Genomic DNA, 68,750 nt, shown 5'->3' with positions numbered 1-68,750 from the left:
ACGCAGGGCTTGAACTCACGAACTGTGAGATCATGACCTGAGCTGAAGTCGGACGCTTCACTCACCGAACCACCCAGGCACCCAGCAACTATCACTTTTTGATGGTATACTTTCAGTGAAATTAATAAGTGACTACTGCAGTTTTAAAAATTGTACTTCCTAGGAGCTCCTGGGTGGCTCAGTCGGTTGAGCGTTCGACTCTCGGTTCCAGCTCAGGTCATGATCCCAGGGTCACGGGATCAAGTGTCGTGTTGGACTTCACACTGGGTGAGGGTTGAGATTGTCTCTCCCTCTTTCCCTGCTTGTGCACGAGTGCGTGCACACACACACACACACTCACTCACTCTCTCAAAATAAAATAAAATAAAATAAAATAAAATAAAATTGTATTTCCAAAATACAGACATAACTCCTGATTTCTTGGGAATACTATCACATAAAGGACTGGCTCATAAAATTCCAACTTTAAAACAAACACAGGTTTCCCACAAATTCTACTTTAGAAAACTGTTGGAAGAAACGTGGATGAAGGAAGAAGGAGGACACACGGGGAAAAATAAGAAACAAAGAAACATCACAGCGTTCCAATTAAAATTAAAGATGTCTGGGGGCGTCTGGGTGGCTCAGTCGGTTAAGCGGCCGACTTCGGCTCAGGTCATGATCTCACGGTCCGTGAGTTCGAGCCCCGCGTCGGGCTCTGTGCTGACAGCTCAGAGCCTGGAGCCTGTTTCAGATTCTGTGTCTCCCTCTCTCTCTGACCCTCCCCCGTTCATGCTCTGTCTCTCTCTGTCTCAAAAATAAATAAACGTTAAAAAAAAAAATTAAAGATGTCTTTTCTTCCTCCCAAAAGACCTTGGTATGTGATGTGATGGGAGTTTACTAAATTTATTGTGGTGATCATTTCAGTATACGCATACCATATTATCCTGTCAGACACTGAAAACGAATACAATGTCAATTATATCTCTAGAAACTGGAAAAACAAAAAAAATGTAAAATAACTTTAAAAATAAAGATTTCAGGAGGGGGCACCTGGGTGGCTCAGTTGGTTAAGGGTCCGAGTTCAGCTCAGGTCATGATCTCACGGTTCGTGGGTTCGAGCCCCGAGTCAGACTCTGTGCTGACAGCTCAGAGCCTGGAGCCTGCTTCGGATTCTGTGTCTCCCTCTCTCTCTGCCCCTTCCTCGCTTGCACTCTGCCCTTCTCTCTGTCTCAAAAATAAATAAATATTTTTTAAAAAAAAATTTTAAATAAAGATTTCAGGAGCACACACACCCCTGTAGGATCGACATTCACTTTCCCGCTGGCTCACACCTTTTTGCTAAGAGATTTAGGGCTTCAGATGTAGTCAACAAATACCACAGGCACCTAATATATTTCCTTGTCATCGACTTAATTCAGTAAACCCAATAAAAGTTAGCTGCTTGATGTATCTAACCCTATAGGGTGGTTCCCTGACCTATTGCCAACAAAACAATTTCTGTAAGTTTTCTTTTTTAATGTTTATTTTTGAGAGAGAGACAGAGCGTGAGCAGGGGAGGGGCAGAGAGGGGGAGACACAGAATCCAAAGGAGGTCCCAAGCTCCAAGCTGTCAGCACAGAGCCCAACGCGGGGCTTGAACCCTCGAACCGTGAGATCGTGACCTGAGCCGAAGTCGGATGCTTAACCGACTGAGCCACCCAGGCACCCCTCTGCTGAGTTTTAATATCAGAAAAGATGTAAGCTTTTGGCTATGATTATATTATAAACTCTTCGTTTTCCAAAACCACAAAATAATCTTCTTTATTATCTTTAACTTGTTTTCTTGTAAATAAGATTGTCTCAGCTGAGGGGCCCCTGGCTGGCTGGCTCGGTCTGAAGAGCATGTGACTCTTGATCTCAGGGTCATGAGTTCGAGCCCCAAGTTGGGTGTAGAGATTACTTAAATGAATTTTAATAGATGTTTTTAATGTTTATTTATTTTGAGAAAGAGAGAGAGAGCACAAGCAGGGAAGGTGCAGAGAGAGAAGGAGAGAGACAATCTCAAGCAGCCTCCCCGCTGTCAGCACAGAGCCCAATGTGGGGTTCAAACTCACAGACCGCAAGATCATGACCTGAGCTGATATCAAGAGTCGGACACTCAACCGACTGAGCCACCCAGGTGCCCCTTTTATATGTATATATATTTTTTAATGCTTAATAATTTTTTTTAAAAAAGATTTTTAAAATTCAACTGAATACAAGGGCACCACCTGAAGCTTCTGGTATTTCTGTGTCTTGCAAAGATAGAGAAGGAACTCTGTGCTCTTCCATTATGGGAGTTCTGAGAACATGGTGGAGATAGGCATGGAACCATGGAGGAATTTCACGGTAGCAGTCAAAGCAGGTGATGTTCTCTCTGGTTGGAAAATAACCACCTCCGCTTTTTTGACCCTGGGGTAAAACAAAGAGCTACACGAATTGCTGAAATTTGGGCGGGGGTGGGGGGGGAGGGCGGGCAAATTCTTAGAGAAGGCCAGCTTTGTTAAACTGCTTTTTTTTTTTAATTTTTTTTAACGTTTATTCATTTTTAAGGGGCAGAGACAGAATGCAAGTGGGGGAGGGGCAGAGAGAGAGGGAGACACAGGGTCCGAAGCAGGCTCCAGGCTCTGAGCTGTCAGCACAGAGCCCGACACGGGGCTCGAACGCACAAGCCGTGAGATCATGATCTGAGCCGAAGTCGGACGCTTAACCGACTGAGCCACACAGGCACCCCTAAGCTGCTTGTTTTCAAACCTCATGCCAGAACCGCTGAGCGCATAGCCATCCCAGAGACATCCCTCCCTCAACCATCCTGTGATGAAGAGCCTGTCACAGACTAAAATGGCATTAATCCCACCATGGCAGGGTGCAAAGAGAGAAAGCTAGGAAATGAGATGATCTAACATAATGAACTAGGGGCGCCTGGGTGGCTCAGTCGGTTAAGTGTCCGACTTCAGTTCAGGTCATGATCTCACAGTTCGTGAGTTCAAGCCCTGCGTCGGGCTCTGTGCTGACAGCTCGGAGCCTGGGGCCTGCTTTGGATTCTGTGTCTCCCTCCCTTTCTGCGCCTCCTCTGCTTGTGCTCTCTCTCAAAAATACATAAATAAACACTAAAAAAATGTTATAGGACTACATTTCCCTGTTTTTTGAGCTTACGCACGAACAAAATCAGTAGGAGGACTGAAAATGCTTTCTTTCTCTTTAAACAAATAAAATTGCGTTTTAGCACGTTAGAAGGAATAGAGTAGTAGAAAGAGTTGGGGCTTCAAAGAGAAGACCTGGCTAAAAGATACTGCTTATTTGTTACATGACCTTGGGCAAGGGCATCTGTTCATATGGCAACAATAACACCACATTCCATCGCGTTACCACGACGGCAAGTGAGAATGTATTTGGAATTTCTGAATTCCCATCTACGTTATTGTTTTCATGACAGAACAGTACAGTTTTTAATAATTATTAAAGGGTTTTTTTTGTTTCCAGGATAGATCCAAAAGCATATTTTATTTTGAAACACATGCTAACTTCACTGAAACTCACAGCCCTATTCATACGTTGCGAAAAGAAAGGGTTGACTGAAAGCCAAGGGCAGGAGCTTGGGAAAAGGCAGCAGTGTTTCCAAATGGATCTAAAACCTGCTGCTTGCAGCATGGTCTCCTTTTGGAAGGCGGATAGATCCTCTCTACCCCTGCCCCACTTCCAACCGGGCACAGAAAAGCCTACTGGCTGAGGGAGGGAGGGAGGGAAGGAGAGAAGTCCCTTAGTGAGTATATGCTAGAGCAAACCCAAACCAAACTTTTGTTAGCATCTAGAATGGAAGGAATCAGGATTCTAGAGCTGCTCAGAGATTAGGACGTGGATCTTCTATGGGGGAGAGGGGGGAGGATGGTCCCTTAAAACCCTGGTTTCCGGGGCACCTGGGTGGCTCAGTCGATCAAGCACCTGACTCTTGGTTTCAGCTCAGGTCATGATCTCATGGTTTGTGAGATCGAGCCCCGAATCGGGCTCTGCACGGACAGCAGGGAGTCTGCTTGGAATTCTCACTCTCCCTGTCTCTCTCTGCCCCTCTCTCGCTCACGCTCTTTCTCTCTCTCTCAAAATAAATAAACATAGATAGATAGATGATAGATAGATAGATACTCATGTTTATATCCATTTTTGTCCAGTTGTTAAAGAAACTTTTTTTTCTTTATGTTTATTTATTTGTTTTGAGAGAAAGAGGGAGTGTACCAGTGAGGAAGGGGCAGAGAGAGGGAGACAGAATTCCAAGCAGGCTCCACAATGTCAGTGCAAAGCCCAACACAGGGCTCGAACTCATGACCGTGAGATCATGACCTGAGCTGAAATCAAGAGTTGGACCCTTAACCAACTGAGCCACCCAAGCGCCCCAAGGAAACTTTTTTCAATACAAAGACTACGATGTATTATAATCACACAATTATATATATATATACACACACACACACACACACACATATATGTGTGTATATATATGTATATATAAATATATATAATAAATATATATAATATATATAAAATATATATAATATATATATATAAGCATTTCATGAATGTATCACTTTTTCTTTCGGATTTAAAGAATTTGAAGAATCCAACAGTGTTAAAAATAATAATTCAGTGTATATGAGGTTTTTACAATCCGTGTTTCCACATCTTTTAGTACCTAAGATTACAAATATATCAAGACACAAAGTTGGAATAATTAATGGGCTAAACCTCATCTCAAGAAGTGAGAAAAAAAAAAAGAGCTAAGTCGATTTAACAAAGTTGAGGAAAAGTACTTCTGCTTCCAGCCATGATGGAGCCACAGGGACAAGACTTACTTTCCTGTCCCAAACGACAATAGAATCAGAAATAGTTTTCAAAATACTGGACCTCAGGAAATGAAGGACAGTGATCCCTAAGAAGCAGGAAACGAATGAGCTGTGCCCTACGAATTTCTCAGCTTACTGCCTGGAGGGATTGTCCTCAGCTTAGGGAGGGGAACCCAGACAGAGCCCAGCAGACCCCTCGACTTGAGGAGCCAGAGCACAGAGTCCGTGGAGACCAGGATGGCTAGAGTCCATAGGCCAGAGTAGCAGAGAGGAGGGTTCTCTTCGAACAGTCAGCGAAGTATCAGTCAGAGCACGTGTGTGTGTGGAAACTGCCCGAGATGGGGGAAGGGGCCATCCAAAAGGGTTATTAGAGGGAACAGTGCCTGGCATTCACCCAGGGTGGGGAACAGTGGCTAATCCAACCAGCAAGGCTGGAAACACTCATAACGCACAGGTCATGGGCTAGAGGACTCAGTGGCGGGGAATGGAACAAACACGTCTAGAACAAACACGTCTTTGGAACTGCATAAGAGGCCATAAAAGCAAGACGTGAGACTAAGAAAATCAGATGCATTCCAGAACAAAGCTGCAGGATATTTAAAGGAAGATGAAAATATCCAGCAACTAGTGAGATAAAATTCACAATGCCTACGATCCAACCAAAGATTACCAGAAATGTCTTTGCAGGGAAAGACCCATTATAAGGACAATCCTCAACTAATCAAAACCGACTTAGAACTGGCCCTGATAAATCAGCAGAGAAAGTCATTAATGGTTATTAGTATGACTGTAGTCATATGTTCAAAAAGTTAAACAGATACACTGAGGATATAAAAGAGACCCAAACTGAGCAGGTACAATGCCCTGGTGGAAAAATCGGGGCGCCTGGGTGGCTCAGTCGGTTAAGCGTCCGACTTTGGCTCAGGTCATGAGCTCACCGGTTGTGAGTTCGAGCCCCGCATCGGGCTCTGTGCTGACAGCTCAGAGCCTGGAGCCTGTTTCAGATTCTGTGTCTCCCTCTCTCTCTGCCCCTTCCCTGCTCGTGTTCTCTCTCTCTCTCTCTCTCTCTCTCTCTCAAAAATAAAATAAACGTTAACAATTAAAAAAAGAGAAAAATACACTAAGATGGGATTAACAGCACATTAGGCATTGCAGAAGAAAATATTAATCACCTCGAAGGCACAGCAATAGAAACCACTGAAAATGAGACACATGGGTGTGCCTGGCTGGCTCAGTGGGTAGAGCACGCAACTCTTGATCTTAGGGTCATGAGTTCAAGCCCCACATCAGGCAGAGAGGTTACATACATACATACATACATAAGATTTTCTATATGAAAAAGGGAAAGAAAAAAGCATCCAACTTCGGCTCAGGTCATGATCTCAGGGTTCATGAGTTCGAGCCCCGTGTCGGGCTCAGTGCTGACACCTCAGAGCCTGGAGCCTGCTTCAGCTTCTGTGTCTCCCTCCCTCTCTGCCCTTCCCCCACTTATGCTCTGTCTCTCTCTCAAAAATAAACAAACATTAAAAAATTTTTTTAATGAAAATTGCATCAGTGAAGGAGAAGAGAGAGGGGAACTTCAGAAAAAAACATTTGAAGAAATACTGGCCAAAATGTTTCCAGATTTGACAGGCACTAGAAATCCAGAGATCCAAGGATCTCAAAGAAACCCAAACACAAGAAACGTGAAGAAACTACGCCAAGGCCCATCATAATCAAACTGCTCCAAACCAGGGCTAAAGAGAAAATCTTCAAAGCAGCCAGGGAAAAAAAGGACATGCTAGGTACACAGGCACAAGGAAAAGGACGGCAGCAGCCGAGTAACGGCAGACAGCGGAGTAAGGTCTTTAAAGTACTGAAAGAACTAGAAACTGTACCTAGAATTCTATACCCATGAAAACCTGTTTCAAAAAATAAGGTGAGGGGCGCCTGGGTGGCTCAGTCGGTTAGGTGAGCGTCTCACTCTTGATTTCGGCTCAGGTCATGATGTCACGGTTTGTGACATCAAGCCCTGCATCAGGCTCTGCGCTGACAGTGTGGAACCTGCTTGGGATTCTCTCTCTCTCCCTGTCTCTTTCTGCTCCTCCCCTGCTCTCTCTCTCTCTCTCTCTTAAAATAAACGAATAAGCATTAAAAACCAAAAAGAAAATTTAAAGGATGTCCTTCGGGCAGAAGGCAAGTAAGTGACAAGTGACAAGTGACACCAGATGGAAATCAGGACCGTCAGAAAGGAATGAAAAGCACTGGAAATGGTAACTACGGTAAGTATGGCATGGCAAATATATTCAACTCCTTTTCTTACTATTTAAATCTCTTTTTTGTTTTCAATTTTAAGTAGGCTCCATGCCCAACGTGGGACTTGAACTCACAACCCTGAGATTAAGAGTCGCATGCTCTACCGGCTGAGCCAGCCAGGCACCCCTATTTAAATCTCTTGAAGGCAACCGACTGCTTAAAGGAAAAAAAACAAGGCATCTTGGGGTGTATAACATATGCAAAAGTAAAATGCGTGGTAACAACATAAAGGCTGAGCAGGGAGAAATGGACACACTATGGAAAAGTTCTTATATTAAATGCGAAGTGGGATCCATCACTTGAGGGTAGACTTTGCTATGTTAAACATGTATACTATAAACCATATACATCAACACACACACACACACACACACACACACACACATACCCCAAGCAGGATTGACAGAACAAACCATGTCAGAGCTCTGGAAAACAGAGGATTCCAGGGACACTTTAACTTCTATCCGTTATATGTTCTATTTATTTAAGCTCTATGCCCATCGTGGGGCTTGAACCCACAACCCCAGCATCAAGAGTCACATGCTCTACCAACTGAGCCAGCCAGGAGCCCCTGTTTTAAACTCTATCCAATTCACCAATTCCCTCCTCGGCTACATGTAATGTGTTGTTCAACTCATCCACTCGTTTCTTAAATTTAGTTATTATCTATTTCAGGCCTATCACTTCTACCTGGTTCTTTTTCAACTCGTTTTCATTTTTAAAATGTTCACATTTCTTGTTCACTTGTAATCATCTTTATTTCCATGACCAGAGTATGCACAACAGTTTTACATTGACCCCTGAGAATTCTTTTTTTTTATCAAAAAAAAATTTTTTTAATGTTTATTTTTGAGACAGAGAGAGACAGAGCATGATCAGGGGAGGGGCAGAGAAAGTGGGAGACATAGAATCGGAAGCAGGCTCCAGGCTCCGAGCTGTTAGCACAGAGCCCGACTCGGGGCTTGAACTCACAGACCATGAGATCATGACCTGAGCTGAAGTCGGACGCTCAACCGACTGAGCCACCCAGGCGCCCCTGACCCCTGAGAATTCTTGATGCGAGGCATCTCTGTGAAACTGTCTGTTGTCTCTCACTTCTCCTGATTCCTTTTCTTTAAAATAATTTTTTAAATTTTACTTATTTTGAGAGAGAGAGAGAGAGAGCATAAGCAGGGGTGGGGCAGACAGAGAGAGACAGAGAATCCCAAGCAGACTCTGCAGGGTCAGCGCAGAGCCCAACATGGGGCTCGAACCCACAAAACCATGAGATAAGAACCGGAGCCAGAATCGACTGTTGGATGCCCAACCGCCTGAGCCACCCAGGCGCCCCTCACTTCTTCCTGATTCTTATGCATGGTGTCATTTCAAGACATTTTTGGTTAAATCTGGGAAATTATTTGAAACGGATTCACTTTAGGACGGCTTTGTCCGGGACTGATTATGCATAGGTAAGGACGTCTTCCGGTACGGAAAGCCCATTCTGAGCTAGGTCTTTATGCCTGCTTCCTCATCTGCAAAACGGGGTCATAGTGTTCAAATCACATGGTGTCCGTGAGGATTAAATGACAACATTTTTGAGTTCCCGGATCCGGTCGTACCCAGAACTAGTTGTTTTTGCCTAAGTCAGGTCGAGTCCGGTTTCTCACAGCGACTACCTTGATTCTCACCGGTGTCGACAGCGCAACTGGGAGGTCTGCGGGTGGTAATGCCGAGCGACCCTTGCCAGGGCGGGTGTTGAGGCGGTTACTGTGGGAATGGTCCATTGAGCGCCACCGTGCAGGTCCCTCCCTTGGTGTGAAGGGCTTGGGGCTTTTGTTTAAGTCCACATACCACACATCCGTCCACACCGCCCCACCCCACAGCCCAGTCCACAGCTGCTCCTTAGAGGAGCCAGTTCTTAGAGGAGATGGCGGGCGCCTGAGTGGGGGGGTCAGGTGGGGGGCATCCCGTGTTTAAGTGGTGTCTGTCCCCCAGACACGCCATGCTGCTCCCATTCTGGGGCACGGTGTTCCACTTCCCTCTTTGGGTGCAGCCGGAGGGCCCCTGCCTGGTGGGGGAGCTGCGGTCATGGTGGGGTGCAGGGAGCGGGGAGGCTGAGTGGAGGGACAACAGAGACAAGGCACGGTTGTCCTGCTGGGTTAGCTGATCTGGGTCAAGTGTGCCACCTCTGTGGTTCTCGGAAGACACTGCTGGGGGGGGGGGGGTCTGTGGTCTGGTCAGTATCTTTGTGTCCAGAAAGCACACACTGGCCCACACGGATGCCCGTGTGTTCTAGGCGCGCCTTTCCCACATCGGCCGTGGGGCGGGCTGCGTCCAGAGATGTCGGTCTCGCGTCCAGAGAGGTCAAACGCCCCCCTCCAGGGACCAACACCAGCGTGACTAACCACGCGTGCCAATTCCTGACAGCCTGAACGATGACTCAAGCTGTGCCTCAGTTTCCCCATCTGAAACCGGAGACGACAAGCCCCGCCCACCCCGAGACCGGCGTGAGGACTGCGAGTCAGTGTGTGAAACGCCCTGGGAAACACTGGGCGTGCGGCTGGTGCTGGGAATCGTGCGTGGCGTCCAGATGGTGCCGGAAACTCCCCCAAAGTCGTTGCGCGACACGCAGTCAGAGCATCACTCGTCACACCCCCCGCACCCAGCGAGCACGCGTCAGCACACAGACACCCGGCTGGCACTTGGTACGCAGCAAAAAAAGCACATTGTCACGGAACACACTGGCACTTTATATATACACAGCGGAAGGTACAGGGTCTCGATAAGAAAATACACTCTGTGTTCAGGTGCACCCCACCACCACCCCCTCGAAACACCCCAGGTGGAGGACGGAGGAAAGGGGACAACCATAAATAGAGAATAGAAGGGAAGGTTACTGCTCTAAGGGGCAAACACAGGCGGGGGACACACGGCCGGGGCGAGACACCACCTCTTCTTCCCCGGGAGAGAGCAATATAGCGGCACAGGAGAACAGCAGCCACGACTAAAGCCTGCGACACCTGGCACGGGGCACCTAACACGGGGCTGGGGGGCGGGGGCGGGAAGGAAGAGAGCAGAGATGGCTTCCTTCCCTGTGGCGGGGCCGGGGGCCCCTCAGTTTACATCCATGAACTCAGAGTTGGGTGGGGAACCGCAGGCAGGGGACGCTGGGGAGTCACGTAAGCCGGGCTGGGGCTGCTGGCGACGTGCCACATCCTGGCGTTGGTAGAAGAGGACATAGGCTGCCTTGGACTGCGGGGAGAGGACAGGCGTCGGCACGGACCTGGGGCGCGGTGGGGGGGGGGGAGGGAGGAGCGAGGAGGGAGGGAGGGCACACCTCGATCTGATTCTCGGTTACGGGCGACACGCTGTTGTCGTCGAAGTAGTGCCACTGGCCGCTGTCCTTGTTGCAGGCAAACGTCGTGTCTGTAAGAGAGGGGCGCCGTCCGCACCTGCCCTGCCTCCCCGAAGAGCTTCCCGGGTCCACCGCCCACCCCTGCTCACTTATCTTAGTCGCACGCTGAGGACATCCTGCCCCCCGACCCCGGGCAAGCCCTGCCACAGCCCCGCACATACAGTGTCCGTCACGCAGGCCCCCGTAATGGTTGGAAACCGCGATGAGATCGTATTTGTACAGCTCCGGAGCCGACTCGTTCTGTGGCTTGATGACAAACTCGGAGAAGTCCAGGTCCCTGTGGGGGAGGACAAGGTCACTCCCAGAACGCCTCTTCCCCTCTCCCTGTGCCTCCCCCCTAAGCCTTCCTGCCCAGGCCAAGGCCCCAGCCCAGACCGGATGGGAAACTCCACAAGGGTATCCAGCTTCTCGCGGGAGAACTTGGTGTAAGAGAAACGCTTCAGGTGGATAATGAGAGTCTCAGGCAGCATCCACAGGTCCAGCTTCTTGGTGGCCAGCTGGTGCTGCTTGCAGGTGGGACAGTACCTACAAACACAAGAGCACGAGTAGGCACATGCGTGCGCACACACACACATGCTTAATGAGCACCTACTGCATACTCTTTTTGCACCGCGTGGCCCCCACGGGCCACGTCTGGTCCACAGAGATGTTGCCCAGCCCTTCCTTCCCGCCCGCCCGTCACTCTAGCGTGCCCTCTTCACATCTTACAATCCTGTCATTCGTCAAGTACTGTCGGGCTCTTACGCTACTGTGCGCTTTTGTTTGGTTTCTGGTCCGTGGGACGTTCGTCTCATTCTAGAGCCTGTGTCCCTCTAACTTCTCCGAGTCACCCATTCGCTCACTCGCCAGGTGTCTGCTGACAGCCTGCTGCTGAGTCCTTTGGCCGCTACTTTGTATTTCTGTTCCCTTCCTGCTCCACGGAGATGCCGCTCTAATGTTTGAGACTGGCTTCATCTTTTTGGTTGTCCCTTTATGTTTTGTTTGCTTATTCTCTAAGGATCTACTGAGTGCCTCCTGCACCCCCCACACCATTATGATCGTGAGAACAGACACACAGCACAAACTTAAGATCAGAAGTCTTCATTCTCGAGGGTCTACTCCAACGGAGAAGACAAATCATGACACAAAAGGGGATCTAGGATATGACGTCAGGTGGTGTTATGGAACCGCAAAGAAAGTGATGCTGGCCTAGGCAGAAACAGAGTGGGGAGGGAGCGGGGTGGGGGGCGGAGGCACGGGCTGGGGGGCCTGGCTCCTAACAGGGTAGTAAGAGATCTCTGATGAACTGACATTTGGTCAGAGACCTGAGCAAAGTGAAGGGGTCAGGTCCCGCAGCTATAACTGGGGGGGAGAGCATTCCCTCCCGGGAGAAGGAACAGCCAGGCAAAGGCTCTGACGTGCGACTAAGCCTGGGTATTGGGGGTCAGAGTGGCAGGAGGGCCTGAGTGAGGGGCGAAGGATGAACATTTACAGGTAGGAGGCATCTGGGCAGGTCACACCCCCCCACTACGTCCCCAGAGGCCCCGTTCTGGCCGCTCACCAGGGGTTTTCCTTCTCCAGAGTCTCCACGGTGGTGAACAGCTCAATGCACTCCTGCAGCCGCACCGGCGCCTTCTTCAGCACGTACCCCACGCAGTCGTGCTTCACGTAGCCCTGGGCCAGGGGAGCGGGTGACAGGTGAAGGGGACGGGAGGTGGAAGACACGTGCCCGTGGCTAAGGGCATGGACTCTGAGGCCCTGGGAGCTCTGTGGTCACGACTTGGAGGAATTTGGGGGGGGGGAGGCGTGGGTGTGAAGGGCTGCGGGGGCACAAGCGGAAAGTGGCCCCTCCCACCCCCGGGATCTCGTTTACCTCAGCCTCCACCTCGTCATAGTAACGCTTCTTCATCTCTGGCTCCCAGTCGATGGCGATGTACGGCTGGGCTGGGGGCGAGGGGAGGTGGTCATGGGCCCTGCTGCCAAGGAAACCCCCTCCCGCATCCCCCACCCTGGCTCACAGCTGAAGGAGACACCATGGGTATCCTCGTTGAAGGTTGAGCGGTCGCTGGTCCCGTTGGAGTTCACCGTCTGCAGGGTGAACAGGTGCTTGCGCCGTGCCCTCTGGGGCCAGTGAGATGGTCCAGGGGAGTTGTCCACAGGGGCGCGGCTCCCGCCTGCCACTCCAGAGCTAGGCCCTGCCTGCTCCGGCCCGGAATCCTGGGAGCTGCCCCCAGCCACACGTCCGGGCTTGGGGATGCTGTCCTTGTCCTCCATATCTGCCAGGACGGGGTAGGGCAGCAGACGGGTCCGTGTGAGCCGGGGTGCCGGAGCAGTAAGGCGCATCCAGACGGAAATACCCCAGACCCCCCAGCCGCTGACCCTCCCTCGTGCCCGGCTTGTACAGACCCTCATCCTTGTCGATGCTCTCTCCTGCCTCTTCCTCACCTTTCTCGTCCCCGTCGTCTTCGTCATCCGAGCTGGGTCTGGTCACGTAGCGCCTGCCAAGAGAGCAGAGGAGACTCTGGAGGAAGGGCACGAAGGCAGGCCAGCCAGGGCCCAGGATTCCACTTCGCTTATGATGGGAAACCACCGGCAGGCCCACACACAAGCAGTTGTTCGTGGTGAGCCCAGATGGGCTCAGGAGAGGATACAGAAACGCCCGAAGAGGCGGCTCGACAAGGTGGTTGCCTGCCTAAGGACTCTAGATTTTAGGCACAATGGCAATCCACCAGTGAGGACACAAATCACCACGCCTCTCCAAGGAGAGAGTAATGAAGTACCAAAATTGTGTGTATTTTGTCCATTTTGTTGACCCCCGTTATCTCCAACACCCAGGAAAGACTGTGGCAGAGCCAGAAGTTTAGACGAAGAGGAAAAGAAAAAAAACCTAAGAGTTGCTCTCTGGCCATGTTAAACTTAGCTGTCTCCTGCAAGTGGCAAGGGGTGGCAACTCTGAACAGCTCGACACCCGGTTCTGAGTTCAGACCCACCTTCCCCCTGCCCCCCAAAAGGCAGACTCACGAGAGGCGGTACAGCAGGATGTGATACAGGGCGTCCCAAGAGAGCCGGTCACGGGGCACCGACACCAGGAGCGGGTGCCCGAAGAGCATCAGGCCGTAGTAGGAGTTGTTGTAATCCCGGGCTGGCGTGCGCTCCCGCAGGTAGATGGGGAGCACCACGTCCTCTCTCGAGTTGTCACCAATAGCAGACCTGCCCGACACCTCGTATCTGTGGGGGGGGTGAACATGAGGCCACACCTGATCAGGACACTCAAGAGGGGCCCGTGGGGGTGCCTGGGTGGCTCAGGTGGTTGAGCGTCTGACTTCAGCCCAGGTCATGACCTCACGGTTCATGGGTTCGAGCCCTGCGGTGGGCTCTGGGCTGACAGCTTGGAGCCTGGAGCCTGTTTCAGCTTCTGTGTCTCCCTCGCTCTCTGCCCCTCCTCTGCATTCATGTGTGCTCGCTCTCTCTCAAAAATAAACATTAAAAAAAAAAAAAGAGGGGCCTGGGGACTCTGCCCCACGTGCTCCCACCACTCACCCCTAATAGCCTGAAAATATTTCTTTTAAAGAGCCACCCAGTGTTTTGTGCTTTACAAACTGTTAGATGACACAGCACTTTGTTGGTGAGACGGTTCATAAAGCACTCTGGCGTTATGAAAGTGCTGAGGAGACTAACAAAATTTTAGCAACAAAGGGATCTAAAATCGTTTTCTTTTGTTGGCAAACACTCTTTGGTTAAAAAACACCTTTTCTACTCATGACCCCCTTTCTCTTTCAGTGACCCAGAGATTTCAGATTTGTTCTGAGTGCTCTTATGCTCAGAAAGTGTCTTAGGTGCTCCCTGTTTCAAGCATCGCTTGTGGCTTCCGAGGACCGCAATGTGACTGCAGTGTAAGAAACGCAGACCAAGCGTGAGGTACTACTCAGTGACTGCTGAACAGAACACAGAATAAAGAAGAAACAGGAACCTCCATCACATCACAAGGAAGAAAATACCCAAGAACAACCCGGATAAGGACCTGTCGTTCACCCTGCTGACGGCCCAAGCCTCCCGGCCTGCTAAGGCACGTGGCCAAAGCCCTGCACAAGGCAGGTGCCCTGCAAGTCAGGCCAATGGGGGACAGGGAAGTTGGTTAAAGAGGAGATTCCTGGGGAACCCCTAGCTCCCCTGGTGCCCTCACTCACATGAAAATATCATCTCGGTCCAAGATGCTGCTCAGAGACTCCTCCAGCTGGTAGATCTTATAGAAACGGTGACTGAAGACATCGGCCACCATCATCTGGGAATGGAAATGCAGACAGGAGGCCGGGCAGCCGACAAGGTCATCCCAGGCCCTCACCTCCCTGCCCCTAAATCCCACCCTCCCTGCGCCTGCAGAGCCTCACCCTTTCTGGCGACACGCCGGTGTGTTTGGCCAGAGCCACACACAGATCCGAGATCTTGCCTTTCTTGGGGACCACGAGCCGATGCTGAGGGAGAAACGGTACCGAGAAACGGTACCCACAAAAGAGCAGAAAGGCGTGTGGGGAGTTAGTGAGGGCAGCGTCAAGGTGTGGCGGGGTCATCAAACAAACTGGCTACTCGGCCCGTTATGTCCCCGCATCACCATTACCCCGTACCTGCTCTGGCTTGCGGCGAGGGTCCATGGAGACAAAGAAGACCTCCATGACCCTCTTGTGGCTGACAGGCAGAGGGACACTGAGGTAGCAGAAGGGGTCGAAGGTCACAGACACATTGCCACAATCGGGGCACACCAGCGTGGACTTGAAGAGACCGTGGAAGGTGTCCACAATCACAGAATCGTTCCGCCGTTTGTGGTTCTGCCAGGCCTCCTGAGCCACCTCCTGTTGACAGTGTCATGGAGGGTGGCAAGGTTTGCCCGGGGCAGGGGAAACCATAGTTTGGGGTGGATGTGCATGTGGGTGAGGTCAAGGTTAGCGCCATGGCGAAGTCCAGAGACAGAGTTACAGCTAGAGCTATCTGGAGGCTGTGCCCAGTCAGGCTGCGGCTTATATAGGCTTATTTAACTCTGGGCTGGAGCCAAGGCTGGGAATGGGCTTGGAGAGGAGGTCGGGGGGGGGGGGTGGGATACCCCAGGGAGGCCAGAGAATCCCTGAAGCAGAGGCCCTGGAGGTTTTAACGGGGCTCTCAGGATGGGGGTCTCTGACGACTGCCTACCTGATCTGGCCGGCCAGCCGCGTCGCACAGCTCCACATATTCCTTCTTCTTGACACGATTGAGGTCCTCATGCAGCCCATCCAGGAGGAATGACAGCAGCTCCTGTGAGTCATGCTGCTGGTAGCCCAGAAACTGGGACGCGAAGTGGCCGACCTTGGTCTGAGAAGATGGGGCAGGGCCGTCAGAGCGAGAGGGAGTCAGGAGCGGGGGTTGGGGGGGCGGGCAGGGGCAGCCTGGGGCCGAGTCATACCTTGAACACATGGGGCACGATGGACCGGTGGTGGCCGGACCAGGCCTGCTTCACCAGGTCTGCGTAGGCCTCTGCGATCTCCCCCTTCATGCCCAGTGGGTTGCAGAAGTTGAGTTCCTCCAGGTAGCGGTTTTTGAGGAAGTAGTCGGTGAGCTGCGGCACGTTGCTGAGGCACTGTAGGACACAGGGCCCGGGAGAAAGAGGCAGAGAAAAGGAGGGAGGAGTGACCACGGTGGAGACAGAGAGAAGGAAGAGAGGAGGAAGGAGAGAGAAGGGCCAGGGAGGTGGGGAAGAGAAGGTAGCAGCATTTCAAAAGGGAAGAATATGGCGACAAAGGAGGGAAGATCCAGCAAAGTAGGGGCCAGCGGAGGGAAAGGGTACTAATGCTTGGGGGAGGGCTGTGGGCACGTCAAGTCAGACTTGTGGGGCCCCAGCTTGCAACCTGACCCATTGCCCTGCAGCCTCCCCCCCCCCCCCCCCCCCGCCAAATCCTGGTCACTTGCAGCCCACCCCTGTGGCTCTGCCAGACACAGGCCTAATCGCCCAACCTGCAGGGCCGAGTTCATGAAGCACGTGTTGCCCAGGTTGGTGAGACCACAGATGCCTGGCTGGCCCTGGAATTCTTCATCCTCCTCCGATGCAGTGCTCCTGGGGTGGGTGAGAATCTCTTATCAGCCAAGGGCCAATGACGTGCAGGTGAAATGGGCTCATGAGCTCAGCCATTCTACCTGCCGTGGGACCCCACCCCGGGCCAGACCCCCCGCTGGGCTTACACAGCCTGTTGCTGGGCACTGGGCCAAGTGCCGTCCTTGTTTCGGGTCTCCATGATGATCAACTGGGTTGAGAAAGAGAAAGAAAAGCAGGACAGGCCTTCACGGAGGGCCTGCGGGCACCGAGCCCTCACTTGCCCCAACCCGAGCACTGCCGGTGAGCAGAAAGGCCCTCCCCACCCTTACCTGCCCAGTCTGAAGGGCAGCCTCGAGCAGTGTGACGCGGGTGTTGCACAACCTCTCAAAAGAGCCCTCCGCGTTCTTGATCCACAGCCTTGTCTCTTCCTGGGGATTCACCAGAAATTGCTCTCGGGCGGTGCGCAAAACTAGGTCTGTGGAGGGTAATGGAGCACGTTCGAGGTCTTCCTGGAACCCCGAATGACCCATCTCAGCATCACACCCTGACTCCTCCTCACAGACCCTGCACACTCGGTCAATACCTTGTGTCCTCGAGGGGTCTCCAAATGACTGATCCACACTCAGGACTTGAGACCCCCAGCCAGTATCATCTGGCGTACCATCTAAGTCACTGGGACGCGGCTCGCATACCCTGAGGACTCCAGGGCACTCGCTCAGGGCCTCTGCCCAACTTGACGGATACCTTCTTGGTCCTCCGAAGTCTGACCAATGCCTTCTCAGTCTGTCACAGCCAAACCCCACACATTCTTAGATCCCTGACCTGTGGGCACGCCCACTCACGCCGCAGCCCTCAGACTCACCAACGGAATCTGTATGGCTGAATTGAGCCGTGTAAGGTGTGTCCATATCACTGTGCCGGACAAGCAGCAGTTCTACTGGATACACCTCGATCTTCTGGACGCCGAGCAGCTCCACGACCTGGAAGGTGGAAAGGTGCAGACACAGGTGTCCCCACACAGCACACACACACAGACACAGGCACGGTGACCTCAGAGATGGGAGGAGCGCGCCCAACAGACGAGTGCACGCTTGGGACACACTGAGATACCTGAGGGCAGAGGAGTGCAGACAAAGTGTGTCCACACAGTGCGTGCGCGCGCACACGCGCAGACACGCACACACACACACACACACACACACACACACACACACACACACACGGGTCTAGACCCCTCTTGGGTCTACAAGGACTTTCTCCTACCCTGACCCCCAAGAATCTCCCCTGAGCACCTCCCCATCCGCCGTACCTTGCGTTCAATGGGGGGCTGGCCATGCTCTAGACCATACCAGTTGACCAGGCAATGCCAAGCAGCCGCTGGGAGCAGCACATAGTCCTCACTTTCCACTAGTCCCCTCTTGAGGCGCCAGTTTACCTGGTCTGCAGGGGGCGGGGTGTCAGGGGGAGGCGGCAAAGGAAGAATCAGGGAAGGAAAGTGGTAAGTCACTCTGGCCATCTCACCAGTGACGTCCCTCGGACGGAGAGTTTTCTGATTATTGGCAGGGACAGAGGGGACAAGAAACTTGTTTCCCAGCCCAGGGCTGGGCTGCAGGGGGGAGGGGGGAGGGAGGAGGGAGGGGCCTGGTACCTTCAAAGAGGTCAGCATTATTGATGCAGCCAGGGAAGGCGGTGGAGTCCTTGTCTCCTCCCTGCACATACACTTCCCACTGCTTGTACCAGTGCTGCTCCACGAGGAACCTGCACAAGACATGGAACACGAGTGATGCACGTTTACCCGGGCTTAGCGGTACCAGGTCCCATGGATATTAGACCAGAAAGATCAACACATCGGAAGTCAAGATGCCAAGTTTCACGTACACCTACAACTGATACGTCATGTGTTGATTCTATCTCAACAGAAAAAGGAAATTCCTCCCAGAATTCAACATGAAAGATCAAAGTTTCACCATCATATAAAAATAATTAGAAGCAAAATTTATTCAGTGAAACCCAGATTTGGACAGATTACCTACCTGCTTAGGATACTAAAAGATTCCATTAAAAACAGAAAAGGGCAAAAATAAATAAATAAATTAATTAATTAATTAAAAAAAAAACAGAAAAGGGCAAAACCCAAAACAAACCACAAATCCATACTCAGTGCCAGGAAATATGAGGTTTTATTATAGAATAATTAGGCTGAATATTATGTTATTTACAGCTAATTTTATAAGGCTTTAGCCATTCATTAAGTGTGGAGTGTTTGTAAAGGACAGATAAATAGAGGATAAGAAATAATCACTAAATTCTGGAAACCTGCTCAGAAATTAAGAAGAATCTAAAATGCTAAAAGAATCAGGTTTTCCTTCAAAAACTACATATCACCATTTTTCATCATTTTTGTGTTTAGGATTTATTTTGGCTTTATAATAGATTTCTTTGTTTTAACGTTTATTTATTTTTGAGAGAGAGAGCGAGAGCGAGTGCACGAGCAGGGGAGGGGCAGAGGGGGGGGGAAGAGAGGATCCAAAGTGGGCGCAGCACTGACAGTAGAGTCCGAAGTGGGGCTTGAACTCACAAACTGCAAGATCATGACCTGAGCCAAAGTCAGGTACTTAACTGACCGAGCCACCCAGGCACCCCTGTAATAGATTTCTAAGCTTACAGTGACTAGCTTGTCCTTTTTTAAAAATTGTGGCAAGTGTACAGCTGGGCCAGCTCTCTTTTTAAAAGAGAAACTGTTATATCACTACACCTATGATAAACATTTAGGACTGCTGAAGCCTGCCTGTGTAAAATGTCATGAGCGATTCTCAAGTCTGGAAAAGACAACCTAGAGTAAATGCTAACTGAATGTTTAGCAGTTAACTGTTCCGACCCCAGGGCTTGGACCTCAAAGCTTACATACACTGACACACAACCCTGGTCCCACGCTCACCCACAAACCCACGCTGCTATGGGATTTTTGACACATTAAAAAGGCTGTCTCAAATAGGTACTTTTTAAAATATTACAAAATTGATGAAAAACATCTAACACTGTATTGATTCGTTTTCCAGCAATTTAACCCTATACACGGGATTCTTTAAAATGGCAACTTTCCTGCGCTTATGAAAGGATGAGGGAGGTGGGAAAATGGAGGGCTACCAAAACCTTGCAATGGTCACAAGTCACCCGAATAGGCACACATTTCTGTGCGATTTCACTGTTTTTGCTACACCGACCCCCACAGACCTGCACATCTCACTCATGCCAGGAACGTGCACCCCCCACCCCCGCCCCAGTGGCTCATGCCACAAACCTCCCACTGCTATTCTGGAATACCCCATCACTGGCCCTACCCCTCCACCACTCATACCTGTAAACCCGCCGCCCCCCAACCCCCGTGGCTTTCACTGCCTCCACAGACGGTCTATGAGGTTAATTTCTTTGGAAAAGATCCATGCAAAGGGAGGCACCCCTTGACTGTTCTTTAAGAGCTCTTTAAGGAGAATTAACATTAAAATCGCTCTGTGCATACACCTGAAACTAACATAACACTGTGTACCAACTGTACTTCTATTAAAAAAAATCACTCTGCAGTGGTAAGCAAAACCCCCATACCTGACAACATCCTTGATTTCTAAAGGTTTCACAGAAGACCGAAGCTTTATGCCAATTTTAACAAAATAAGACTATCTCGCTTCTTCAATTCAAGGACACTTTACAAATGTTTAACATCTCTGAAACTGGGATGCCTCATAATCTGTCAGCCCAGATGGCAGTCATGACAGAGTTGCCACTGTCTGATGGGAAGGCACCCACAATGTTATATTCACCCCTAGGTAGTGGATTCAGGAGGATGCTATACGTGTTGGAAATTTCAATTCTCTAATTTCTTGTTGCTAGTATCTAGAAATACAACCCATCTTGCTAAAGTCACATGTATTTGTGTTTCCTCACATTTTTTGAAGTGATTATGAAATAGATGCTTATGGGAAAAAATTTAGTTACGAAACAGTATTTTCTGTCCTCTGGTTTTCTCGCGTCTGGAGAAAAGGAAATTAGTCATTTTGGTTAAGATAGCAATTTACCTAACAGGTTAATTACACTAGATACAATAATTACACAGAGAGGGACGCCTGGGTGGCTCCGTCGGTTAAGCGTCAGACTCTTGATTTCGGCTCAGGTGGCAATCTCTGGGTTGTGAGATGGAACCCAAAGTCGGGCTTTGCCCTGAGCATGGAGCCTGCTTAAGATTCTCTCTCTCCCCCTCCCTCTCCCCTGCTTGTGCTCGCTCTCAAAAAAATATGGATATAAATTAAGAGAGGATATCCTACCTGTTTATTAAAAGCTTTCTTATGCAGATGGAAAATGTAATACTACGTTGTTCTAAGTTTATTATTTATGTGTCTGTGCAAGCCTAAATAGATGTATATAAAGGCATATAAATTAATCCTTTAACCACACGCTGTTACATGAATGACATACCAAAGGAGAAAAATTAGAATTTGGGCCTTTTCTGTAAAATGACATTTTTTTAAATTAAAACTTTTATTTTATCTATCCTGGGGGGGAGGGGCAGAGACTCCCACGCAGGCTCTGCAATGGCAACGCAGAGTCCGATGCGGGGCTCAAACTCATGAACCGTGAGATCATGACCTGAGCCGAAACCAAGAGTCAGGTGCTTAACTGACTGAGCCACTCAGGCGCCCCTGTAAAATGACATTATTTTATGCCCAGATTAGAAGTTCCTTTTGTATCACCAAATTATTAGCTCTTGGTGTATTCTGACATTCTCTTAACTCATTTAAAAAATACTTTAGCTCATTTTTAGAAGAGATCCCTTACTTAAAAAAACGTTAAGCTTCTAATAATCTTTGTTACTTATCACTGCAGTTTTTACAAAGTTGACTCTAAGTATTTTTTTTGTCCTTACTTCAATTTATATCTTTTCTTTTCTAACAACTATTCTTGATTTGTCTTTGCCAAATTCAGAATAATAATGTTAAAATGTTCTTTTATGGCTAAACTGTCTCTGGGACACAACACAAAGATTTGCTCCTTTGCCCTATGAAAGGAATGACAACAGGTATAATTAGGTTTAATTAAAATTCTCCAAGTTTCAATGACCCTAACATTTTCATAAAAGTTCTTTCATTTTCCAAACTTAGTATTTTTTAAATTTTATTAAGTTTGTTATTTTAATTCTAGTATAGTTAACATACAGCATTATATAAGTTTCAGGTGTACAATACGGTGATTCAACAATTCTATACGACTCAGTGCTCATGATGATAAGTGTACTCTTCAGCAAAGAGTATTTTTAAAAACGACAAATCGAAAAATATATCTTCCTAGCTTATAATTATGTTAATTATAGTTAGGCCCGCTAATATACATATCTTTTGATAACTGCATACTTTTCAAGCTAAAAAGCATCCTCCTGTTCAAGCAACAAAGACTGGTACAGTAACTGTCTACCAAAAGATTCGCTACTCCAGGATTGTAAATGCACAAACCCTTTCCCCCTGGTTCATGAAAAGTCTGAACAAGTACTAGAGGCACGGACTCAATGAAAAGGGAATTACCAGAGGCCTATTGTTTATTTCAGTCTTTCATTAGCTCCAGAAGTCAAGGCACAGCCACATTGTTTAAGAGCTATAGCAGCAATCACCAACCAAACGTGTGAAGAAGCACTGATCTAGTTCGAGGGTCTTCATTAAACTTAATGGCCCCTTGGGCGGTGCAGACTTGTCCATTGACAGAAAACCCTCGACATTTCTAGGCTAAGTCCTTAACCTCTAACAGAACACTATTACTTGCCCTCCACACATCACTATCCATTCCGCAACACTCAACCCAGCCACACTCCTTCCTTTACCTGAACAAAGAGCCCATTCCTTGCCTGCTTAACTGTTAGACTACCCACACCCTGCACAGACCTTCTAGAGACTCTCTCAGCTCTCCCTGATTTAATTATGTTTGCAGATGGTTCGTCCTCAAAAAGAAAGGTTGGAATTTGCCAAGGAAGCTATACTATCATAAATTTGAATTTACTCTTAGAATATAAGTTTCTATGGAGAAATCAAATCGGTTCAGATAGCCAAATTAATTAATTGCCCTTGCCCAGATCTGCCAGCTGACAAAAAGGCACAAAATATTAATAATGGTATTAGATATAGGATTTGGGGATTAGTCCATGACTTTGAAATGCTTTACACATAAATTTCCTGACCACTACAGCAAATCTCTGTAAAATGAACGGCACATTAAAGAACTTTGAGATGCTTTGCTCTTACCTAAGTAGATAAACATTTAAAAAATGGAGTTAAGGAAAAATGCTTCATGATATCAGCCACAATAGCAGAGATAAACTGGCTTCAATACTGAACCACCATTTGGTGGGGGGTAATTTTTTTTTATGGACAGGATGTAATTTTTAAAATCCACATAAAATTAACCATTTTCAAGTGATCAGTTCAGTGGCATTTAGTACATACACACTATTGTCCAGCCACACCTCTACCTAGTTCCAAAACATTTTCAACACCCCAAAAGGAAACCCACACATGGGGGGGGGGGTGGAATTTAAAGGGTACTGTCAGAAGGAGGCTGTAAAGGCAGGATGCAGCAGGAACCAAAGTCCCCACGCCTTTCTGAACACATCCAAATGAACTATAAAAAACATTCCAGTTATTGTTTATTCTCAGGATGAAATGAGGCTTTTCCTTGCTGGAGAGCTATAGCGTAAGGGTTAAGAAAAAAAAAGATTTCGTCTTCTCTATTTGGGGAATCTCAACTTGTCTCTGTACTCTCCAGCAACAGGGATATACATTCACTAGCACTGTGATTAAAGAACTCTGCAAAATGAGCAAACCTCACTTAGAAAAACCCTCAGGTGTGACCATGCTTGCGATGTTTGAGGAATATCCAATATGGCCGGATGGAGAGAGTGAGGGGGTGGGGGGGGGCAGGAATCAGAAGCGAAATCAGAAAAGCAATCAGAGCTGGGGACCAGCCTCACTGCAAGTCACTGTAAGAATTTCTGCATTTACACTGCAGGAGAGGGGAAGCTACTGAAACGTTTTTGAGGAATAGATGGGCATAAATAGGTTTTTAAAAGAATTACTGTGTACGGAAAGAGAAAAATAGTTCCTTCACAGCGAACAAACAAGGCAGATACCACCTTCACCGAATGATCAAGGCTAACGTCACCAATGACGTCATGTGGATACCATATACCACCTGATATGATGCGAAGGGCACAAGGTACGCATCCAGTACGATTTCATATATATCCTCCTAAAATAAAAGCTTAGACCACAAATGCGATTTAGGAATGCATACAGAAGTGGAAAACGTTGACAAATTTAAAAATTCACGATAACAGTTTCCCGTGGCACAGGAAGGGGGATTTTCATCTGGGAAGGGCACAGGATTTCTTAAGGTAACGGTCTGAATCTTAATCTGAATAGTGAATTCACAAATTTTTGTTTTATTATTCTCTATTTTTTTTTTACTTTGAAACAGACTTGAGAAAAAAAATGCAAAAACAGTTTTTATAGAGAATTCCCATATGTCCTTCATCCAGATTCCCCAAATGTAACATTTTCACCATTTGCCCGATCATTGTTTCTTTAAATACATCTTTACATACACTAGTTTTTTCCCAGCCTTTGCGAGTAAACGGCTTACACGATGGTTCATTATCCGTAAATATTTCGATACGTATGCCCTTAAAAAAAAAAAAAAAAGATACTCCCTTTCATAACCACAATACAATCATCCAAAGCAAGAAATGATCAGTACTAATAGCTAATCTGCAAACCTCAGTCAAATTTCACCAATTTTCCCATTAACATCTTTTACAGTAAAAAAGAGAAAATTAATTTTATGGGGAAAAAATCCCCTGATTTCTGAGTAATTTATTTTTTCTGCTCCGGGATCCAATCCAGGATCACACGTTGCATTTAGTTATCATGACTCTTTAAATCCCATTAATTCCTTCAATCTGGAACAGTTCTTCATCCTTTGTCTTTCACGACCTTGAAATTTTTTAGGACCACAGGCCGTTTACTTTTACAGAATGTCCATCAATCTGGGCTACGTAAACGCTTTCTGCAACCGTTTTAGGTCTTACGTATTTCACAATTTAACAAATGAGATGCAACTCGGCGAGCAAGAAATTAAACCCAGAAACAGTACATTACATGCACTGGTTAGCCAAGAAATCAGTAAAACAAACCGATTTATCAAGATACGCATAGACATTTTTCTAAATAGCTATTTCTCCGGATTACAAAAACAAGACAGTACTAAGACAGAAAACAAATGTAACATCGAAGGCCCCTCCCGTGCCAATCACCTGCACTTTCTCCCGTCCTGGGAAGAGGGCCTCGGCCAGAGGCAAAAACCTCGCCGCGTCACAAACTTTGCTCATTCGCAGGCGCCATTTTCTGCTTCACAGGCACCACCTCCCCTCTGCAGTCTTCCCTCGGCCTCAGGACACGCCCCTCGGCCCACGTCACAAGCCTCGTTCCCAGGCGCCAGCTCCCTCACCGCGCAGGCTCCGACTTTCTTCCCCCCGCCCACAGCCCTAAGGTTTGGATTCCGCTCTCCTGCCTGACGTCACCCGCTCTGCCTAGCTCTCAGACGCCGCCAAAAAACCGCAGGCCGCCCCAGCCGCCAGAAGCTACTTTAAGCCACGGAGACCACACACCCCCCCCAGGCCCCCGCCGCCAACACCGCCCCCTTCCCAGGTTCCGAGTTCCACCTCGCAGGCCCGGCTCCACCCCCATGGCCGTTTCCTCTCAGGCCCCTCCCCTGCCTCCCCACAACAAACCCTCTCCTGTTCTCAGGCCTCAGGCGCCACCGTGCAGGCCCCGCCTCTTTCCCAGACAAGGCGATCCACTCTCAGGCACTTCCCCGCCCCCATGGCAATTATTCGCCACGTCCCCCACCGCCGCCAACGCCCCCCACCGTCCCTTCTGCGGAGGCTCCGCTTGCAGCCCTGCCTCACCAGCTTTCCCCGGCCCGCAGTGGACGATCTCGCCCACTCTCCTTATTCTCGATCTGGAGCCACTGGCTCTCCAGGCCCGGCACTGCTTCGTGTTGTGGCTCTTGGTCCTCGGCCGCAGCCGCTACATTCGCTGCGACCGCCGCCATCACCGTTCGCCCTCCTCTCCCAACCACCGCAGCTGGAGATAGGAAGAGGCCCCTCAACTGCCACTTCCGGATTCTGGTCCCGGAAACGGAAACAGAGCCCCCCAAATAGCCGGGGGTCTACTGCCATCTTGGAAAGGGACCCCGCGCTCGGACGCGTGGAGTGGCTAGGCGGGTATCGGGACTGAGTGGGCGGTGACCTCTGCGGCCAATAGGCGGGGTAAAACCTCCAGTTGGGAACTAATAAAGACAAAGGTGTCTTGTAGGATTCTAACGCCATGTTGAGTCGGGGCAAAAGGTTGTGTGGAAAGGTGGAGGCAGTGGTCCCCGATATGAACGAGGACATTTTGGGGAGTACTTAGGGGCGCAAAGGTTCCAGGCTTTCTCGGTCCCGTGCTCTGCTGGGGACCGCGGCCCCTACCCTGAGAGTTTTTTTTTTATCCTGACCAGAATGCCCTTCTTTCATTGCACTACTCTTCCCATCAAAACCTAATGCAAGAAAGGTCACCACCCAGGCCTGCGGGCCACCTAATGCAAAAAAAAAAAAAAAAGGTCACCACCCAGGCCTGAGGGCCGCTTCCCTGCCTGAACTAGATTTATTCTCTAGACAAACGTGTTGAAGGCAAGTCAGCCTCAGGCTCAGTGTATTTGTTGGCATTATGGCAATGATAACTAATGATAGTTGGCCCTGTTTAAGTGCTTTATTGCACGGTAAATAGTAGCGTTAGGCAACAGATAAATATCACTGTCCCCTATGGGCATCAATGGGTCAAGCTGAGGACTGGAAACGTTAATTCATTTTGCCCCAGGTAGTAAACTGCTGAGCTGTAGTTCAAACTCAGCTATGCTCTTAAGCACCAGGCCAGAGATTCTCAACCTGTGGTTCTAGGATTCCTGCTGGTTCAGGAGACCTTCTCAGGGGGTTCACAAAGTCAAAACTATTTTCACAGTACTTCATTGTTGTTCTCTCTTGCGTGTGCGGTGGAATATCCTGAGAGGCTACATAAGCAAAAGCTCTTTAGAGGTCTTCAGTTTTTAAGGCTATAAAGGAATCGTGACCGCAAAGTTTAGAACCTTTGCACCAGGCCAGGGACTTCTCGATCTAGGCACTATTGACATTTCTCTGTTGTAGGAAGCATTGTACAAGGAAGCATTAGTTGCATCCTTGCCCTCTACCCACTGGATAGCAGTATCATCCCCTAATTTGTCTCATCCCCAAAAGTGTCTCCAGAGATTGCCAGTGTTCCCTGGGGGGTGGAGATGATCTCTGGTTGAGAACCACTGCACTAGGCTCTGGCATCTGCTAGGGCTCCCAGCCCTACCTCTAGATAACTTTAATATTTCACTCTCTGGCTCCCTGCATCTGCCTGCCTATTGGCTGTCTCCACCTGGCCATCCCACAAACTCCCCAAGACAGGCTCATGATTCTGGCTCTGGTTCAGCGACTTCCTTATTATCATTCATTCCCACAACCAAGACCACAGCTCGCCTCCCCCCACCTCTAGCTTGCTGCACATAGCTCACTGACTGGGTCTGGCATGTCCAGAACACCCTTCTCCTGCACAATTGCAACCCCCACCCACCCATACACATCACAATTCACCTCTATTGTCGGTTAACCTCTACAGGGCAGGGATTGTGTCTTTATTACTGTGATTCCAGCCCCTAGCCCAGACCTGGCACAGATGAGGGTTTGCAACTCAGTTGTGCAAACTGAGGGAGAAAAGGGAGCAACCCTTTCACCTGGGGGGTGGGGGGTGTCTCTAAAATGGCATGGAGTTGGGTCCGGCACTTGGCAAGTAGCTGCTCTTCAAGCCTAGCTGAATCTTGTCAGATTCTCTGAACTGCCTCTCCTCTCCTCTTTGCCCCTCTACAGACCACCCCACCCCACCGCATTTACCAGGTAGCCTGCCCTTCCTACAATCCGACAAGAGGCCTCCCTCCCCAGGCCTAGACCGTTTGGTTTCCAAAGGCCAACCACCTCTGCACACACCAGTGACCCCACCACTTCCCAGAGCAGTTGGGTGAATTCTAGTCCTTCTAAGTTTGGCCTGGCAATCCTGTCTCCTTTTGCAAGGCCCTCATCTTCCCAGCCTCCCTTGTTGCCAGAGGTGACCATATCATCTTATTCTAGCCACAAAATGGCACAGGAAGCCTGCTGAGGGGCTTGTGGAAGGTTCAGCTCTGTTACAAGGAAACAGGGAGGGTGTCCTGTTTTCCTTGCTTGCTTCCCCATCTCTGGGAACATGGAGAACCCTTACAGTTGTAAGGCTGCAAGCGGAGAGCTCACCAAAGTGCTTACAGGGACACAGTGGAATGATCCTTGGGCCACCACTGCTGAACTTCAGTAACCAGCCTCAGTTAGGCTTATTCTCTGCAGTATTTGCCTGGCCCTGCCCATGCTCCTCTCTTCTGCTTGCAGTCTATCCTTGGCTGTGCCCAGAGGTTGGGACAGAGGCTGGAGCTCCAAGGATGGAGAAAATCAAAGCCGCAACTATCCTCACACTTGAGGCCAAGTCCCACGGTGCCATTTGACCTCTGGTCTCTCACAAGCCATTGCATCCTTCTCGGGTTCTCTCACCCATGCCCATGGTTTGTTACTTCCTGGACACCAACAATCCAAACTTCCAGCTCCATCCATCCACCGATGGCCCCAATCCTGACTTTGACCCATGTATGAAGATCCCCCTACCTACTCAGCAATCCAAAATCTACCCTCCTCTCATATTCCCTCTCCAACTGGCCTGCCTCATGGTGTCCAGGTCTGACGCATGGTGGTCATACTGGGCCTGCCTCACCTCCCCACCTCCTGGTTATATGGGGCCTTGCAAGTCTTTCAAACAAACAGCCTCTCTACATACACCTGTCTCCCATCTATCTGGCTTCCTCATATTCTTGGGTACATCTCACTCTTCCCTCTGCTTCTTAGTTCATCCTCTATTCAGCCTGCCCTGTTTCAACTTGACGTTCTACTATTGCATGTGCAGCCCCTCCAATGCCTTCCATAGTCGTGACATGTCCCTGGCGAGGTATGAATTCTCCAAAGTCCCAGGACTCACCTTGGACTGAGCCCACCCCCACCCTTGCAGGGACTTGCAATCAGGTTTTTCACTTTAGACTTTTTAATATTTCATACAGCGATTATGGTGCATTCAGGAACCCAACCCTCCAAACCCCACTAGGAGGGCCCCCACCCCAGCCCTCCCACCCCATTTGAGGGCCCCAGGGTTTAGAGTGGAGGACGGGGAGGTAACCACCCATCTGAGACTGACCCCAGAGACTGCCCCTGCCCTGCCTCACCCTCCCCAGGGGTTAGGGGCTAACACTTGGGCACAGACCCCCATGCGCCCCTCTGCCCCTGCTTGTGCACATATATACACTATGGCTCCTTGAAGAGTTGGTCAGTTCCTGGCAGGGCCCCTACTCAACAGCACCGAGTGGGATGGGGGCAGGAGGGTTGGGCTAGGGAGACCCTGAGAAGGAAGGAGGCCCCAGCTATGGGACTGTAGGAGGAAAGAGTGGGGGCCCCCCCACCTCGTCCACCTCCCAGAGAGTCTCCAGTAGTCCCCAGGTCCCCCTGCAGCTGAGGATGGCAGGCGGGGGGTAGGAAGGCGAATGGTCGAGGCATGCTTTCCCTTAGCCGACCCCAGGGTCTGGTGATGGTCAGGGTTCCAAATAGGGGCTGTGTCCCTGCCTTGGAAAGGCTGGGAGTGGGGCTTCATTGCACAAAATACTGTGGGAGGGCCACACGCAGGGGGTGGGGCCCAGCCATTCTGTATACAGAGATATTGCATTTAAAAAATGAAAACCTCATTTAAAATAATTAAAAAACAACAATGAATGAAACAAACAAAAAAAGGCCCACACAACATGAGGCAGGTGGGGCAGGCAGGAAAGCAGGCAGGGGAAGCCTCAGACCCAAGGCATTGTCACGTCTTGTCTGAGTCGAGATCCCCAGCCTGGGCTAGCTCCGGACCCCTGGCTGGCCATGGGGTAGTGGTCCTGGGGGAGGGGATGATGGGAAGGGGGATAGGCCTGGCCTCAGTGTGGGAGGCTGACACGGCCATGCTGTCCGCCGGCAACTACCAAGACAGAGAGAGACAGACATACAGACAGACAGACAAACCAGGCGAAGGAGCGATGAGAGCTTTGTTAGCACCCAGCAGACAGGCCAATGGGTGGGTTGACAGGCCAATGGTCGGGTGTTTGGACAGGCAGCAGGGGACATGTGGGCAGGCGAGCATGAGTCAGGCAGGTAGGCAGGCAGCAAGCAAGGAGGATACAGTTGGGGGCTGCCCTGTGAGGGGGAGTGGCATCCCTCCAGCTGCTGCCTGCTGGGGCCTCGGTCTCTGGCTTAGAACTCGGTGTCCACCACGCGGAAAGCTGGCCTGCCTGCAGGGGAAAGCAGAGCGGATGGCTGTTGGTGGGTAAGCAGGTAGGTGGCCAGGGTGGGGAAGAGGGCAAGGGCCACACCTACCTGAGTCAGGCATTGACGAAGACCGAAGGCCGGCCTCCTTTTGTAGCTGGATCTCCTTTAGTGCAAATATGGAAGTAGCTGTGGGTGGAGGACAGACAGTGGGAAATGACCCATGGGGCCAGCCAAGGACCACCTCCCACATGGCCCCATTGGGGGAATTACAAAAAGCTGTCTTGTCTTTGAGAAGTTTGACTTTCTCATCTGTCATATAATCCTTATACACAAACCAGCTACAACTAGAGAAAATGGAATATGGGCTATTACACGAAGAAGTCAGTAATTCTGTCAAGTGTGATAATGGTATTGCAATTACCATCTGTTGAGTCTAGGTGATGGATGGTGTTTGGGATTTGATTTAGATTAATCCAGTGGGGAGATTCAGGCAGTGGGCCAACATTTTGAAGGTAGGATAATGATAGTTATTAAAAAACCTCTTAAAGATACATGCTGAAATTTATAGGTAAATGATATATCCAGGATTTGATTCAAAATAATCAGAGGGAATACAGATAAAACCAGATTGGCCCAGGTGACTCAGTCGAGCGTCCGACTTTGGTTCAGGTCATGATTGCACGGTTCGTGAGTTCGAGCCCCCCATCAGGCTCGCTGCTGTCAGCACAGAGCCCACTTTGGATCCTCTGTCCCCCTCTCTGTGCCCCTGCCCTGCTTGCACGCTCTCTCTCAAAAATAAAGAAGCATTAAAAAACAAAACAAAACCAGATTGGCCACGAGTTGATGACCTGCTAGAGTGCTTAGGGACTTGTTATTGGATCTAATTTTATTTATTTAATAATTACTCATTATTGACAGCGCGCACGACCAAGTGGAGGAAGGGGCAGAGAGAGGAGGGAGACAATCCCTGGGCCACTGAGGTGCCCCTATGTATTTATTTTTTAAAGTAACCTCTACACCCAATGTGGGACTCAAACTCACAACGCCAAGATCAAGAGTCCCATACTCCACCGACTGAGCCAGCCAGGCACCCCTAAACATATATAATTTTAAAGTGTCCATATGAAAAAGTTTTTTAATCAGGTATAAAAGGAGAACACCACGTGTGATTCTGTTTCTGTACAGTACAAGGATGGGGAAGACTTACCTATGCTGTGAGAAGTCAAACTAGTAGTAACCCTTGGCAAGGGGCTGGGAATAACTAAAGGAAATAAGAGGGCACTTCAGGGGAGCTTCTCTCATCCTATTTCTTGACCTGTATGCCAGTTACATGGGTGTGGTTAGTTTCTAAAAATTCACTATGCCGTACACTCATGACCTGTGCATTTCTCGGTATATATTTTACAAGGAAACGTTTGCTTTAAAAAAAAAAAAAAAAAAAGAGGAAAATGATGTTATGTCTATTTTCATGTATGTTAGAAAATTCCCGTGAAAGGTAAAAAGGAACTGAAAACTAAATAACTTGTGATACACAGAACACGTCATATGTGTGAACAAGGGTGTGCCCCGCACAGCCCACCCAGCATCCTGTTCCCCACAGGTCCCGCCAGCTGCACTCACTGTCAGGAAGTTTGTGGATCCGCTCCCCCAGACTGAGGAAGAATGGATGTTTCATGGCATCCTCTGCGGAGATCCGATTGCGACCTTCAAACTGAGTGGGAGGACAGGCAGGGGTCGGGGGTGGGGGGTGGGGGGGTGTATTGACCCCTTCAACAAGTAGACCTCTCTTTTGCCCCATCCCAGACCGTACCCCGGGAGCTCCCTGTCCCCCTATACCTAGAATCCCCTAGCCCCCAAGGCTGGTCCGGGAGGGTGGTCTCACCTGCAGCAGCTTAGTGAGGAGGTCAGCCCCGTCGCTGTCAAGTCTACCGCAAGGACAAGAGGATCTGCTTTAAGTTGAGTTTGGGCACTCCGGCCCCTAACACCCACCTACCCTCCCACCCACCAGCCTCACCGGGGTGCATGGCTCAAAAGGGCCTCGGCTCGATACTTGGGGTAGTTGTATGTCTTAAATTCTTCGTTGGACAGAATGCCTGGCCACGTCTCCTCAGTTGGGGTTCCTGGCAGGGAAGGAGAATTACCCTAAGCATCCACAGGGCATCCCTAAATGTCCCCACAGTTCCTAGGGCTCGTTCCTCCTCACCTAAGATACGGAAGATGAAATGCAGCTGTTCCTCCACCGTGGAGCCTGGGAAGAGGGGCCGGCCTGTGGCCATCTCATAGAAGATGCAGCCCACACCCCTAGGCAGGGAGGGCACAGTGAATAGAGAGGCAGTTGGCTGGTTGGCCATTGTGACCAAGCCACCCGCTTCACCACATGGCTCCTGCCACACTTCCACCTGTCCTCACCACATGTCAATCTGGGTAGAGTAGTCCGTGGACCCAAGCAGGATGTCGGGGGGCCGGTACCACAGTGTCACCACCTCATTGGAGTAGGTCTTCGTTGGAATTGACTTGGCCCGGGCCAGGCCTGGTAGGTTGAGAGAAGGGGCAGCTGGAATTGAGGAGGTCCCGGGCAGCCTCGGGGAGAGCACAGCTGGGACTGAGGGTGTCCTAAGCAAAGCCTGTAGAAGCTGAAGGGGACTGAGATAAGGCGGTCATGAGGAAGGGGGAGTCTGAGAGGGTAAGGCGGGGCGATCACTGGGAAGAAGGGGGAGGCCAGGGTACCAAAGTCGGCCAGCTTGAGCTCTCCTCTCTCGTTGATGAGCAGGTTTTGGGGCTTGAGGTCTCGGTGTAGCACCTTCTGCCGGTGGCAGTAGGCCAGGCCACGAAGCAGCTGGAACAGGAACAGCTGGGGACCCAGGAAGGGCAGGCAGAGGTCAGAGAGCATCCAGCAGCCTGACCCCCAGCAGACACTGTTGCCCCTCCCAAACACAGACACTGAGCCCAGAGCTTTATCTCACAAAAGAGAACAAGGTCCCAATGCCCTCCAAGGGCTCCCAGCAAAAAAGCCAAACGGGAAAAGTCTGTTTCAGGGAGATTTGTGGGGTGGAGTGGGTGAGTGGGGGCCCCCTTGTGCCCCTGCTTCCTGCCCCACACCCACTTTCACGTTGTGCATGTTGATGACGTTCCCACAGTCATCCAGGTACTGCTTCAGGTCCTTGTCCTGAGGACAGAAGAGGAGATGGGAGGAAAGAGGGCCACATCCCGTGGCTCCTGGCCCTCTCCCCACTCCCCACCCCCACTGCCCCCCAACCTTACCAGGTACTCAAAGACAAGGGTGAGGGACTTCTCCGTGTGGATAATGTCATGTAGCGTGACGATGTTGGCATGTTTGAGGTCCTTGAGCAGGGACACTGCAGGGAGCATGGGGAGGAGGGGATGGGGGAAGAGTCAGGGCCCCACCCACCCTCAGGGTAGAGGCGAGGAGGACCAGACAGGTACAAGCCCAGGATTTCCTTCTTTCCCTGTGCAGCCTGAGGTGGTGGCTCATAGCCACTGGCTCTATCCCACCCAATGCCAGGAAGGGGTGGCTCCATGTTCCGGATGTGGACACTAAGGCTCAGAGAAGAGTATGGAGCAAGGACCTGGGATTGCCACCCCAGGCTTACAGGACACTAGATCTTCACAACCTGTTTTTGCTTTCCGGAAAGGGGTTTTGCGTCAACCCTCAGTACAGAGGCCTGCAACTTGGTGCGAAATTCACTTTGCACACATAACTTCTACACAATTCACATTCATCCCGCGTGATATTCTGACTAGAAATTGTTGTCAAGTAAACCGGTGAGCACTTTCTCGGGTGCTCTCAGACCCAAAGCGAACACCCTGCTGTCTAATTCTTGGTCTTTTCTCCAAACGGGAACAGATTCCTGGTTACCTTGATTATCATCTAGATATGTGCATGATGGGCACTTTCGCGTGAAGCCCAGAGTGTCAGGAGGGAATGCCCCAACCCCCAGTCCCTGTTCCTACTACAGAGCGTGTGTGTATGTGTCAAGAGGTGAGCCTGGGACAGCCTTCCTGTGTGTCTGTACCTTCCCGGATGGCGGTGCAGGGTGCCCCTTCTTCGTGTTCCAGTCTGATCTCCTTGAGTGCCACAAGGTTGTCCGTGAGCTTGCTTTTGCCTTTGTAGACGGTGGCATAGGTACCCTGGTGTGTGAGGACGAGTGACAGGAGAGGAAGCTGCAGGAAGTTCTCACTGACCCCCATCCCCACCATGTGCCTGACGATGGTCTCTCACCTCTCCCAGCTTGTCTAGCTTGATGTAGGTCTCCAGTTTCCCAAAGCCAATCTCAGACTGTGGGGTAAAGGGGCAGGTTGAAGAAGGCTCATAGGAGGGGACAGAGGCGGGTGGGCAGTGAAAGGAGGAGAGGACAGGCACAGAAGACACTCACCAGGCTGACACGGCGGAGGCGGCGGCTGAGGGGCTTGTCGAAGATGGGGCTATTGAGGGTCAGCTTCTCAAGGTAGCCCTCAGGCAGCCGGATGTCGGCTGGTAGTGATAGGCGCTTGTTGATGTCCTAACAGGCAAGATGGGTGAGAAACGGGACTATGAGCTCCACCTCCCCACATTTAACCCTCTTTTCTAGCCCCACCACCAGCCAGACAGGGAGTTAAGCACCTCAGTGGAGATCTTGCGTGGGGGATGGTTGCGCATGCGCACCCTCACTGGCGACTGCACCTCATCGGAGGACGTGGCTGAAGCCTGGTCACTTTCCCCATCAGACCCCATCTTCAAGTCCTCGTGTACAATTTCTGGTAGTGAGGACAGGGGGAGGGCAGACCAGTTGAGGGCTGAAGCCCCAGGACACCCCCTCCTCAACGTAACACAATCCCCTGATCACACACGTACACACAAACCCCCAGAGCAGCCTAGAGTCCCTCAGGGAGAGGGTGGCAAGGCCCAAGGAGGTTCAGACAGGTCAGGACAGGTTGAACGGGGGATGGGGGGGGCAATAGTCACCCAGTGGAGCACCCTGTTTCAGGGGTGAGCTGAGACTGGGGCTGGCCCAGGACCAGGAGGCAGGCAGCGGCACAGTAGCCAAAGGCCCTGAGAAGGCAGGCCCAGGGTAGGCAGGCACCAGTAGGCCTGAGGGGGGGCCATGGCAGAGCGCAGGAGAAGGGCAAAGGGAAGGTTGGGGGCAGCTGCAGCAGGCAGGGCACTCTTCCTCCCCGAGGCCTGGGCACAAAGCCAAGGAAAGGGGTACAGATAGAGAGAGTGTGTGCGGAGAGGATAGCAGGGAAGGGGGAGAAAACGGGAGAAAGGAAAATGGAAATAACACAAATCTAAGGGGAACTCGGCTGGGAGGTGGCACCGGGGACCAGTCTGGGGGCAGAAGTGGTCAGTGGACCCACCTGGTGCAGAACTGAGAGGGCCCCGTCCAGAGCGAGGTTCCCCAGGAGCGGCACGAGTGGGTACCTCTCCGAGGTCATTGCCGCCACCACCCCCACTCTCATCCAGGCCTATCTGTTCAGGGGCACCATTGGTCTTGTCCACACCTCGGCCCCCTCGGAGTGTCATCGACAGCTGCCGCTTGATCTTCTTCATCCGATCCATGGCGACCTGAGCAGGGGGTATAGATGGCAATGGATCCCACATTAGCACTTGGCCTGACCACCACAGGCCCCCTAAAACCCAAGGTTTACTGAGGTATACTGACATGAACTTGTGTCAGTATCCACCCAACCACTGTGGAGCCCTGGAACCACTCAGGATTCCTGTAAACCTGGCATAGATACGGACCTTTGTCAGTGCTTGCCCACTTACAGCCAGCCCCTGGGTACCCTCTTCCTAAGTAGCACACCTGGGTATTGAGGCCTGGGTGGCTGGCTGAGGGTAAGGGACCAACTGGTGAAGTGCTGGCCCGTATGGGGGCAGCCTCACTGTGGGAGCAGAGGCCTCCACAGCAGGCACTTTCAGGTGCGGCGGCAGAGATGTACCCATCTGTAGATGGGGCTCGGAGCTCGCCCAGGACCGCGGGGCCACTGATACGGCCCCGGGCATGCCCGTAGAATGGCATATTCCGCCGGCACCAGCCCCACATTACCCCCAACTGCCTAGGCGGAATGCTCCCCACAGCCACAAGGACCTTCGCGGCGTGCCCAGCAACCATCGTCACGGTGATTGGTGGACCACCCCACTGGTCTCCCCAAGTGAGGGGTGCAGGAGAAGGGAGTCCTACCCAGATCCAACCACTGGCTAGGGTTGTGTCGGGGGGGGGGGGGGGCTCAATGCACACCAGCTGTCCTGAGGACTGCTCGCAAGGTTCGATCAGGTTGGGACCCTATGGGTCCCACCCACATTTTTACAAGCCAGGTCTCATTTCTCCTCTAGTTGAGAGTGCTCATCTCCCTTACCACCCTGAATAAATGTCCCAGTCCTCAAGGGTGGCCCATAAAGTCTTACCCTACTCATCCCTATTATCTCTCTGGCCTCATCTCCCCTTCAATCATTGCTATTTGCTGTTCTGCAACCACACCCAGCAGTCCCACCTCAGGGCCATTGCACAGGCTGTTGTTCCTGGTACCTGGAAAACCCTTCAAAATAGGTCATTCCCTCACCCTCTTCAGACCATTGCTCCAATATCACCTTTTTCATGGATAACCCTCCACAAACAACCCTATTTAAAATCTCAACCATACCGAGCTCCCTCACTTTGTCAAATCATCCCCCCAGCACTATCACCTCCTCAGAAATGACACCATCTACTTATTGGTTTCTTTATTCTTAACTGTCTGTCTCCTCACCGCCATAACTAGAAGATCAGCTCCGCCAGGGTAGATTTCTGTCTGTTTAGGTCACGGCTAGATCCTGAGGACCTGGAACAGTGACTGACACAGAGTAGATGCTCAAAAAGTGCTTATGGCAGATATTAATGAATGGGGGGCTGAGGGCCTAAGACCAATCTCTACCAGAATGGGCAGGGTAAGTCTCTGCTATTCGTGAATAACTCCAGAAAAGGTGGCCCAGGGACGCTGGCATCGGCAAGATGACCTAGATGGGGCTGCTGGAGGGAACAGGGCCACCAAAACGCTTAAGCTGGCCTTCTTCTGCTTCCTCCTGGGCTCTAGGCCAGCAAGGTGGGGGAAAGACCTGGCCTAGGAACCATCTGGACTCGCAGCAGGGCCTAAGATGGCCCTGGGCCCAAGGGAAGTGGAGCTAGATAGGAGGTGGGAGGATGAGGCTGGGGCTGGATTCGAGGAGAGAAGTGGGTCATCTGTTACCTTGAAATCAGGTGCTTACCCCAGTGGTCCCTATACCCTACTTCCACCTGCCTGACCTCACCACCACCCCCAGGAGGGGAAGAGGAACCAGTGTAGCAGAAAGACCCCAGTAAAGAGGATGAGGTCCGTTCAGAGAACCCAAGATAACAACAAAAATCCTGAACCAGTAGGCCAAACACTGGACCTGAAGCTGAAGAAGAAGCATGGCCAGCCCCCAAAGGCAGTCTTGCCTCCATGGTACAAATACCCAGTTGCTTTGCCTGTTGTGGCAGGAAATGGGGGATCTAGGGGCAGGGGTAAGCAGGACTGGACGCAAGATGAAGAGGGAGCCACAAGGAGCCATGGGTCCATGACCTCTAAATGGAAACTCCAAGGGCTGGACATGTTCCAGAGTTCAGTTGTTTTGAGGATTTGAGGAAGACAGGACACAAAGTCTGTGTATCATGCAATATTCCCATCAGGGGTGCCCTGGGCAGACCTTTGTGAACAGAGACACTTGAACGTTAATATACAGTAAAACTTTTAAAGATTATTATTTCCATTTTCTGAGCTTTTTAGATCCCAGAAGAGTGAGGGATGGAGCGAGAAACTAGACACACAAGTCCACTCAAAAAAGGGCATTTTGTCCTTCCTGACCTCCGAGGTCACACACCCATCCTCGGAATACTCTCACACCCAAGGACACTCATCAGCGCACACCACACTGACCACTGAGGACACAATCATTACACTCTACTAACTCCCACAGAAACACACCATCCTCATCTGGTTCAGACCCCCATAAGCACACACTGGACCCTCAAGAAGGCCTCTCAGCATTTTAACTATCAGCACCTGCAATTTCCCCACTCATTTCTAACCCCCATCAGCATACGAAGCCCCAACAGAGCACAAAACTCTTAGCATACGCTCGGACCCCTCTAAGTTAACTCTTACTGCCACATTCTTGGGCGCCTCCCAGGTCCAGCTGCCTGTTAGCTTCTCCAAAGCACTCACCCCCATTAACACACTGTTCCCCGTGCATGATTCTGACCCCTATTAACATGCACTTGGGACCCTCTGTGGCTGACCCACATTAGCACTCACTGGACTTTCACACTGCCCTGAATCTCATTAACACAAAGTGAAACTTGCCAATCCCTGACCTGTTTTTGCCCACACTCAGACCCCTCCACAGCTAGAACCATCATTAAACACACATTCTGGTCCTCCCACTACCCTGTGCCCACCACCTCCCATCAGCACAAGCTGGACGTTCACTTCACCCTGACCTCTATTAGCACACACTGAGCCTCACACACTGTGTGTCCCCATTAGCACACCCTAAACCCTCACTCAGCCCCATTCTCCAGGGATACACAAACACACTGCTCTATAATGGCCTGACCCTCATTAGTGCACACAGGTCTTCATTCAGCCTGGAGCCTCATTAGGACACAGCCCTACATGGTTCTAATCCACTTCAGCACACCTAGACCGTCACATATCCCTACTCATTTCTCTTTGCTTGAACTCCCGCACAGCTATAATGCCTGTTGGTTCACACTTGAATCCCTTCACAACCTTCCCTGATCCTCCTCATTGCACCCCACGGACCCTCAACACACCCCAGTCCCCTGTGGACACAAGCACACACTGTCTTCACAAGGTTCTGATGCTCACCAGCATTTTCCGGACCCCGTACTGCCCTGACTCTTCCCCTCAGTGGCACACGTTTAAGCGCCTCCAAGGCTCTAAGCCCATTTTAACGGTCACTAGAATTTCACATATACCTGTCCCTGAGCGCATCCAGTAGTCTCACATCCCCTGTCCTCACGGACATGGACACAAACACACACCCACACACACTGATCTCACACCATCTTGATCCTTAACATACTGGACCTCTTACAGTGCTAAGGCACTTCCCTCACCACCGTGCCCTCCCACCCCACATATATCCACAACTTCTGATACCCAGTAGCACGGACTCGGGTCTTCCACCACTCTGTCCCCATTAGCATATACTGGGCCTCATCCTACCCAGACCTTTATTACCACATGCATGTACCCTCTACAGCTATGATTCCCATTAGCACGTTCTCAACACTGGACTTCTTCCACTACCCTGACCTCCACGAGCGCTCTCTGGACCCTCACACACCGCAGTCCCTCATGGACAAATACACAGAATTACCACCACCCTGACGCTCATTACCACACACAGGACTTCAGAGCCCTGATCCTATGAGCACACCTCCTGCTATCTCTACCACCCTATCCCCCATTAACACACACGGGGTCTCTCCACACCTATAACCCCGTTTGCACACCTCAGCATTCCTCTGGCATGCTCTCCCCTATCACACACCCTTGGGGTCCTACACACACACACACACACACACACACACACACACACACACACACACACACACCCACCCCATTAGCACACGTTGGGCTTCAAGCCCTACACAGCGGTTAAGACTTATTATCACATGCTCCGACCCCTCCACAGCTCAGGCCACTAGCAAACCTCGAGCCTTTCACCACCCATTTCCACACTCTCTGGTCCCTTGATCACCCTGCTCCCAATTAGCACCCACAGGACTGCCCATCCCCAGCTCCCAGACCGGGCCCAGGGCGGGGCCAAGGTCAGGGAGGCCCAGAATGACCCCCCGCCCCGGTGCACTCTGGGAAATTCGCTGGGGGAGGGGGCACATGCCAGCGGTGCAGCCCAGACCCCTAGGCACCGCCCGGGGTCTGAGTTGGTTCTGCAGGAAAAGGGCAGCCCCCACCCCTTGTCTCGGAAACGCGCTCACCGGCGGGGGCGCGCGAGCAACCTCAGCGCCGCGGGGCCGGCGCGGCGGCGCCTGGGGCGGCGGCCCGGGCTGAGGCCGCGCGACCTCCTTCTCCTCCTGTTCGCCGCAGGCGCCCGTCCCAGTAGTCTTCGGCCATGGCTGCTGGGCCCGGGCCGCCGCCGGCTGAGGAGGAGGAGGCGGCGGCGGCGGCGGCGGTGGCTGAGGCGGAGGCGGCGTCCCGCTCAGCCGGCCATGAGCTTGGCCGCTGCGGGCGATGCCCCCGGGCTCGCTGGTGCCGGCTCGAATCCGAGAGCTCACGGCGGCTCGCGGCTCAGAGCCGACCGCTTGCGGAGACGCGGCGGATCCCAGGGCCGAACGCCCAATGGCCCAACCGCCGCGCGCGCCGCGCTCCGCGCATGCGCACGCACGCGCAGCAAAGGCTGAAGTGGGAAGGAGGGGACTCACCTCGGACTGCCTGTACCAAAAGACCCGTCCGCAGCGGGAGGGGGCGCAGCCATTGCGCGCCCACCGGGGAATGTGGCGCCAGCCCTGGAACGGCGCCAGGGGGACGTGCAGAGGTTGTTTAGTACTCAGTTCCGATCTTGCTAGAAGTTTGCTAGCGCCGAAGTGGGCAGCATTCAGTAACCAGCGTGCCGATCACCACTTGGTCCCCCTGCTTGGTCTCATTTGGTACATCCCCATGGTAGCAAACGGGACTTTTGCAAGGAAGAAAAAGACAGATGAGGCAGTCTGAGTCCCTTGAGGTGCCTCAGCAGGCAGGAATTTTAAATGCTCGCGAGAAGATGACTTTTCTAGGAGAGGCGGCCTGGAGAATCATTGGCCTTTTACCACCTTAGATAGGACACAGTCTAGCCCCGCCCAGATGTGCTCCCCCACCTCCCCGCTCCCTCCGCTAGCTCATTCTCAGTGTGAACGTGTGCGGCCCCGCCCTTTGAGGTTGTCGCACAGCCAATCAGATTTGCCCCCTGGGGTGAGGCTGAGCAAGAATGAAGGGCGTGGCCGAGCTGAAGAGGCGTGATTTCACTGTTCTCCTACCACGCCTCTGCCCGGTGTTCATTGGTTCTCACCGCAGGGGGGCGGGCACTTCTTTTTGTTCTGAGTTCCTCTCTCACTATAGGCCGAATATTCCGCAAGGTGATTGGTCAAAGGAATGTTCACTCGCCTTCGTCCCGCCTCTAGCCCCTCCCATCTCCCTCAGCAAGACTCACGGAGGTGGAGCCTAGGCTGAGAAAAGAAAGGCGGACCTTTAGAGGGAAGGGTGCATTACTGCGCATGCTTGGGACTTTGGGTCGAAGACGATCTCTTTGCCGCCTCACGCGAGCATTTGCGTATGCATCCTGGATTGGGTTTTCTTTCTTGCCACCTCTCAACTACCTCTTGCCTGCCAGAGCCCCTCCCGTGGCTCTCCCCAGGTCTGCGGTTTTCTGTTTTATTTATTGGGCATCTGTTGTGTGTCAAGCACTGCCAACAAAACTAATCCCTCAATTCCTCTATGCCTGAAAAACTCCTACACTATCACCTGGCCCAGCTCAAATGGCGGCAGCTTTTGGCAGGCCTTTCTGGGATATCTTTACACTGCACCCCAGTCCAAAGCCAGCTTCCCCGCCTCTTCTGGGCTTCCTTTTATAGCAGCATTGGTCACACTGGTTAGAGTTTTCAGTAAGTTTCATACTAGCGAGAATTTACAAGAGCATGATGGGAGTGGAAATACTTGACAGAAGCAAAAGTGCACCTCGGGCTATAGGATCAGGTCCCTCACTTCTCTGACCTCATCCTCATCTACCCTTCTTCCTCGCACTCCACTCCAGACGTATTTCTTTCCTTCTGTTTCTGAATAAAACAGGCATAATCCAGCCTCAGGGACTTTGCACTTGTTTCCTTTGCCTGGAATATTCTTCTAGATATCCACGTTTCATCCCTTAATTCCTTCCAAGTCCTTGCTTCAATGTCACCTTCATGAAGCCTTCCCTGACTACCCTATTTACAAATGCCTACCTGCACCCCCATCTTTCTAGATCCCCAGACCTGGCTGTACGGACCTTTTTAATGGCACGGGTCAACCTCTTACAATCTACTTGTTGGTCTATTCTGGGTCTCACCCGAGCAGAACAGAACCCCTCCCCCCACGCACATACCCACACCCCTCAAGACAGGAACTTTTAGTTTCTTAAACTTTATTTAGTTTGACAGAGAGAGCGAGCGAGCAGGGGAGGGGTAGAGAGTTAAGAGAGAAGAATCCCAAGCAGGCTCCGCACTGTCAACACAGAGCCCGATGTAGGGCTCGAACTCACAGACCGTGAGATCATGACCTGAGCCATACCAAGAGTTGGTCGCTTAACTAAGCCACCCAGGTGCCCCAAGACAGGGACGTTTTGATCCATTGCTGTCTCCAATGCCTACAATAGTGCCTGGCACACAGTAAGCACTCAACAAATGTGGCAAATGTTTGATGGCAAAGCTCTAGGCTGAGACAAGAGACAACCATGTATGTACCACTACATGGTGCCTGCTGGGTGCAGGGGACTCGATGAAGTGACCCAAACCCTGCCCACTGAACCCTGGTCTTCTGTCTTGGTGGTATTATAAAGGTAGACAAACATGACAAAAGTAAAATAGCATTTGGGGAAACGAGGATGCAACCAAGACTCATGGGTTCTTGATGAAGTGTTGCAGGGGCGAATTAAGGTAGCAAGGGATCTGGGAGCTGGGGTGGGTGGTGAAGAAAGAGACAGAAGTGTCCAGACTCAGGAGCTATAATGGGGAAGATAGCAAACAAAGAGCTGGGATAGTGGAGAAAGGGGGCAGAGGAAATTTGTGTTTAAGTCTCAGATGTTGTAACATAGCAACAGTGGACAGGAGGTATGGTGTTTGATGTACTCTTGAGCAACAATAATGGAAAAAGTATCCCTGGTGAGAAAACCTCTCTGCTTGACCTAAAACAGGTAGCATCACCATTAAATAGATGCCACAGGTAAAGCACTCAGTCCCTAATGTCCTGGAGGGAGATAAAAAGGAAGCATGGAAGGATGAGGTCACCCAAGAAGAGCAGGCCAAGAGTCACGAGACGGGGTGGACAAGGGCATACACTGTGCCTGGGGTCTGGAGCTGGCCCAGGAGGCAGCAGATGTCAGGACACTCTGTGAGGAGTGTCAGGTCCGGTTCAGGGATAGGTTGTGCTATTCCCAATACCCAGGGTTGAGTGAAGGAATGAGGGGTCTGTTTCTAAGAGGGAGAGAGAAGCTGGCCTTCTGGTTGGGTGACGGAGAGGCGGGAGTGGCATCCTCACACACCAGGTGGCCAGTCTGCCTGTCCGACCAGTGCTTTCAATTGTCTACAGCGCTCAGCCATGAGCCACGGATGAGTGTGGGGAGCTTTGTGGTCCTGTGGTGAGCCTGCTATAACCAACAACCCACAGCTGGCTCTCTTCTGTAAGGTAGGAGGCCTCCTGACAAGCAGACCAGGCCCAAAGGAGAACAGGGTGGAATGGGAAAGGGACTTTTCCTCCACAGATGTTCTAAGCCAACTATTTGCATGAAAACTGCAAAGTCTGCACAGTCACGGGCATTCCTCAGTCCAACAGAGTTGTTTAGGCCCTCGTGCAGCTGGGAAGTTCAACCAGGGCACCACAGGCATTCCTGGCACTGGGAACCATGACGGTAAAGACCTGTCCAGGGTCTTGGGGCTTTGAACCAGGTGGGAAGGGATCAGCCCCAAGGACATTATCCACGTTGACCAAGCCCTGGCCGACCAGTCGCAGTAACTTTCCTCTTCACAGAGGGGGAACAAGGTTAGAGAAGTCACAGGACTTGCTCAAACACTACTCTATACTACCTCTCAAAATCAACATGGCAGGGAGTTAGGAGTTAGGAGTTAGGAGTTAGGAGTTAGGAGCTGGAGCCGATGAAATCTGAACCCCCGCTCAAATATAGTCACATGGGCCTAGGTACCCACATTCTAATTTCTTCCTAAGCAGGGAGGGCAGGAGGAAGAGGTGGCAATTGCCACGTTTTCTCTGCCCAGGCAACTGGCAGCTGGGGGGGGGGGGGGGGGCGGGGGCGGGCGCTGAGCCCTTTGGGCTACCACCTGAACCAGACAGCTCCAGGAAGTCTCTTCCTTCCCTGGAACCAGCAGGGCATGCCACATCTGGGTTAATTCTTTATTAGGATTCAGGTTCCAAACAAGGTAGAAAGCAGCGGCAAGAGGGGTGCAGGTAGGGGGATGAAGAGGGAACACCAAGTGTGGCTAACTGGGCCACTGCCAGAGGCCAAATGGGAGCCCTGGGCTGGAGGGGGTGGGGCTGGGGCCAGTCTACGGGCATGGACAGGGTCAGCGGATGGCGTATCGGACGTAGGGGACCTCGACGTCCTCGCCGCTCTCGTCGTTGCAGCACAGCTCAAGCACCAGCGCCCGCACGTGGCGGCCCAGCTTTCGCTTCGACACGCGGCTCACGATCTCAGTCATCCTGGGCGCGGGGGGAGGGGCAGGTCAGAGAGGCAAAAGGCGAGGAGGGGGAGCAGGGAGGCAGAAGCAGAGGGTGGTGAACAGGGGTGGAGTAGCTCCAAGTGGAGGCCCCCCGCCATCCAACTCACGGCTGATCCAACCGTTCCTTGAGCTTGGCGGCTGGCATGAAGAAGGAGTAGAGCATGGACACGCCCTGAGACAGCATGGTGATCTCCAACTTATGCTCTGTCTGGAGGAGGGAGAAGGGGACATCAGTGTCATGGGGATTGACAGACCAGTGAGTCACCTGCAGCGCTGCCGGCAGGTCGGGGGAGAGTGCGGGAGGGACCTCACCTTAAAGTAGTCGAGGAACTGTTTGAGCGTCATCTCTTCCCCGTTAGGCTGCAGTCCTTGTACCTCAAAGCGATCCCACAACGTCCACTCCTGGTTATAGTACTGCGGGACAAGGAGCGGTCCCACGGGATGGGGGCCACCAAAGGGTCAGTCCTATCTTCGGCCTCCGCCCCACTCACCACCGCTCATGCTAACACGCTAAGTCAGACTGCAAGCTTCTTTTGTCAAAAACGTGTGGCTTCCGTCAAACCCCGAGTTAAGCACGGAAACCCTTCGATGACCTATGACCCACATGGCCTAATCACTGGGATCCTGTTCTGTTCTCATCTTCTACCCCCTCAACCTCTCACTCCTGCTCTAACGACTTAGTCTTCCTCAACCGTGCCAGGCATGCTCCTACCTCAGAACCCTTGGAGACTGATCCCACTGCCCGGAATGCCCTCCCCCCAGGAGCCTGCCTGGTCTCCTCTCCTCCAAGTCTGGGCTCAAATGTCATCTGTCCAGCAAGGCCTTTCCTGACCATCTCACATTTAAAATCCCTGACCCATCCCCTTGTCACCTGGTACTCAAGTCCTCCTTACCCTGCCCTTTTTTGGGGGTTCTAAAACCACTTATCATGTCATTTATACACTCTATTTCACAATAGAGTTTCTTGGCACCTATTCTGGCACACAGGTGCTCAATTAAACTTTGAAGTGAATTAATGAATGAAACATGTAAAAGTAATTAGAATAAGCACCCAATGGACGTTGGTTGCTCTTTTTGTGTCATTAATAACCTCCTTGGGTACAATTAAAATATCCCATTGGGGCACCTGGGTGGCTCAGTCCGTTAAGCGTCCGATTTCGGCTCAGGTCACGATCTCACAGCTCTGAGTTCGAGCCCTACATCAGACTCTATGCTGACAGCTTAGAGCCTGGAGCCTGCTTCAAATTCCATGTCTCCCTCTCTCTGCTCCTCCCCAGCTCATGCTCTCTCTCTCCTTCAAAAATAAATAAAAACATTAAAAAATTTTTTAAAAAAATCCCATCTTTTCTAAGGGCTTCCATTGGCAGATTCAGACCAGTACTTAGCACAAAATATGGTAAGTGAATAAATGAATACGGATGCACAAAAGAAGGTACACACTGACAGAAACTCTCACCTGGTGACAAGCTATGAAGCAAACTAAAGCCAGCTCTACAGAAAAACACCCCACTCACAAACCCACCTGCCCTGACGTAGGCCCTCACCTGGTGACGGGGTGCTGCAAGGGGTTCAGAGAAGCCAAAGAAGGGCAGGGCCAAGTTGAGGAAACCATTCTTGTAGGAGTCAAGTTGTCGGTGCCCCTGCACCACCTTATACAACTCCAGACACACAAGGCCAACCACAGCTGCCGTGGTCGTGGCAATGGCTGGGATGATCTTCCCTGCAATCAGCTTGCTCTGTGAGGCAGAAGGATCAAGAAAGGTGGTAGTCAAGGTAGAAGAAGCTCAGAGCCCACACACAGTGAATGGGATGTGGAGAACTCAAGTCTGGGAGGTTTGGGGGAGGAGGCAGGAAATCAGGTCCAGACTCCCCTCACCTTGTGCCGGTCCGCAGGGGGAATGTCATAGTTCTCTGCCCGGAGGTTGGATGCAGCCACAATGAAATCCATATGGAAATTGCTGTCATCATCCTTTTACGATGGGGGGACAGAGAAGGGGAAGGGTGGGGAAATGATGAAAGGATCAGAGGAGAAAGAGGATTCCTGGACTTTAGGGACACAAGTATCCTCCACTGCAATTACCTGCTGGGCTCTCTCAGATCACAAACGCATGGCTAGGAACGTCTTTTCTTTCAGGGCCTGTGGCAGGCCCATGATCCAATCCCCATAAAGGCCTGGGGCTGCCTCCAGATCCCCACAGACCTGTTCTGTCTAGCCCATCCCCCTGCCTGCCCAGGGTCCCCACCCAGCACCTTCTCAAAGTCGATGGGGTACATCTTGAATCCAGGGAGCTTTTCTGGGCTGGGCAGTGTGGCCTTGAGCTCCTCTAGACGGCTGTCATCTGCAGGAAGAAAGGGATACCATCAGCCATTTAGATCCCAGGCCAGCGTCTGAGGGGGAAACAGGAGCCCAGGGTGGGGGGCAGGGGTGGCAAAATATGTTCAGGTAGAGAAAAGATGTGAAAAGGAAAACTATCCTGGGAGAGAGGAGGCGCAAGGGGAAGAGGTAGGGCAGGGCAAGAGAGCATAAACCTGAAGGAGACAGAAAGGGGAATGGGTATATCAAGAGGGAGATCTCCAGAGACACTAAGCAAGACATCAGGAGGAAGTGGACGTGGACAGACCCAGATGGGAGAGCTATACGTCTTGGGGAGAATGTTACAAAAGAAGTGGGGAGACATGGAGAAGACTATGGGGAGGGGACAGGGGGGCGACAAAGATATACAGAGGGAATACTGGGGGGAACATGCAGACATGGAGATAGAGAAAAGATATGGCAGAGGGGCAGAAGATATAAAAAGGGGAAAATTGGGGGCATTTGACAAGTAGGAAATTTTATGTATGTTGTATATTTCTTTTCTTTTATTTTTTTTAAGTTTATTAATCTCTGAGAGAGAGAAAGAGCATGAGTGGGGGAGGGGCAGAGAGAGAGAGGGAGACACAGAATCCAAAGCAGGCTCCAGGCTCTGAGCTGTCAGCACAGAGCCTGACGCGGGGCTCGAACCCACGGACTGTGAGATCATGACCTGAGCTGAAGTCGGTCGCTCAACCGACTGAGCCACCCAGGCGCCCCTGTATGTTGTATATTTCATACACGCCTTACATATTGCTTATATACACTTTACATATACCATATGTACATTATACAGGTGTAATATGCACTATTACATCTTGTGTCCACTTACACAACTATACATACATACCTACATGTGTGTATGAGGAGAAAAATGGAGCAAATACAGGGATAAGACGAAAGGAGATGTGGAAGAAAAGATGAAAATAAACATACAGAGAGGAATATGAGGGGGTAGATATGTGGGAAGGGAGATGGGGAGATGACAGGAGAAGGGAGATCTGTGGAGAAGATGGGGGGGTGGTGATGGTAAATGCGGGGGGGCGGGTCACAAAGCTATAGATGCAGTATCTATTCTATGGACAGGGACAGGTACAGAAGGAAGGAGATAAATACATAGAAACCAGGGGTCAGCAAACTATAGCCCCTGAACCAAATTCAGCCTGCCACCTGTTGTATGTGTAAAATTTTCCTGGAAAACATCCACACTCATTCATTTACATGTTGTGTATGGCTGCTTTCGTGCTTCAACTGTGACAGGTGATTAGCCACAGACACTATGTGGCCTGTAAAGCCTAAGAGTTCTTATCTGGCCCCTCACCTGATATTCAGCATGAGCTGGAGGAAAAGAGATGGAGAGACAGGGAGTTGAGGGGAAGAGACATGGAGAGGGAGACGGTGCGGGGGTGGGGGAATGCTGAGGGGGACGAGGAAAGATATATGGAGGGCAATACTAAGATGAAGACACAGAGGAATGCGGGGGGCAGATATCAGGGAAAGAGACCATTGGTGGAGTTCATGCCCCCCAGAGAAACATAAAAAAGAAACAGAAAAGTTTTTCTTTCCAAGGCAAATACACACGGAGCACGAGAAACAAACAGCTAGTTCTCTTAAAAGCAAAACATCGGGGAGGAGAAGGAAGGAGGGAGAGAGAGGGGGAGAGAGAGGGGGAGAGAGAGAGTGAGAGTGAGTGAGTGAGTGAGAGAGAGAGAGAGAGAGAGAGAGAGAGAGAGAATTTGCCCAAATGAACTTCATCATTTCAGAGGAAGGATCAAAGGAAGGTGTGGGGAAGCCTCAGGCCTGGGGTCGCAGAGCAGAGCCACGGGCTGAGGACCAGTGGGGAGGCTGGCCCAGGCCAGGCACAAGGTAGGTGGGGACTCCGGGCCGACTGGCCAAACACCCTTACCAACTGAGGCATTGGCGCTCTGCAGCTCCTGGTCAGAGACGTGGATCTTGACGCCAGACTTGGGGGTAAACTCGGGGACTTGCACAGACCGTAGGAGTGTGGCGACGGCAGCTCGGTCCTGAGAGCCTGTCAGCCCGTAGGTCTGGGCAAACAGGTTGGCGGCAGCCACCACATAGTCCAGATGCAGGGGCTGTGAGAAGGCAGGGCCCGGAAGGGTAAACCCATCAGCTCTCACCTGATGTGCCTCAGCCTCCTTCCCCCCCCCCACCCCCCCACCCGACCTGAGGAGACCCCAGGGAGGAGACTTACATTGCTGACATCAAAGGTAAGCGGGTGTGGACAGCGCTTGGGCCCAGACCAGAATGGAGCTCCCGAGCTTGTGAGCTAGAGGAGTAAAGAGATTTTTGAGGGGCAGGACCTGAGAGGAGAGGCCTAACAGGCCTGCCTCCTCGCACTGGCCCCAGATGTGCCCTGACTCGCTGGGCACACATAGGGCGCTGGAGTCAGTCACGCAAGACCCCGACTGCAGGGTCCTGGAGGTGGAAGCTCCGATGCCAGGTTGAACCAGGGACCTCACTGAGGCGGGCGCTCACTTTGTGCAAGATACACAGCCATTTCACCAACTCTTACAGACGGCCAGGCACCGTACTAACTTACTATTAGTAAGTACCAACGAATCGTCACAAAAACCCCCACGAGGTAAATTACTACCGTGTCTACTTCACACAAGAGGAAACTGAGGTGCAGGGAGAACTTAGTGACTCCCCCAAGTGCAAATGGAGCTGGGATTCGAACGCATATGGATTCCCATGCTCTCAACTATGAAACTTCTCCCCCATAATCGTATAGCCCTGGGAATCGAGTGTGACTCAGAATGCCACAGGTAAAGGAGACAGAAACGAAGTCTCTGGCTCAAAGGCAATGCAACGGGAGAAACAGGTCAGACTTAATCATTCTTCTGAGATCCCCGAGCTGTGCCTCGGGGCGCCTGCCACAGCTGGACTGGTGACTGGGAAGAGCACGTGGAGAGCCCACAGCAGGTTCCTATCTCAGGAAAACGCACTGCGCCAAACGGACCTGGCAAGCGGGCATTACCTGGTCGGGAGGGAAGTTATGCAGCAGCTGCCGGATGTTGTTAGAGTACTGGGTGTGCCAGTGGTGGCAGGCCCAGGTCACACAGTCGGCCCAGGTCTGTGGCCGCTGCAGCACCAGGCTGCGCTGCACGGCCTCCAGCACCTCCAGGGGTTGGGTGCCCGCCAGCCGCAGGGTCCGCTCCACAAACTTGGGGTCTCTATCAGGAATTGGAGGGGTCAAAGGGGCAGGATTACACAGCGGCCCCAGGAGTGGGCTCCAGGGCAACCCCACTTTCTCCACGGGAAGCTAGTCCTGACCCCCAGGATTCACGGATTCATTTGACAAGTGTGCCTGGTGCTGGGTGTTACTGGTGAGGAAAGCAGACGGGACGCCTTGGCTGGCAGGCAGGGGTGGCACGGGGGCGGCGTTTGGGTACTTACGTGAGGTACTGGTTGACATTTTCTGCCGGCTGCTTGAAGAGGCCTTCAAACTCGTCCCGAGCCCACTGCAAGACAGACCAAATGGACTACATGGAGTGATGGTTGACAAATGGGTGTACGTCATTAGAAAGACCATCAGTTGAGGGGCTCCTGGGCGGCTCAGTCGGTTAAGCATCCGACTTCGGCTCAAGTCATGATCTCGCGGTCCGTGGGTTCGAGCCCCACGTTGGGCTCTGTGCTGACAGTTGGAGCCTGGAGCCTGCTCTGGATTCTGTGTCTTCCTCTCTCTCTCTGCCCCTCCCCCACTCACACTGTCTCTCCCTCTCTCCCTAAGATAAACATTAAGAAACAAGTTTAAAAAAGAAAGTGAATAAATCCAATCGGAAGAAACACAGCTGCTCTGGGAAAAGAGAAGCCCCCCACCACGGGTCCCCAACCTTCCACCCCCCCCACGGCCCCTCAATTTAAAAACCAATGAACTTGAACTGACCAGCGGCTATGCTAGTGTTCGTGTGAAAACAAAGTCATTCTTAAGGATCTGTGTACCTTACTAGAGATACGTTACATCTTGATTAAAAACCAAAAACAATTCGGTCATGTATTTTTCACCACAATTTAAAAAAAGAAAGAAAAAACCAAAACTTCAGACCCAAACCTAAACGGTCGCTATATAGGACCCAGGGGCTTGGCAGCAAACAAGACAGCCACTCAGCACGGTGAAAAGTCCTAGGACAATAAACGCACTCACTGGCGAGGGGGTTTGGAGGGTAAGACATCTAGGTTCAAACCCCAGCTCCACTACCTAGTATATGGTTTTGTGACTTCAGGAGCATATAGTAGCACTTACCTTTACACCCTCCTTTCTAAAACAGATAGTGTAACGATAATACCTGTGTGGTGAGGTTGCAAAGAAAAAACGAGCAAGTGTGTATATACTGAGTTTCCTAAAACAGCACCAGATACACAGTAAACACTAAAGGCTTTACAACTGTGAAGCAGACACGCGGTCAGCCCCATTTCACAGAAGAGGAATCCGGCACAGAGAGGCAGAGTCCAAAGTCACACGTGGCTTAGTGAGCCCGAGGTGGGTGCTCAAATATGAACACACCCACTTGAACTATAGGTCAGAAGGGAAGGTGACCGAGGAAACCAGTTTTTCTCTATTTCCCTATTCCCGGTCTCGCCCCCACACCCCTAACTAAACATCCTGAATGGTTTGCTCTCAAAGACCACAGGGCCATTCTGATTGCACGACGGTTATCCTCGGGTTGCCGTTAGGCTCTGGTTTGTGGCCCCAGGGCCGGTCACCCAGGTGTGTTCACTTTGTCATAACTCAGCCTGGTTATAGGCTCACTGTGCCGTATTCTATTCGCACATGCATCACACAAACAGAATCATCCTGAGAAACTTGCTGTTAAAGCCACTCTGAGCTACAGCTGGGGACACCTGAATAGGGACTAAGCATTAGAGACAAATAACTGGAGGAGGCAGTAAGAAAATACTGTTAATTGTTCTGCGTGAAAGTGGGGTTTTGGCTGGATAGGAGTGGTCACTTGGGAGCGCTTTTGTCCCCCGAAGTTGGCGGGGGGGGGGGGGCATGTGGCAATGTGTGCAGACATCCTGAGTTGTCGCAACTGCAAAAGGATGCTAGTGGCATCTAGTGAGCAGAAGCCAGGGATGCTGCCAAGCACTGGACAGTGCAGAGGATGTCCCCGCAACCCTCACAAAGAAATATCTGGCCCCATGTGTCAGTAATGCCAAGGCTGAGAGACCGTGTTATGCAGAACATACTAGAGGTATGAAGGAGTGAAGTGCTGTGCGGTCCGTGATAACAGTCCAGCCCAAACAAGGAAAAATACAGGAAACGAAAAAGAAAATGCACTTAAAAAAAGGGTCCTAACGTTAACAGTTACTATTACATCTAGGCAAGGAACGATATTTGAGTATTCGTCATGCCACTCTCTGCAGTTCTCTACACGTTGAAAACTTTTCAAAATAAAAGAAAAAGAATGAATGAACCGCTCTAGAAACCCAGGCTGCTGGATGGGAAGTGAGGGAGGCCAGTGTAGAGAAAAAGCACATCTTGAGCTTAGGAGGCTTGGGACCCCTGAGGGGGCCCAGTGGCTGCTCCCTCCCCTCCCCACAAAGCTGATCACCTGCAGGGTGTGCTCAATGGCGTTGGGGAAGTTCTTCAGCGTGCAGATGGGGATGGACTTTTCAGGCGGATCCTGGCTAGAGCTGTAGGACTCTGTCAGGAAGGGGATCACCACCTGCACGTTGCCTTTGGTGCCCAGTGTGCCAGACTCCAGCAGCGGCTTACGGTAGTACACGCAACGGCGGTCCATGTACATGCCTATGGGGGAGAGGTGGGGAGACAACAGGAGTGCCAGGAAAGGAATGTCAACAGAGAATGGGAAGACAGGCCCCCCTGACACGCACGCACGCACGCCTTTGCCCTGACCACCTCACCCGCCTCCAAACTCACGGGCATCCACGTTGTCCAGGGCATTGGCCACACCATCCAGGTTTTGGAAAAAATCGTCGTCATAGATGCGCTCCGTGTCAGGGCCCACACGGTTCTGATGGCTCGTCACCCGGATGTGCGGATTCATCTGGCGTACAGCTGCAGCGGCCGTGTCAGACTTTAACTTCTAGGGGGCCGAGGGTGGGACGGGAAAACGGAGCTCAGTTATTCACGCACTCATCCAACAAACCTCGATAGGGCTGTCTTCCTAAAAGTAGATTTATTTAACGCCTGGGAAGAACCAGGCCCCGAGTTCAGAAAGCTCCCCGATTTAGGAGACAGTCTGTGATAGTGCCACACGGCTAGGGCTGGAACAGAGATGGCAGGGGCTCAGTGGAAAGAGAAGCAGTTGGACAAATGCAGACTGGAGACAAGAGGCCAGGCATCTGTGTTTATGCCTACCCAATACCTACCGCTCTTTCAGGGAATGGCACCCAGGGCTGGGGCACATTCTCTCCAACGAAACAGGATCCTTTCAAAGCCCGGGTCAGGTCATGTCCCTCCTCCACTGAGGGGAAAATGAATTGGCCCCCACTTCCTCTAGCTCATCTCCTACCCACCGCCACACCATCAAGATCCTGGTCTGGAACGCTCTTACCCAGAAAAAGGGGCCCTACTCCCTTCTACCCTCCAGGTCTGCAGAAACAAATCCTTCCTCAGCCGTTGTAATGCAAAACTGCCAACCCATCTCCTGGGCGCGCCTGACTTTCCTTAGCCTGACTTCCCTTAGCTTGCTTTCGTTGTTTCCTTTGCACAGCACTTACCAACATTAACTACAAACTGCACCGCTTTGCTGTGTTGATTGCTTATGGCCTGTCCTCCCTCTCCAGAGCCTTTGTTTCCTTGGCGTATCCCAAGTGCAAGAGCAGCACCTACGCCCACGACTACCTAGTGACTAAGTCAATAAATGGAAGGGGAACAGATCCTGGGCAGGCAAACATGGCACTGTCCCTTATAGAAGGCTTCCCAGCTCAATCCCTGAACAGCCCGGGCTCCATCTGGCAGAAAAGTGTGAATGTAGCACAGATGTTCTCCTAAGGGAAGGCTTGCTGGCAAGGTCGGCCCTTGGTTGGCCGGTCTAGGAACCTGGATTTCAGGACGGTTCTCACCATTCCTTATCTGATTAGGATGGCTCACTGTGCCTAGACTGCTTATGCAAACAGTGTGATGTGTGCCGAACTCCTGCTTTCCTTCTAGGAGGCTGGAATTTGGGTATGTGCCCAGCAGACGGTGCCTATGTGACCAGCCCATAGTACAAACCCTGGGTGCTGGGGCTCTAGTGAGCTTCCCTGGTTGGCAACATTTCACGTGTGTGGTCACAACTCGCTAGTGAGGGAAGTAAGGGTGTCCCGTGCGACTCCACTGGGAGAGGAGTCTCGGAAGCTTGTGTCTGGTCTCCCCTAGACTTCGCCCCGGGTGCCTTTTCCCTTTGCTGATTTTGCTCTGCATCCTTTTGCTGGAAGAAATCATAGCCGTGAAAATGGCCACAAACTGTCCTGAGTCCTCCTAGTCCAGCATTGGACCCGGGTGTGGTTTGGGGGACCCCTACACACTGTCCCAACCAGCACTGATAAGAGATCAAGGAAAAAGAAAACATAAAAAATAAAAAAAGATGAAACACGGCAGATTCAATGGAAGGATACTCGATAAATGCTGAACGAGAGACACAGAGAAGCTGAGAGAAAGAACTGAATGAAAAAGGTGGAAAGGCCTCCTTTCCAGAAAGAACGGAAGCGAAAGACAGGAGGAAAAGAGAGATGACAAAATCTCACCCCCTCTCCCCAGCCCACTCACCGTGACGTCCCAGGGCCGGAACAGAAACTGTCGGTTCAGATTTGACTTCTCGATAGTGTCCATGTCTGTGACCACAATCTCTCCACCTTCTCCACAGCCCAGCCCAATCATGGCGAAGTTTTTGAGCAGCTCACAGCCGATGGCTCCTGCACCCACCTAGGAGGCAGTCGAGGAGAGACAGGCTGGTTAGGGTGGCACAGGTGAGCGTGACACCACATATTACTCCTCACTCTCCCCAAAGACAGCAGGAGAGGTGAAGCGGGTCTAGGGGCCACATCCTCAAGTCTCAGGGCTAGAAAAAACAACCCATAGCCGTCTGAGGAAAGGCAGAGCCAGGGTGGGGGGAAACAGGACACGCCAGGCTTTCCCTCGAGATAAAGAACATGGCAAAAGGCACGCGACAGAGGTACAAAAACCGCAAGACTCTCCCTTGAGATGTGGGAGACTCTAGAAGAGATAGCCGAAGGCCCGGGGAGGTGAAGATTCCAGGTGTCTAAGGGGATTACTCACTAGAAAGTACTTCTGCTTGCCCAACTTCTCTTGCAGGTCTGAGCCAAACACGGCCACCTGCCCATCATAACGGTTCTGGCGCTGAGGAACACAAAGGGACGATGGCCGGGTCAGAGGGAGCCTGGCCAGAAATGCACCCAATGATGTCTTCCCCATGGGCCCCCCCCATGGGCCACACACACATACCGGGTGGCACTTGTCCTCCGTGAGGGCCTCTTTGTCCTCAGGGAGACACTCCAGGGCATCAAAGTACAACCACTGCATGATGGGCATAAACTTCCCTGAGCAGGCCTGGGGATTGGGGAGGGGAGGGAAAGCGGTCAGTGGTTACTTGGGGACTGACACAGATGGACAATAAATGACGGGACTCAGGGAGGTGCCTGGCCTGCCCCTGTCCCTCTCTACCCATCCTGACCTTCATGACCTCCTGGGCAGCCAAGCCCCCAATGAAAGCGTTTATAGGCGCCAGATCCCCAGCAGCCACATATGCCAGCTTCCGGATGAGGTCCTCATCCAGGCTGTCCTGCTGCACTGCTCGCAGGGCTCGAGCATTCACGGCCCGCGCTAGGGTCACCAGCTCTGTTGCATCCTCCTGGTGAGGCAGAAGGAACCAAAAAGGCACCTGTCAGGCCACTGGTGGAAGAGGGATGGGGAGGGAGGAAGGGGAGGGGGAAGAGTAGACCGGTAGAGGCACGGTGCGCCCTCAGTGCCGAGGTCATCTGCCCTGGTTGGCCCACTGAGTCACCCACCTCATTACGGGGCCGAGGGGGCCGGCCATGCTGAGCACAGAACTGGTGTAGGGCCTGGAAGCCAATGTGCAGCTGGGCAGGGCGGGAATACTTGGCGAAGTCCGTCATCACAAAGTCAGGCTCTGCCAGTGAGGCCAGCAAGGATTTCTGTGGGGCGCAGGGCATCATCAGAGCCTAGAAATGCCCAGAACCACCCCCCACAGCCCACTCACTACCCCCCACACTCACAAAGCTGATCTTCTTAGGTACTTTGACCTGACTGACAATGCCTCCACGGATATAATCGGAGAAGTTGGAGGTGTCACAGATGCTAAAGGTGTAAGGACCTAGGTAGACGGGGAAACTGTCAGGCTACCCGCCCTCCCTAAAACCCACAACACCCCCAAGATAAGGGAAAATCCATCCCCGATCCAGCTCAGTCATCATGAGCCATCTCTCCACCCCGGATTCTACTTGGACGTTAGAAATTATCTCTCCTCTCCCCAAGACCCAGGCTCAGAGCCCACGAGAGCCTGTGTCCTTGGACCCAAGTCCATACTAGAAGACGTTTTCTGCTCCTTGTCCAAATCGGCTCAGACACGAGTGGATCCTCTGATCTGCTCTGTTCAAACACCAGAGAACTTCTCCCCCTCCACACAGATACTAGGGACCTAGTCTAGGAACAGCTCAAACATGAGATAGCGCCTCTACCCCATGCCCACCAGCAGGGGACTGTCTCTGGTTTACCTCAGACACCCAGGATGGGTCTCCCCTCACTCAGAGCCCAGGGACATATCTCCTATCTTCCCTGATTCCTCCAAGGCCCTAGCTCACCCAAGACTTTGATCTCCATGGGCTGACTTCCGTTGAGTTCAACCATGCCCTGTACTTCTGAAAAGGAGACAAAGTCGCCACTCTCAAATCCATGCCGGGCCTCATCCAGGCAGGTGACCACACCGGGACTGTCCTGGTTAAAGGCAGAGTGAGCCTCAGAGGCAGGCTCAGGGTACCAGGAGCAGACGGAAGGCCTGCTGCTGCCCACCTGCCTGCCAGGGCCCCCAAGGCTGATCTCACCTTGGTGACCATAGAAACCATAGCGCTGAGTGGCTGCTCCCCGTTGGAATCTGTGAGGATCATTTCCTCTCCAAAGTCACAGAAGAGCTGCCTGTAGAGGGAGGCAACAGGGCTAATGCTCGAGAGTCCCATGTTCACGGGGACCCGTGTGTCCCTCAAGGTGCAGCGAATACTTGCTGAGCAAATTCAGCCCATCGCTGCTGGGAATTGCACAGTGCCCATGCCACGTGGAGAGAGTTGGACACACAGAATCCAAAACCTGGGCGGCTGAGCGGGGTGCTGAGGGCAGTGAGAGCTTGGGGGTCTTGACCTGGACCTGGCAGGGGTCGGGGGACAAGGCCGGGGGCACTCACCCGAATAGGCCCCGTGTGTCTGCCACCACCAGCTTGATGCCACGGCTGTGACAGAACTCACCCACCCGCAGCTGGTCCTCCAGGGGGGTGTTGGTGAGGACCACTACCTGTAGAGAGGTGGAAGCTCAGGGAAAGGGCCCAGGACTGGGGCAGAGAAGAGAGAATAATGGAGGAAGGCTGGTGCCGGGGCGGGGGGGGGGGGGGCTCAGAGAGAAGGATCCTTAAAGCTCTGCCCGTTCAACTGCCTTTCACAAAGTATCTACGATGTAGCAGACGCAGCCAGGGTGAGACCCAGTGAAGAGAAATGCCAATCCTTACGCCAGGGCGGGCAAGGTAGCAGGCAAGGTGATGAGGCGGACAGGAGGACGGAGTGCGGAGAACAGCTGATTCATTTACACACCAACGCCTGCTGCTGCCTGCCCACAACCCTACCTTGGCCCGGGAGACACAGCAGTAAAACTCCCTCCGCAGCCAAAGTCTGAGCTCACTCCTACCACACCCACGTGCTCCCAGTTTTTGAGACAATGCCTGCTCAGCCGTGTTCCTTGGGACTTTGCTTTCTGCCCGAAAGCCCGCCCGCCCTTCCCCGCCAGGGCGAGCTCCTACGACCGCCTCAGGCTCAGCGGCAGTGCCCTGGCCCACGGGGACACCCAGGGCACAAATTTCCGCTCCCATAGCTCCTCTTTCCGGCTCAGAGTTTTTATTTAACGAATAACCAGATGGCCTTTATCATGTGCCAGCTGCTATTCTAAGCCCTTAGCCCTCACAAAAACTCTACGAAGTAGGTACTACTATCGGTCCCAGGTCCACAAATGAGAAAAAGTAAAGCCGAGATGAAGTGACCTGCTTGAGGCCACACTAGTAGACTAGAGGCTCGTACCACAGCAGCATGGCGCCGGCCCGTGCTCACAACCATTACGCCACAGGTCTTGCCCATTCACACGCCCCGCTCCCCAAAAAGGCAGGCCCAGGGTCCAAATCCCACCTGCATCCCCAGCATGAAACCTGGCACACAGCCCAGCCCACTTAATAGAGAACTAACGAACAAAGCAGAGATGTACTCTGAGAAAACCGGGAACCCAACCCCCAACCCCAGGTACCTGAAAGCCACTAAGGAAGTCCTCGACCAGGGGCCCGGTGTAGGCACTGACAGGCACATAGCTGTTGAGCTCGGCGAGGCGGGGCTGTGAGACTTCAGCCCGGTTTTTCCCGATGTCCTCTTCCCGCAGGTAGAACTGCAAAAGGGAGCCAGGGAAGGAGGGAGTGGCGGCGGAGCCCGGGGGACTGGCACATCAGCAGGGAAGAAGGGCCAGGGAGAGATACCTGGGAGGAGAGGTCAGCCCACTGGGCGGTGCCCTGGTCATGTAGGGTGACAGCCTTAACCCCACCAAGGATGATGTTCTTGGCGATCTCCACACCTAGGCCCCGCAGGCCTGACACCAGGACGCTCGATGTCTGGAGCCGCTTCATTGCCTCATGGCCCAACACATACCTGCCAGGTCAGGGGGTAATTCCAGGTCAAGGCCTGGCCCTCCTGACCCTATCCTCCCGGCGCCCCTCCCACCGCTCGGCCCAACCTAGGCCCCACTTACAGCTGCCGGGAGTAAAGGCCCTCATCTATGTCTGCTTCACTGCCGTTCTTTGCCATTCCCTAGGGACAAAGAAGAACAGGTTGGGGGAGAAATGGAGGAGGGCGTGGACAGATGCACAGTGATACAGAAGGCTCTCCCACCCACCACCGCCACCACCCTGCCTGCCAGGGTCCAGGGAGAAGACACTTACGTTGGTTGGCACCGAGGGCACTTCGGATAATACGGAGTGGGCAGGGGAACAGTTAGAACCCGGCTTTGGATCAGGCCCGGACACGCGACGTTTCTTGGACAGCGGCGAGCTGGACATCTGGAAAGGAAAAGGAGGGTCAGAGGTGAGCCTGGGGCACATGGGCGTTTCAGTTGGTTAGCGGTGACTGCGGGGGAAGGGAAGACTTAAGGGCTAGTGTCTCCATTTTACAGAAGAGGAGGCGGGTACAGAGAGGTGAGGTGACTTGCCCAGGGTCACACAGCTGTCAGAGCTAAGATCTGAACCCAGGTGGTCTGGCTTGCAATCCATGTTGCTGACCACTAGGCCATTCGCCTTTCTCCCCAGCCCAGCATGAGGGAGAGACTCCAGTCCTGCAGGGTGAGAGGAGTGACAAGAAGAATGTCCTTGTGGGAAAGTCAGAGGAGGGTGTAGGCTCAGGTCAGACCCTGCCGCTCCTTGACAGGCGTCATTTAACCCCTGTGGGCTCAGGTCCCTCACCTGTGCAACAGGGCTGACAATGCAACTTACCTACCCCACGGAGTTGCTGAAGTGATGAAATAGAGCCCAGACCATAGAGCCTGGCACAGAGCGGGCACACAACAACAAGCAGCTGTTCTCCTCACCCTTAACCCCGGCGACAGGGGCGCAGGAGGGAAACATGGCTTAGACTTCCATCAGGGGAACGTGATGGCAGGAGACACCTTGCCGAAAACCCAGTCCCCCCAGAAGGGCTCGGGAGGCAGAGTTTTACAAAGCCCACTCCACCCCTCCCCCCAGCTCCGGGAGGGGAAAGGCCCAGGCCAACAAAAGAGGTCACAGTGAGAGATAAAACACATACTTCCCAAGCCCTGTCTGCATACGGAGCCCCTTACACAGGTGGACAATTACAGTGGATGAATATTTATTAGAGATCTTCTTTGCGCCAGATGTCGCACTGAGCACTTCATCAGCCTTGCCTCACTTTGTCCTTAGAGCACCCCCATAGGGTTTGGGCTACTATTGGCGACATCTCTCAACTAACAGAGGAGGAAAAAAAACTCACTCGGGGACATCTGGCGACCTGACTGAGGTTCCCACAAACACAGTGGCCAAGCGGGGCCCAGAACAGATCTGCTGACCCTGAAGTCCAGGCGGCCGCCCGGTGTTCTCACATTTCATCCCCTCAATGGTCCTGACCCTGCAAGGCAGGGTTGAGTGTCCTTGCCAGACAAATGAGAAAACCTGAGCTCACGAGGTCAAATTAACTTGCCAAGCATCACACACCAGGTCTCAGAGACAGAACAATACAGCCTGCTGTGGGAGTGAAAGCTGCGTGTGGCTGGATCCAGATGCTGGAGACAACAGGACCCTGAATCATTTCCCCTCACCCCACAGTGCTCTTCTAAGCCCCTGTTCTCCTCCAATGAGCCATTTCTGCCTCCCCTCCCCCCACCATCACACCGAGCACCCCCACTGTACCTAAGATTTCATCTTGGCACCTGTCATACTCTGACACTAAGCAAGTGGACAGGAGCTCCCTACCATCTACCAGAAGCTTACCGCCTGTCAATCACAGGGCTTTGTCTAATCCTGACAATGCCCACGAACCAGATAACCTCATTCCCACATCACACATAAGAAAACAAAGGCTCAGAGAACTCCAATCACTTGCCCACAGTCAGGCAACTGGTGCAGGCCTGTTTGCCAAACGCCCCCTGGAAGAAGAGAGTCAGGACCAAGCTCAGGGCCCAGCCCACAGGGCTAAGGGATGAGCCGTGAGGGAGGAGGACCCAGAAGGCAGGACGCTGGCTAGGGCCCTGGAGCCAACCAACCTAATTACTTGGAATGCAAAGCACCAACCTAGACAAGAAAAAGTTGGTGAATTAGTATGCCAAGTAAACCATATTTTTCCATTTACGGACTCTCTGACCTGGGGAAGGGATCTCATTTACTCTGAGCCCCATTTTCTCCAAAAGTAGGGACAAATGGGACTGTCCTCAAGGGGCTGCTGAGAAGGTTAAAAATGTCTACTCCTGTGGTCAGAACTCAGCAACTTGAAGACATAACTAAGCTCCTCCCTGGGCACCTGCAGTGGCCTCCATTACTTAGTTATCTCCTTGCCTTGTCACCCGTTTCCTTGTCTGGGACACACCATCTCCCTTGCTTCCTAAATCTGAGAGAAGATCCAGAACCAGAGAGATCTTTAATATGTGCACTTTTTACCTCTGGATTCCTGTTGCCGCCAGCAAGGGTCTAATCAGGCTTTGGGTGATTGTTCCAGAGAGGATGTCCATTGCTAAGACTTGGAACAGCCCAGTGCTAAGACTTGGAACAGACCAGTGTCAAGGCAAGCAGAAGGATTCTGGGGCAGAAACTCCAGAGAGGAGTTAAAAAAGATTCCCCACCCCCAGTACAAAATTGATACCTTTTCTCCCTCAACATATGCTCAGGCCCCAATTAGGACGCATGTACTATCCATTGTTTAGCAAAGCTGAACTGGGGCTTAGAGAGTTTCAGAACTTGCCTGAGGTCTCCAAACTGGTGATTTTGAAGGCTGAGCATTCTCTACCACCCAAACCAGAGAAGAAGGTTTGAGGTAGGAGTCCTGGAGCAGGTTTGAGAGGGGGCAGGCACAGGGTCAGGTTATCAGGATGGGGAAGCTAGGGCACAGGATGCTGGGGCCTGTCAAGCCTCCTGGGAGGGATTAACTGAGAAGTCCCTGGGAACATAGAGGAGTCAAGAGGTGGTTGTCTGAGCCCATAGAGGCTCAGAGGGAGATGGGATAGGGGATTAGAAGCCCTAGGGGGCAGGCAGAGCAGAGCCAGGCCAGGCTGTTAAGACTCATATCTGGGTCTTTGGAAAGGATCTTTCAGAGAAGGACCAGGAAATTACACTAGAGGTCCCCAGAGGCTGCAAGGAGGCGGACAGTAGCCAGGTCCCCTGGAAGTGGCACAGGGAATGGGTGGGGGATTCTGTGGCCCAAGGAGGCTGTAGGAAGATGCTGGGGTCTGGGGGGAGGTGTGCTCTCCATCAGGAGGATGCTGGGGACCTAGAGGTCTCATCGGGCAGATGCTGGTGGCACAGAAAAATCTTTGACCAAAAATAACAGGGACTTGTAGGGAGAGAGATCTCTGACATCAACATTAGAGTCCCAGGAGGCTACGGAGATGAATGTAAGTCCTCAGGTAGGGTTGGGGAGGGATTTCTAATGGAGCACAAAGGCTTGGTCTTATCTCTGATTGATACATGCTAAGTACAGCAACTGCTCTGACAGCGAGGAGAGGGGAAGCTGAGCCCAGACAGGTCTGGCCCTAAAAAGTTCAGTAAGCAGATACTGACTAGGTCTCCAAGCAGGGTTGGGTTTCTCTGACCAATTATGTGGAATCCCATGGAGGCTCTGCGAATAGATGCCGAGAAGGGGGTTTTCTACTCTGACTGAGGACAGACAACTGGGCCTGTTGGGGAAAGGGACATCTGACAACGATGGTGGGGTCCTATGAACCTGAAAACAGAAGCCGGGGGCCTCTGACTGATGCTGGGAATCTTCAAAGACTCTGAGGGCAGATCCTGAGGCTTGATGTGAGGTTAAGGGAGCTGTGAGAGAAGCTGGAACCCTGGTTGGCTTTTGAAGGCAGAGGCTGAGTGAAGGGTGGGGTTTGAGAGGAGTCTGATGGACCGGCCAGGAGGCAATAGGGTCTGCCAAGGCAGGTGGATCTGTGATGGACAAATTATGTGTCCAAACAGTTCTGCCCTGGCTTCTGGTCCTCTGGGAGGCTCTGAGGGAACATCCTGGGAGTTAGGAACCTATGATCAGGGATATGCCAAGACCCGCAAGAGGCAGTCTCTAAAAAGAATACTGAGCATGAAAAAGAAAGCATTCTCTTAAAGTACAGAAAGTCTCTAAAGGCAGATACTAGGAATCAGAGGAGCCTCTAAAGGTAAATGTTGAGAACCTCGGATTAGAAATGCTGGGCTTTCTGATGGAAGACGTTAGGGCCAGGTTGGGGTTGAAGTCGTGAATGGGTCTCTGACATGGAGGCCAGGCCCAAATCGTCTTTCACAGGGTCTAGTCTCCCTGGAAGCTCTGAGGGCAGATAATGCGTGTGTGAGTTGGGGGAGGGGGGTGGCCTGAAGGAAGATGCTAGGGAAGATTTTCAGAAATGAAGGCCATTCCCGGCGGTCTAGCCCCTCTTGGAAGGTGCAAGAGCAAATACTGAGAAACTAGAAGTGTCTGAAAGAAGATTCTGGGGTAGGTCTTTAATGGCTTGCATTGTGTGGGGGGCTTCGACCAGGAATGTCAATCCCGTAAGTCTCTATTGGTTACTGGGGGGCGTTCTGATCTGCGATACAAGGTTCGGGACAGGGTCCCCGGACCCTGACTAAGGATATTGAGCCTGAGTCTCTAAAAGCAGATCCTGGGGGTGGGGGGGTCCTGACCCCAAGGTCAGATTTCAGAGCCCGAGGGACTGGCCTGGTCCAGGATGGGAAATGTGGACCCCGCCCCAAGATCTGTCCCCCCCCACCCCCAAAGATCCCTAGCATCCGAATCACCACCGCTAAGTCACCACCACCAATCCCGACACCAGCCTGGCCCAGCGCCGACCCAGGCCCCTCCAATGCCTCCCGAAACCCCTGCCCCGGCCAAGGCGCTGAGAAAGGCCGTTTGTTACCAATGCCGGTTCCCCGGGTCGCGCCGCCGCCAACTCCTCTAGGAGCCGAAGCCAAGCCCGGCCGCCACCCTCCTCCTCCTTCTCCTCCTCCTCCTCCTCCCCGCCGCCTGGGCCGCCTAGAATCGCCTCTGCCTGGGCCGCCTTCTCCTCCCCCGGCCGTAGTGGTTGCGCTCGCCCCGGCCACCTCCTTCACCTCCGCCGCCGACACAAGATGGCGGCTGCGGAGTCTGAGGCCGGAACAAAACCTTGAGCCCCACCCCCCAGGAACCCGGATGCAGGCAGGCCGCGCCCATTTCATGAATCATGTATGATGGTCCCTGACTCATTCGAAGAGGAAGAGCTCCACCTGGTGGTGAAGGTGGCAGTAACTGGGAAAACAGGTAAAACAACATAAAGGCTACGCCCCATGGAACTGTGAATAATGAATACATTGTTGCAGCCAGGAGGCTAAGGAAAAGAAGGACCTCAAGGCCACACTTCCCAATCATGAATTATGCATGAGGCCTGGTGGCTGGTGGACTAACACCCGGCAACCAGAAAGCCAATGTTAAACATGGAAGCCACGCCCCGTCGCTCATGAATAATTAATGACCCTACAGCAGCCCGGAAGCCAAGGAGATCAAGGCTACATCTTTCATGAATAATGCCTGAGGCCCGGTGGGCTGGAACAAAAGGTACCGGTCCGCCTATTGCTGCATCTAATAATACCCCGTAAGCACAAGTAAGGAAGTAGGGCTACCAAAGGGAAAACACACTCCCCTCCCCCCCCCCCCCCCCCCCGCCCCGGCTCATGAATAATGAATAATGATGCTGCAGCAGCTCAACCTGGAAACTCAGAGGGGTCAAGAAAGGCCCCACCTAGTTACTTATGAATTATGTATGAGGCTGGATGAACGGAAACACTCAAGACAGCCCTGCCCAGCTAGTAGGGATTGTGGTACTCCAGCCAAGGCAACACAGCCACACACCTTCCTGTTCATGAATAATGAAAGGTGATGCTGCACAACCAAAGGGGAAACCCAGGGGAAGTGCAGCTGCCTCCTCCCCACCCCTGACTTAACTGAACAGGAACCAGGGCTGCCTTGGTCCAACCAAATCTAGACTCATTATATGCCTTTGGCAGGTGCATCAGCTGCCACAACTGTAACATGGGGATAGTAACAGAACCCATCTACCTCATAAAGGCAAAATGTGCTATTAGGGAAATGAGAGAATATGGATTACGGTGTGAGCTCGGAGCAGCACTGACACAGGGCACTATTAAATTTAAGTATTATACATTAACATAAAAGAACTATGTAAATATATACCTCTATGAATATAAAATTAGTAAAAAACAAAACAAAATAAAATAACATAACATAAAATTAGTTATGGGTAAAAAAAAAAATTAGTTATGGGTGACGGTATACCCAGTTGCGAGAGAAACTTCCAACGTGGGGCATTATTTAAAAAACAATGCCTTGGGGCCCCTGGCTGGCTCAGTCGGCGGAGTGCACGACTCTGGATCTCGGGGTTGTGAGTTCGAGCCCCACGTTGGGTGTAGAGATTACACAAAAATAAAAATTTTTTTAAATAATAAAAAATTGGGGCGCCTGGGTGGCTCAGTCGGTTGAGCGTCCGACTTCAGCTCAGGTCATGATCTGACAGCTTGTGAGTTCAAGCCCCGCATCAGGCTCTGTGCTGACAGCTTGGAGCCTGGAGCCTGCTTCAGATTCTGTGCCTCCCTCTCTCTCTGCCCCAACCCACTCGCATTCTGTCTCTGTCTCTCTCAAAAATAAATAAACATTAAAAAAATTTTTTAATTAAAAAAATAAATACAAAAAACAATGCCTTGAGACAACCATCCAGAAGGACGCTGGAAAACAGAATGCTAAAGCCACCACAATGTCCACTGAATAGGTAGGATAGAGTAACAGGTCACCAGAGATACAACTGTTGGATACACAATAAGCACCCAAGAGACATTTCTCTCAAATAATAACAGATCACATTAACAGGCGGCATATTATGGTGATGGGTCCTTTCCATGCATTGTGTCACTGGTCTCAGGAATGCAGAGCAGGAAATTGGTTCCTTCCTGGCCTTCAGGTCTTAGCTCGAAGGTGACCTCCTTAGAGAGCTCTTGAACCCTCACAAAAATCATTTCTACCCACCGATGACTAGCTGTGTGACCTGGGGCCAGACACTTCACTTCTCTGGGCTACTGTTTCCTGCCCCCCCCCCCCCGCCATAAAATGAGAACAATAGTAACCTACCTTGAGATGGAGTTTAAATGAGTAAATAGGCAGAAAGGGCTTAGAACAGTGCCTGGCACAAAATGCTGTGTGACCAACATTATTAGTAGTACCTGCCACTAAACTGGTGGTGGTGGGGACACATTATGGCATCTGATTAAGACTACAGACTCTGGAACTAGATTAACTGGGTTTGAATCCTGGCTCAGCCACTCACTGACTGTAAGTAACTTTAGGCAAATTAGCCTCCCGGTGTCCCAGTTTCCTCATCTATAAAATGGGATAATAATAACCTACCTCCTAGGATTGTTGTGGGGATTAAATGGGCTAATAAAGTGTGAAATGACCTGGCCATCATCATGCCCATACCCATTTTCAGGCTCACAGAAAGATTTGCCAAAGACCACACAGCTGACAAGGATGGATGAGATTGGAGTCTAGAGCCTTTGTTGATAATCTGGAATTACTGAGCTATGAGGAATGAACAATGCAGGAGGCCTCGTCCCTTTGCTTAGATTTAAGGCTTAAATCTGGAACCCGTAAAGGGAAAGCTAACAGCCGGTCATGCAGATGAGACCGTAAGAGCTACGCCCCTCATGAATTATGCGCAACGCCCCTAGAAAAGCCACGGAAAACGGGGGGGGGGGGGCGCTACTCACCTTTACGATTAATCAATGAGTTCTAGTTTGCCCGGCAGACGGCAGAACGCCCCTTCAGCACACCCCTCCAGCACGCTGATCCGCCCTCTCGTGAATAATTCACAAGCCGATACTTCCCGCGGACCAGGTGCGAAGGAGGCAAAAATAGGCTTCCTCAACAGCCCCACCTCCTCATGAATAATGAAAAGAGCCGCGGCCAACGAAGGCCCGGCAGCACGCTGTCCCCTCGGGAAGAGCCTGGCACACTGGGTTCCAGTGTCCCTTCCACAGCCTGGGCTGGGGGCTCCTCTCCTTAAAAGCATATGGACCGCGACGTGTCCACTCTCCTCGCCCCGAGTACCCAAGCGCGGGGGGACCTCATCATACAGCCTGAGGTCACAAAGGCCACAGATACATCCACAATGCCACGTCGGTCCCGAACGTTCTCACTGTCACCAAGACCTCTCCTGAAACAAGCTCTCCCCAAATTCCGCCCTGACTTCGGGATGCTCAAACTTCGCCTCTCTCTTTGGGGAGCACCCCGAAACCCTGCCCCATGGACAGAGTACTAACACACGGACCTTAAGGTCTCCTCAAACATCCCCTTAAACCCTGTCTCCGAGGGGTATAAAAACCCTGCCTCCCGGTGATACTCCCAAAAACAGACTCAAAAATCCCACCCGGGCGTCCCCAAACGCCACTTCCTAAGGGACCCCTCGAAAACAGCCACCCCTAAGCGCCACCCCGGGCCCAGAGCCTCCCAATGTGCCCATTAGGGGATCCCCCCAGTAGAGCCCCCTCCCCCAAATGCTGTCCAGGGTTTGGGGGCACCGTGCTCCAGCTCACCCCCTGCGCCGGGCGGAAGCCTCGCCTTCCTGCTGGAGATGAGCCGAAGCCACGGGGCAACGGAAGAGCAAACCACCTCCGTCGTACAAGAGCCAGAGTTTGCGCGGAGCTCGGAAGCGCGGGGCCTTGGAGGGCGCTCGGTTTGGGACGTACCATAGATGCTTAGCAAGAGGGAAGCTGGCCCCTGCTCCCGCGCCGTCGGCGCCCGTGTCAGACCCAGACACCCCTACGGGTTGTGGTACTTCCTAAACGCGCGAGGCATGCTGGGGGTGGTAGTCCTGTCTGGCCAGTGCCTGGTGCACGTGGTGGGCTACAGCTCCCAGAGTATGGGAAAATGTAAACCTGGGCTGTGGAATTGCAGGAGCTATAGGCTCCGGGGGATGGGAAGGGGGAGTGGAATATGGGGTGCCTCCAGATGGAAAGGCACACCCATCCTACAGATGGGAAGGCTGAGGCTCAGATGGCCAAATGAGTTCATTCATTTGACATTTATGGAGCTCAGGCTGTGGGCCAGGCGCTAGGGATTCTTCCCTTTGCCCTCACGGAGCTGACATTCTAGCGAGAGAGATAGACGATACATATAACAAATAAGTCAAAATTATTGTTTTGCATATATTTATTGTAACAGATATATATGACTGTATAATACAAATTATATGTAATAAAATAGACATATAAATACTACTTAGTGGACATAACGTGATAACTAGTGTTAATATGTAACTAATTTACCTTTACATACATATAATAAATGTCTTGAATACATTGTGTCTATTCTATATTCATATGTGAATGTATAATTAAATATATACGTGTGTTGTATATATGTGTGTGATAACTGCCAAATGCTATGGAGAGAGATAGAACAAGGTAAGGGGAAACCTGTGGGGTCAGGTTGCATTTTTAGTGTGGTCAAAGAAAGCTTTGCAGAGAAGGTGATGCTTGAATGTTTGTGTTTACCAGAAAATTCTTTTGTCACCTCATCCCAAATTCTGGATCTCATATCCTGTCAACAACCTCCAAATTTATTCATTTGAAAAAGACTTCTTGAGTGCCTACCAAGTACAGGGCACTGAGAGAACATAGCAAAGAACATATGGAGGAGACTGCCCTTGCAGTAGTCCAGAACACTCTTCCATCAGATCTTTTCCCTTTTTTTTTTTAAATTTTATTTATTTTTGAGGGAGAAAGAACACAAGCAGGGGAGGGGCAGGGAGAGAGGGAAACACAGAATCCGAAGCAGGCTCCA

The 68,750-nt window shown here is 51.7% G+C and overlaps 3 protein-coding genes and 1 non-coding gene across 14 annotated transcripts; all 4 read right to left on the bottom strand.

The window, feature by feature from the left end:
- Nucleotides 1-7,179: 7,179 nt before the first annotated feature.
- On the bottom strand, nt 7,180-7,252 carry TRNAK-CUU. Its single transcript has one exon. It is a non-coding gene; the product is annotated as a tRNA-Lys (tRNA).
- Nucleotides 7,253-9,838: 2,586 nt separating this feature from the next.
- On the bottom strand, nt 9,839-25,874 carry USP11 (ubiquitin specific peptidase 11). Of its 3 annotated transcripts, none has more exons than XM_042974414.1 (21): nt 25,563-25,871; nt 18,210-18,319; nt 17,871-18,001; nt 17,424-17,541; nt 16,891-17,036; nt 16,708-16,769; nt 16,483-16,582; nt 15,935-16,108; nt 15,685-15,843; nt 15,126-15,350; nt 14,892-14,975; nt 14,691-14,785; nt 13,525-13,731; nt 12,949-13,001; nt 12,522-12,779; nt 12,377-12,447; nt 12,065-12,177; nt 10,900-11,049; nt 10,686-10,801; nt 10,447-10,535; nt 9,839-10,361 (listed from the first exon to the last, which is right to left on the bottom strand). In XM_042974414.1, the coding sequence occupies exons 1-21, from the start codon at nt 25,706-25,708 to the stop codon at nt 10,224-10,226; spliced, it is 2,745 nt and encodes a 914-aa protein (XP_042830348.1). In that variant the 5' UTR covers nt 25,709-25,871; the 3' UTR covers nt 9,839-10,223. The 3 variants fall into 3 exon arrangements, with proteins under 3 accessions (XP_042830348.1, XP_042830349.1, XP_042830350.1); XM_042974415.1 differs by having other exon boundaries at nt 12,537-12,779; nt 25,563-25,870; XM_042974416.1 differs by lacking the exons at nt 9,839-10,361; nt 10,447-10,535; nt 10,686-10,801; nt 10,900-11,049 and adding an exon at nt 11,057-11,712 and having other exon boundaries at nt 25,563-25,874.
- Nucleotides 25,875-29,836: 3,962 nt separating this feature from the next.
- Nucleotides 29,837-40,724, bottom strand: CDK16 (cyclin dependent kinase 16). 5 transcript variants are annotated; one of them, XM_042974567.1, is made up of 17 exons: nt 40,541-40,600; nt 36,822-36,905; nt 35,430-35,637; nt 34,696-34,829; nt 34,469-34,594; nt 34,315-34,371; nt 34,109-34,223; nt 33,336-33,430; nt 33,178-33,240; nt 32,802-32,925; nt 32,484-32,604; nt 32,278-32,375; nt 32,089-32,194; nt 31,957-31,999; nt 31,695-31,785; nt 30,183-30,260; nt 29,837-30,097 (listed from the first exon to the last, which is right to left on the bottom strand). In XM_042974567.1, the coding sequence occupies exons 2-17, from the start codon at nt 36,825-36,827 to the stop codon at nt 30,060-30,062; spliced, it is 1,503 nt and encodes a 500-aa protein (XP_042830501.1). In that variant the 5' UTR covers nt 36,828-36,905; nt 40,541-40,600; the 3' UTR covers nt 29,837-30,059. The 5 variants fall into 5 exon arrangements, with proteins under 5 accessions (XP_042830501.1, XP_042830504.1, XP_042830503.1 ...); XM_042974570.1 differs by lacking the exon at nt 36,822-36,905 and having other exon boundaries at nt 40,541-40,724; XM_042974569.1 differs by lacking the exons at nt 36,822-36,905; nt 40,541-40,600 and adding an exon at nt 40,097-40,476.
- A 3,514-nt stretch (nt 40,725-44,238) lies between these two features.
- UBA1 (ubiquitin like modifier activating enzyme 1) lies at nt 44,239-67,595 on the bottom strand. Of its 5 annotated transcripts, XM_042974031.1 has the most exons (27): nt 63,781-64,004; nt 59,380-59,502; nt 59,114-59,230; nt 58,924-58,982; nt 58,655-58,823; nt 58,432-58,566; nt 57,332-57,438; nt 56,979-57,069; nt 56,739-56,871; nt 56,154-56,251; nt 55,926-56,072; nt 55,592-55,768; nt 55,363-55,467; nt 55,177-55,257; nt 54,667-54,822; nt 52,834-52,999; nt 52,505-52,701; nt 50,349-50,413; nt 49,930-50,125; nt 49,144-49,218; nt 48,835-49,024; nt 46,829-46,917; nt 46,455-46,547; nt 46,123-46,314; nt 44,891-44,992; nt 44,686-44,786; nt 44,239-44,558 (listed from the first exon to the last, which is right to left on the bottom strand). In XM_042974031.1, the coding sequence occupies exons 3-27, from the start codon at nt 59,228-59,230 to the stop codon at nt 44,423-44,425; spliced, it is 3,177 nt and encodes a 1,058-aa protein (XP_042829965.1). In that variant the 5' UTR covers nt 59,380-59,502; nt 63,781-64,004; the 3' UTR covers nt 44,239-44,422. The 5 variants fall into 5 exon arrangements, with proteins under 5 accessions (XP_042829965.1, XP_042829963.1, XP_042829966.1 ...); XM_042974029.1 differs by lacking the exons at nt 59,380-59,502; nt 63,781-64,004 and adding an exon at nt 67,502-67,595; XM_042974032.1 differs by lacking the exons at nt 59,380-59,502; nt 63,781-64,004 and adding an exon at nt 66,677-67,012.
- Between the last annotated feature and the right edge of the window lie 1,155 nt (nt 67,596-68,750).

The sequence above is a fragment of the Panthera tigris genome, chromosome X (genome assembly GCF_018350195.1).
Source record: "Panthera tigris isolate Pti1 chromosome X, P.tigris_Pti1_mat1.1, whole genome shotgun sequence".
Classification (NCBI taxonomy): Eukaryota; Metazoa; Chordata; class Mammalia; order Carnivora; family Felidae; genus Panthera; species Panthera tigris.
Note: the sequence above shows the minus strand (reverse complement) of the source record. Positions and strands in the feature narration are given on the sequence as shown.

Coding starts and splice junctions, on each gene's coding strand:
- UBA1 (XM_042974029.1), bottom strand. CDS start 59,230: ATGTCCAGCTCGCCGCTGTCCAAGAAACGTCGCGTGTCCGGGCCTGAT. Junction 49,219..49,929: donor ATAACTTCCCTCCCGACCAG/GTAATGCCCGCT, acceptor TTACTCCTCTAG/CTCACAAGCTCGGGAGCTCC. Junction 44,993..46,122: donor TTGCAGCACCCCGTCACCAG/GTGAGGGCCTAC, acceptor CTTGTCCCGCAG/TACTATAACCAGGAGTGGAC.
- USP11 (XM_042974414.1), bottom strand. CDS start 25,708: ATGGCGGCGGTCGCAGCGAATGTAGCGGCTGCGGCCGAGGACCAAGAG. Junction 16,109..16,482: donor TCATGAACTCGGCCCTGCAG/GTTGGGCGATTA, acceptor TGTGTCCTACAG/TGCCTCAGCAACGTGCCGCA. Junction 13,002..13,524: donor ATCCTGCTGTACCGCCTCTC/GTGAGTCTGCCT, acceptor CTCTCTTGGCAG/GCGCTACGTGACCAGACCCA.
- CDK16 (XM_007081603.3), bottom strand. CDS start 36,118: ATGTGGGGCTGGTGCCGGCGGAATATGCCATTCTACGGGCATGCCCGG. Junction 34,372..34,468: donor GCCTCCGCCGTGTCAGCCTG/GTGAGTGTCTTC, acceptor TTTACCCCACAG/TCTGAGATTGGCTTTGGGAA. Junction 31,786..31,956: donor TCCTCACTAAGCTGCTGCAG/GTGAGACCACCC, acceptor CCTCCCACTCAG/TTTGAAGGTCGCAATCGGAT.